Below are 72,089 nucleotides of genomic sequence, written 5' to 3'. Positions count from 1 at the left end.
TGTAAGAGGGGAGAACAGATCCAATTCCATATTGGATCCGTTCCCTTTACTTTAACCTTTGTATTCCATTGCTTTTGCTGCAAGTTAATCACTAAAAGGATGTTGCCTGCAAGCTTAAAGTGTACACGATGGCCCATCTCTGGGAACCCTGCCTCCCGTGCCTGAGCATTAAGCTTAAATACCTTTGTTTAGCTCACAGGAAAGATCCTGACCAAGCCCAGCTATGAATGGTTGCAGGAAAGAAGAAATTAACGCATCCCCTCCAGAGTCCCAAATGAGTAAGTATTTGCAACAACTTAGCACCTTTACTTTACCCCTCACCTCCCTCCCCCTTTTGCTCTAGAAAGGAAACTAGCATCCAAACCCGGGTAAGATGGTTCTCTGGGACACTAGTCCACCATCTTCTTGGTCTGCTACCTTTCCAAAAATAATCACTTTTCCTTGCCCCAGCAACTTGCTCCTTGACTTACTGGTCTGTCAGATGGCAAGCACTTCCACCTCTCACCTACAAGGTGAGATCAGAAGTAGGGAAGCTTGGTGATCGGACTGGGGACTGGTCTCCATGGTGTGGACCAAAATGCCTGATCTAACTTGATTTGTCACATGGAACTGGGAGAAAAATGAGATCCCAACTGAGCAGGTGTTTATGCCACATTCGCATCCCAACTTAGGCTGTGGTTGGTAGGGGGCAGTGGGTGACATGAGAGGTGACATTTACCGAGCATCTATTCAAGACCAGCCCCAACTGGTCATTTTCCATACACTGTCTTGTTTCATCTACGATGGCCTCATAAGGAATGTGTTACTTTCTATCTACACAATTGGGAGAGGAAACTGAGGGTCTGAGAAGTGAGTCCTTATCTCAAGGACACACAGCTTGTAAGTGGCCAACCCAGGAATCAAACTTGGATTCATGCTTCCAAACACATGCTTTTCCTTCCCCCTGGGACCATGCTGGCCCAGAAGGGGCTGGCCTAGAGGTAGAGGCTGGATCAGTATTACCGCATCCAAACTCATTTGCTCACTGCATAAAGAGCCAATAAATCAGGAGACAAGGAATAATTGGGGCCAGGAATAATGATTTTATTTAGAAAGCCAGAAGACCAAGAAGATGGGGGACAATGTCCCAAAGAATTATCTTCCCCAAGTCAGAATTCAGGCTCTTTTTATAAAAAAAGGGGACGGAGTGTGGTTGGTTGGTACAAACTTCTTAGTGTCAGAATCCTTTGTTCTTGCAGCCTTCCACCTAAGTCAGGGCACAATGTTTCTGTAAACCTCCAACAAGACAAATGTTATGTTCTATTCTGCAACTTTTTATCCCTATATGAATGGGAAAGTGTCACACCCTTAAAGGTCAGAGCCTTGAGAATGGGCTGTCCTGTCTATTTCAGGCTCTAGGCAACATCCTTTTACAAAAGGTGCAGAACCAGCAGGATTGAGCACAGGGAACAGAGCACAGGGTTACAGCCAAAGTAACAGATCTCATATGGAGTCAGCTTTGTTCCTCCCTATTATATCAGGGCTACCCCACGTGTCCCACGAGGCAGTGGACTGTTACAGCTGGAAGCAGTGGAACACCCACTCCTCCTCGCATTCTCTCCCTGTTTGGATGGGGAAATGCCCAGAGTGGGTCAGGAGGAGGAGTCACAGCAAGGGGACCTTGTAGGGGGAATTCTGCACAGCGTTAGTGGAGGCAGGGTCATGACCATCTGGCCAGCAATGACCCAGCCCCCCCATAGGATCAGTCCTCCTGCTCTGCCTCCTACCTGCCGCCCTGACCTCTGAGCAGGACCTGGGAGGGGCCTCCAAAGTGGGAATGATGGAAACCTGAATGTGAGAATGGCAGTGGGGTCACCTGCAAGGTCGTGAGTCTCACCCTGTTACACTCTGGACCTAGGTTATTTGAAATTTCTTACTTTGCCTTTATACTTCTTTTTTTTAAATGTAAGTGTAATTCTGCTTTTAAAAAATACAGATAATACAGAAGTCCCTACAAATTTCCTTTTTTTTCCCTCCCCACAGATCCCAGCTGGCTGCATAAACTCCCCACCTCTCTAACGCACGCAAGCTTTTGCTTATGAAGGTGCATCTCTATGTGTGCGCGAGTGTAGGGGTCACCGTCTTCCCGGGCTACAGCCTCCTGCTCGTTTCCTGTGGTGTTACGTTGCCCTCTCTCCTTCCATGTCAGGGCGTAGAAATCCAGCTCATTCTTTACAATGAGCCTTCTTTGTTCTTGCTCATCCACGAGGAACTCCCTGATTTCCTCAATCAACCTCGCTGCCTCTGTTCACGCTGCTCCCCTGCCCAGAACACCTCACCCATCACCCACCACGGCTCATACCCTGGGTAGTTAAACCGCGGTACGGACTCAGCGCACGGCTCCTCCCAAAGGAGGAGTGGCCAGTCCAGGATGGAGGTCTCCCCCTGTTCCTGAAGCACTGCCTTCCCCTCCCCACATGACCATGTCCCCAGGATCTGGGGTTGGCGGGAGCAAAGAAACCCCGGGAGGAAGGAGACAAATCCTGCGTGGGCTCTGGAGGACCCGTGTGCTGCTGAAACTGGGATGTCTGTAATGCTGACGGGTTTAATTAACGCCACTCTACCCCCACTCCTGGGCATCCACTGCCTCACCCACCACAGAGGAAAGGCCCTGCCCTGAGTGCCTGCCCTACAGCGCTGCACCAGGCATCACTGACTGGGCCTGGAGGGAGCTGGTGGGGCCGAGAAGGCTTCTCAGAGGAGGTCATAAGGGGTCAATAGGATCTTTCCAGCAGAGAAGCAGGCAGGACCTTCCTGGAAAAGGAAGCACGAAGTTACGGGGGTACAGGCCGAGTAAACTCTGAAGATGTAATGTTTGGCAATGTGACAGTAATTAACAAGGCTGTGTGTGTACTCGAAATCTGCCGCCAGGAGAGGTCTTACGTGTTCTCGCCACACACCCAGAAAAAGAGAAGGAAACGGTAACCCTGTGAGTTGACCAGTGCGTGAATTCGCTTGACTGTCGTGATCATTTTAGCGTTTGCCTGTATCAAAACATGAAATCGTGCTCTTCAAATATATGCACAGTTTTTGTTTGTCGATTATATCTCAATAAAGCTGGAAAAAAAATAGAAGAAACAGGAAGAAAAATTTTTCAAAAACCTCAGAGTAAGTCGACTCTATCTGTAAACTCACATCCAGCTAATTAAATTGTGCAGCCCTGACTAATGTATCCACGTGGCATCACACTTCACGAGGTCGCCGTTTCATCATGTCAGAGGACTGTCATTGGCTGACTAAAACCCGCAACTAGTTACTGTAATTCAAAAAAAAAAAAAAAAAAAAAAAAGCCAGCCCAGCACAGTTGTTCTGCTTAGGGTCCTGCAACGGCAGGGAATGGCAAGAGGGGGCCAGCGAGGCCACAGGCAAAAAACAGACGTGATCAGACTTGTGGTCCAGAGAGTTGGCTGTGGTCACAGTGGAGCAGGGCTGGGCGAAGCCAGGACACCTGCTGGGGATGCTCATCCCATGTCCCAGGAGGGCCCTGCTCCAGTCGAGGGCAGAGGTGAAGAGCAGAAAGCAGGGGAAATTGCAGCAACAATTCCAGGGGTTTGGAGGCTGGGGATCCTGGGGGTGCTGGCCCTCAGCTTTAGTGGGGCCACTGACCACATGAGCCCCAAGAGTGACCTGCTGTGTGGCCAGCCCAAGGAAGCCCTTGGGGACTGCTCTTTGGCGTTGCCACTGCCGCCCCCAGGGGCTCAGCAGCACTGGGATGCCACACTGTTCTAAAGCAGAGCCCAGCCTAATCCCATACCCGCATCTGAGCCAACAGTAGGAAACAGACACCAGTACCGTACAGGGCTGAGAACCCACCAGAAATTCCTGAGAGGTGGGGAAGAAGGAAGAGATAACAAATAATCAGGAAAATTTATAAAGGGCTCTACAGTTTATTACAGAGCAGACCCTATCAAACTGCACTGAGAAGAATGGACTTAGTTCCAGTTACAAATGGAAACAATTGAGATTCAGGAGAAAAAGAAGGATGGTCACTCCACTCATTATAAATAATACTATCAGGGCAGTGAGGGAGGGGATAGCTCAGGGGTAGAGTGCGTGCCTAGCATGCACCAGGTCCTGGGTTCAATACCCAGCACCTCCGTTAAATCAATCAATCAATCAAAAAATAACCTAATTACCACTGCCTCAAAAATAATCTTTAAATTTTTTTAAAATAATACTACTATCAGGTGGTTCCTCAAAATATTAAACATAGAACTTCTATATGATCCAGCAATTTCACTTCTGGGTATACACCCAAAAGATTCGAAAGCAGGGTCTTGAAGAGATACTGGTACAGCCATGTTCCTGGCAGCATTACTCACAACAGTCAAAGACTGGGAGCAACCAGGTGTCCATGAACAGGTGAATGAAAAACCAAAATGTGGTATATACACACAATGGAATATTATTCAGCCTTTAAAAAGAGGAAATTCTGACACATGCCACAGCCCGGATGGTCCTTGAGGATATTAAGTTGAGTGAAAAAAGTCAGTCACCAAAAAGGACAAATACTGCACAACTGCACTTATATGCAGTACTTAGGACAGTCAGATTCGTAGAGACAGAAAGTAGGATGGTGGTGCCCAGGGGCTGGGGAAAAGGGAAATGGGGAATTAGTGTCCATGGAGATAGAGGTTCAATTTTGCAAGATGAAAAGATTCTGGTGATGAATGGTGGTGATGTTTGCACAAGGTTGATGGACTTCAGGCTACTGAACAATATCCTTAGGAATGGTTTCCATGGCAGGGGGAGGGTGTAGCTCAAGTGGTAGAGCACATGCCTAGCATACATAAGGTCCTGGGTTCAATCCCCAGCACCCCCTCTAAAAATAAACAAATAAGTAAACCTAACTACCTCCTCTCCTAAAAAAAAAAAATTAAATTAAAATTAAAGAAAAAAAGAAATGGCTAACATAGTGAGCTTTATCTTATGTATATTTTACCACAATTTTTAAAATGCTGATAAAAAAGATAGCAAACTATGATAACAATACCAACAGTACCTTTGCAGCTGATGCCCCCAGACGCCCACCTCCCCCGAAGCTCTCACTGGGTCCTGGTAATACTGTCCCGCCGGGAGGGGGGTGGCTTCTCACCATTGCCGTTCACTGGATGCCTTATCAACTCATTAATTCCTTTCACCTGCCTTGTAAATAGACTTTCCATTCAGTTATTTTCAGTTAAAAAATAGTAGCAATATGGCCAGTGGAGTCATTTTCAACCACAAGCCCAGCAGGGATGGGTGTCCCCGCCTGAAGAGATGTCCTCAGCCCTGTGACCTCAGCACTCAATAGTGTCAACGCCATGCTCCAGAGAGGACACTGCTGAAAACCAGCCAGCGCCTGGACCACCGGGGAATTCTTAGATGCTGCAGGGAGCCTCCCTGGACTCCCGGAGCCCATCTTTGCTTGGAGCCATAGGTGTCACTTTGATTGATAACCCTCCAGCCTAAGCAGAAGGCACTGAATCCTGGTGACGATGTGATAAACCCATTGTATGTTGAGCCTCCCATTAACTATGGAGGGGATAATTAGGTTATTTATTGAGTAAAAACATGAGTTGGGACTTGAAAACTTAGTGATTGTGCAGCCTTAGAGCACAGGTGATGAGATGGGGTCCTGATGGAGGATGCAGTCTGGCGCCCAGAGAAGACTGTTGCTGTGGACGTGGAGCCTACCCAGGGTGAGACCCCTGGTCCTGCTAAGCCAGTGCATGAGTGTTAGTCCTTGACCCACAGCCTAAGCCAACAGTGTGGAAGGGCTGAGGTGGAAAAACACTTTCTGCTCTGTTCCGCAGTGACTCATGGCACTTGTGGTCCGACAGTGGACAGCTCCTGCAGCAGCAGCAGGTCCTCAACCGAGTGCTTTGAGAAATCCTGGGGGTCAGCGTGGAGACGGGCTGCAGGTACGACCCAGGTGTGCAGTGAGGGCAGCTAGCAGGCAGCAGAGAAAGGGCGCAGGTGTTATCTGTCTCCACCTCCTCCCTGCCAGGAGAGCAAGCTCATGGAAACTTCATGGGCCTCCACTTCCTCATCTGTGAAATGCAAGTGGTAATACTGACCTACGAGATACAAAAAGAACACAGAGAAGGCAGTTAATACGAATGACCTCCCTCCCCCTAAGAAGCATCAGAAAGTAGGGCAGGAGAGGGGATCCTGAGGGAGGGAGGGGCAAAGCTCCCCAACAGGCTCAGCTCTCATCTACTCCCAATCAACCCCCCTTACCTCCTGCTGCATGTCCCTTGTTCTCTATAAGCTTCTTGCAGCCTAGAACATGGGGAACCTGGCTCTGCCCCAGGGCCTTTGCACTCGCTCTTCCCTCTGCTGAAATGCTGTCTCCTGGGCATCCCATAGCTGCCTCCGTAACTTCCTTCTGTATGCTGCTAAATATTACCTTATTAGAGGAGCCTTCTGTGGTTTATATACTCATATTTGTACCCCCTTCCTCTGCCTCATTTCTCTTTTTCATTCATAGTACTCATCACTCGTGTGTGTGTATAAATATTAGATGTGTGTGTGTGTGTATAAATATTAGATTTGTATGTGTGTGTGTTGCTGTGGGTCTGGTCCACACTTATACCCCCAAAACCTAGAAGGGTTCCTGCCCTTCTGGGTATGTGTGAATAAAGAGAGAAAAAAACAGTGAGCACTACCCCAACAGGCCCCCCTCTTTCTCCCTGGTCAGACCCCAACCCCCAAACCCGGCTTCTCCCCTTCTCTGGGCCCCTGGTCTGTGTGTTCCCTGCCCCATCACACACTGCGTGTCACTGGCCCTGGTGAATCTCTGCCCTCGGTGCACCTCAGGGAGATGGAAGTGTGCACACAGGCAACGTGGGTCAGGAACTCCCAGCCCCCAGCCTCTTCCCAGGCTCAAAGATACCCAGTTCTGTTTCCCCAGAATGTCATCACGCCTGCCTCTTTCCCCGAGAGCCTACACCGGCACTAACGTAAAATAAATAATTGTGTTACACAATCATAAATAATTAAGGCTTCATTCTGCCAGTCACTCAACAGCAGTATCTTTCCCGGTGGAGCCTGGGGTCGTTTCTGTCCTTTCCCCTCTTCTGCTCTGTACAAAATCTGCAGCCCGGCCCCACCATAGTGGGTAATTAGCAGGCGTTCCCGAGGAAGATGGATTCTCACGCTCATTGGCAGAACACATGCAGTGTAATGGGAAAGCACAGAAGATTAGCAAGGAAGGGAGACAGGAAGGGAAAGTGGCAAGAGCTGGGAAATTCACGTGGAGCTGCTTTAATCACAATCCACACTTTAATCACCCCAGGCGGCTTGAGAAATGTGGGATTTAATGTGTTTCCTTAACAGCCTGCTCACAGCCCTGGAGGTCTGGAGCCCTGGACTAGAAATGGAGACATATGGGTCCCCTCTGTGCCAGGCCTCCACCCCAGGGAGAACTCCAAGGATAGCTGGTCTCTGCCTCAGTTTCCCCACTCTTTTCTTCACAGGCTGCATCAGGGAATCGGAAGCCACAGGAACAGGGTGACAAATGTAAACACGCTCAAACCAACTGTGACTGCACGTGTCTTTCCAGGTTGACCAGCAGTCCGAAGGTGAGTCCTGAGAGCCTGGGAATGTCTGTAGGCCAACAACCCACCTGACCTTGAACTCGGCTCCGTGGGATGCTTGCACTTCTCCAGTGGTTGTCTGCCTGTCTGGCAGAGTGTCTCCCCTGCCAGGGGGAGTGGGGAGAAAGTTGGGCCCCAAGCCACCCCACTCTCAGCAGTAGCCCAGCTCAGGTGCTTCTCCCCCAAGCTCGCAGGACTTTCCCCCTGCCTCCTCTTCCCCCTCCCCTTCCTCCTCATCCACCCCTTCACCCCCCACCCCAGCCTGGACCTCCTCTGCCTCCAGACTTGCCCATCAGCTCCTCCTTGATGTCTCCCCTGGACCACCAGCAGATGCCTCGGGTGCAGCACCATCCAAACAGAACTCAGATCTCCTGCTCCTCCTCCTCATTACTCTTCATCGTACAATCTTCTCCCTAGTTCAAGCCAAAATCCTCCTGATTCCTCCCTCTTTCACCAACAGCCTCCAACCCATCAGCTGGTCCTGGCAGCTAAGCCCCCATCACGAAGCCCACAGAGTCTGCTTTCCCCATCCCTCCCGACAGCCTCCTGGAGGCCAGCCCTCTCTCCTCCCAAGACCCCCAGCAGCTTCCTGATGCAAGTCAGTCACACACAGTCCCTGCAGAGACCACCCAGAGCCTCCTGACACACTCCGGGGTCTGGGCCATCAGCCCCTCTGACTTGGCCTGCCTCCCTCACCCACCCCCTGGCTCCAGCTATTGCCTCGTTCATTCATTTACAGAGAGGTCCAGATCTCACGGAGTCTGAAGTGTACGCAGTATGGCAGCCCCTCTTTAAGAAAAGCAACGTAAAATCTTTTATACTGCATTATCGACTCCATTTCTAAGAGGAAGTAACACTTTTTTGAAATGAGTATCAATGAGAAATGATCCTTACAAGTCTGCCCACCTGATGAATTTTCCACAGACTGTCTTCAGCTCACTGCCTCTCTAACCTGCCTCTCTTCTACAACTCACATTTCTGAGGCTGGAGCCAAAAGACACGTCACTGCAGTGCCCTCTCTGGCCTGTACCCTGACATCAAGTGCCAGGGGCTGGGCACACAGTATGGTGGGCGTATTCTGAGAAGCACCAGTACAGCCAGAGGGCTGGGATAACAGCCACATGGACGTGATTACTGTCCCCATACAGTTATTCCACTTAACCCAAACTCAGCGTACCCCCAGCTCAGCGGCCCCCCAGCTGGATCCCAGGTCACCAACAACCCCTCCAGCAGCACCAGACGCGAGAGAAGTGAAAGACGTGGAAAGTTGGAGCAGATACAGTCTCAGGAACCGCATTTGAAAATTTAGTGAAAATTGGCTGTGTGAGTCAGTACCCTTGGAAGAGGCCCCGAGGGTGAGAGGTCCATCAGACCACCACCTTCCAGCATCCACGCAGCGCACGTGGGAGGGCATCCAAAAGCCAGCGTCTGTCTCACGGAAGGCCTGCGGGGGATGTGATGTCTGTGGGGACAGACCGAGATACAGACGTGGACGTGTGTGTATGTGTGCACATGTGCGGAAACAGACACGGCAGGGGTATGCTTGACCAGAGACAGGAGACGTGTGTGACCTACCTGTTTGCACTCACTCACTCACATCTGTGTACCCATTCTGCCCACTTCCTCGCCAGAGTCCCAAGGAATGCTACAAAGAGAGCGTTCTTTCCTATAGATCTTCTTTGGTGGTAGAATAAGTCGTTCCAACAACTCAAAGACACATTGAAGATGCCCAGACCTAGCAATGGCCTCGGTGGTTTCACGGTACGTGTCTGACGAACTTATCAATAAGATCCCCAGACACTGGGTGGCCCGCCATCCTAAGAACACCACTCCACCGTGGTCCCACACTGGGCCATCCACCTTGGCCACGGTCTTCCTCACACACCTGTGACAGGTGCTTTCTCAGGTGATGTTAGAAGGACCTGAGCCCACATCCCCAACCAAGGCCCGAATGTCCAGACTCCTCACTGCGGTCCCAGCAAGCGGCCTGAATCAGGAGATGAGGGGGTGAATCTGTGCAGCCACTAGATAGAGCCAAGTGTGAGGATGAGCCCAGAGCCAGCAGACACGGCTCGTGTCAGCCCCAGGCAGCACGGGCGGGGACCCCCTGGGAAGTCCACGCACCTGCCATGGACCAGAGGATCCGTGGGGTCCCAGGCAACCCTGTCTGGGTCCAGCCATCGTGGAAAGAACTGAGGTAAGGTCCCCGTGTCTCCAGGAGCTCCCTGCACCAGGCACGGAGCTGCCCTCAGTCTCAACTTGCTGACGTGAGGACTGGCCCGCTGGGAGCGGCGTGCGGGCTGCTTCTTCTGGCTCTGGCATCAGGGAGGCGGCGAGCGTTCCCCGCTCCTGCTGCATGCCCTGGGTTGTAGCACTAAGGGCAACAGAAACAGAGGCAGGACACCCAGATCTAATTTGAAAGATGGGATGCAAACTCCTACAAACCCTAGAGAGACGGCCCAAGGCTGACCCAGGAGCCGACAGCCTGAACAGAACAGGTGCTGGCCTTCCTGGGCCAGCAGCCTGGAGGGAGCCGCAGGGATAGTGCTCCATCATGACAGGGTGTGAGTGACTTCACCAATCGAAGCCTCCATTTTTCTTGCCGGCAGACTGGGAACTGTTACATCGACGTCCGAGGGTCTAACCAGGATGAGGTGGCCATGTCAGGCAGGACAGGCTGTGTAACTGGTGACAAGCCACTCGCTCCCTCACACCTCTGTGCTTGCTGCACCCCATCCTCGTCCAGGGCCCCAGACGGACGGGGAAGCCGTCCTCAGGATGCAGAGACAGAGGGGAAGGGGGTACGGTGGGCAGGGAGCTCTGGCTCGTTCCTGCTCTGCTGGCCGCAGCCAGCTCAGCGCTCTGTCCTGAGCCAGCGGCAGCGGGGGATGCAGCTGCACCACAGGTCTGGGAGAAAGGAGAGATCCCAGGCTTTGTGACTGGCCCTAATCACACCGCCGAGCCTGGCCGGATGCTCAGAGAAATGTGAGTTTCCTTTCCCTCCACCAAGTGCAGCCGAGAGACTTATCACCCCGTTCAGGTTGTGGAGTCTGTTCTTTCTTAGAAACACTCTCTGTCCTGTCCCCAACCACAGGTGAGCACCGGAGCCGGTGGGACCCACTACAGGAACTTAGGGAAGGGAGAGCGCACGATGGGGAGTATTTCAGAAAGACCCTGGAAGAGGCAGGTTGGTGGTCAGGACCTGGCTCAGCAGAGAGGATGGGAGAGGGAGGTCTGAGCACCAGGAGTGAGCAGACACTGTGGTGTGACGGAGACACCAAAGGGAAACCGAATTTAAAGTCTGCGATACGTCTGATGAGATGGAACAGAGTGGCTTAATGTTGTGATGTAGCCAGTACTCCTTCCAAATAATCGGTTAATGGAAGAAAGTTCAACTAAAAGTCCAAACAGAATTTATGCTACCGAGATTGAGTCTGCATGTAACAGAAAGCCAGCTATAGCAACTTAACCAAAAATGGATTTATTTTTCTCTTTTAACAGGAAGTTCTGGACAATGAAGTGCGGGTTGACAGCTGCATGATGCCCAAAGGGGCTCTATGCTCCTTTATCGTTCTGTTATCTTTCTGTCTCTGTTACCCCAAAAGGTGAAGACCCCGGTTCTCGTCATACCAGAACCTAAGTTTATGGTCGGGAGACGGTGCGTTGTGTAGCAAAAGATTTTTGAAGATTTATTTAAAAAAAGGGAAAGTACACCTCTGAGAACAGCAAGCAGGCTGATTTTGTCTCCCTGTTCTCTTATACCCTCACTTAGAGGTGGTCTCTTGATTAGCTGATGGACGGCTCTTGCCCCTGGAGTGCTTGGTCATGTTTGGCCCCTTTTGGCACGTCCTTACCCACGGTGTACACAGAAAACCCCATGGTGTCGGGGGCAAGGTGGGGGTTAAACTGCAATGTTTATTATAATACAGTGAGCATTGGATTAAGTGTCCAGTTAAGTCCTTTCTGCTACTGCACAGTCGTGGCTGTTGGGTTTTAACTAGTTTCTTGCTGGCACTCACTTAGAGGAAGTAAAGCCCCTTTGTGCTGGAGGCGGGCGTAACTCCATCTTCTGGACCATCATCCCTCTTCTCCAACTTATCTGCCTGGTGCCCCCACTTATCTAACTAACATATCTATTCTGTTAGGTCAATTGTGCAATATGCACATGGTAGCTGCTGCTGCTCCAGACATCTCAGCCACATTCCAGATACAAGATGAGTGAGTCTCTCTTAATCAGGGAAACAAAGTTTTTTTTTCTGGGTACCCCAGCAAAAAAAAAAAAAAAAGAAAGAAAAAGAAAAGAAATCACATACCTAATTGATAAAAAAACTGGATTACTTGTCACCCATGCCCTGGGGGACTCTAGGAAGAAGAAAATACTGACAATTAAATAAGCAGCTAGCAATGAGTTTTAGGACTCAACAAAATAACTCTCAATTTCATCTAAGAACTCTGAAGGGCGGAAATCAGACAAAGTAGACTGTTGAGGCAAAACAAGTCCTGCCAGGTATGAAAATACAGGAAGAAACTAAAACAATTAAACAGCTTGGTGTTGATGGAAGGAAATAGTCAAATCACTGGAACAGAACAGAAATTATGAAAATAATTCAAGTATGTATTTCTAATTAGAACACGAGAATTGTGCATTTCAAACAAACAAGGGATCGATCATTTGGGAAAATGAATTAGGTTAGATCTCACCCTGTGCACTGAACAAATTACAGAAGAATGAAAAGTAAAAGCGAAGCCATGAAGCTACTTCACAGGTACATAGACGTCTATTTATAAAATATTGGCACAAGGGATGTGTTTCTCAACATGATACGAAAGACAAAACCATAAAGGAAAAAAGAATAGTAGATTCAACTGTATTGAAAAGAAACATTTCTGAGTAATGAGAACAAAATCAGAAACAAAGTTAAAAGACAAACAGCAAATTAGGGAAATATTTGCTATGTTCATCATTTTTAAAATCTTTCAATGTGTAGAGTTTTTGCAAAGCAATTAAAAAAAGACAAGAAGCAATTGCTTAGTTCATAAAAGGGCAAATTTAAATGCACAAAGGAAAACAACAGAAAAGCTTGAACTCCCTAATTGTCAAGGGAATACCAATTAAAGCAACAGTGTATTACTATTTTTCACCTCTAATTCAGACATAATTATTAAATCAGTGATTTGGGAGTTGCAGATGGTAAGTGTGGGGTTCTTTTTAATATTCTTTTCTTGTCTGTATCGCCTAACTTCCTGCAACATAAAAACAGATTATTTTAAACAGCTTAAAAGATGTATCTGAGGCATCCTCGGGGGAGTGTGGACGCTGCCCTTTCAAATCAGAACATCCATCAGCTTTTACTGCACATCTGTGATGTGCGTGGCACCTTGATCAACACAAGTGTGACACACAGGTGCTCATCAGGGCATTTCGGGATGACAGCACTGAGATGGGATGGCCACGCTCCAGCAGACTCAGCATGACCCGTCCCAGAGTCAGGTGCCTTCCCACTTCAGATGTCATTTTTTTCCAATATTTTTTTTTCATTTTTATTAGGTAGAATTGTTACCGTTTGACTACACATATACAATGTATTGCATGTTAATATATTCAGATGTCATCTTGCCCGAGGACAGCAAAGCCCTTCCACGTGCTCCCCTCTCTGATTATTCAGTGCCCTTTGTTCATTCAAGATATGACACTTGAACTTCCCTTCCTCCAGGAAGCCTTCCTGGCCATCCCTGTGCTGCAGGCTCCGGTGGGGACCCCAGCCCTGTGCTCCCACAGCTCTCAGTTAGCAGGAGTGGGAGTAGGGGTGTACCTTTTCTACTTCTGAGCTTTCAGCATCCTTACAGAGTAGGTGCTGGGCTTGTTGAAGGGGAGGAAGGAGGAAGAAACACGGGGAGGAGGAAAGGAAACTGGAAATACCTGGTTTTCAAAAGATACTCAGCCCAGATGGGCTCTGGGAGCTCAGAGGAGGGGGAGTCCTGCCGTGTGGGAAGGCAGGGGCTTCCAAGAGGACGTGAGATCGCTACTGGGTTTATAAAAAAGGTGGGGTTGGAGAGCAGAGGGGAGAGGGGTAGGGCCTGCAAGGGTTCGGCCTGAGGATGGGGGTGGACAGAGCCCTGATGCCAGAAGTCACAGCGCAGAGGGCACCAGGCATCCTGAGCACGGGACGACCAGCCCAGGGCTGTCTGTGCCAACTCGGCAGACACACAGCTGCTCGAAAGCTTCCCCAGGTGAGGCAGAGCCCATCCATCTCCTGCCCAGACACTTGTCTGGCTTTTCTTGCAGGGCCTGTGAACAAGCACCCCTTCTGCATCCGTGGAGGATGGAGCCCCCGTAGCTCTGCATGGGGCTGCAGTCCAGGTGCAACCCTATAGCCTAAGTGGGGGAGACAATGCGTTTTCACATACATGGATGTGCATTTTCTGGTGCCGCCAGGCACCACAGGGAGCCCGCCACCCACCTGTTGGTGCACACAGCAAACACTGAGCCTCACTGTGCAGGCCCCCGGCACGGGGCTAGAAGATGGGGTGCAAGACAGAGGGCTTGCGCCCCACACTAAGGAGCAGGGAGCTGAGCCCTGAAGCCGGGGAAGCCCCGCCAAGTTCTTCAACTGGGCAGTGACATGGTCAGATACCAGCTTTGCGAAGATCATCTGGAAGCCACATGTGGAATGAATAGGGGGCAAAGGTGCCCCTCGGAGCTGGTGGTAGTAGATGGCGAGGGCTCGAACCAGGCAATATCGGCTGGCATGCGGAATGCACAGGTAGACGTTAGCACTGACAGGAAGGCAAGTGTCTAGACAGACGGGCTGCAGAGAGGGGGTGGTCCCAGTCAATGCACAGCTCAGATGCCTTGGGGATGCCACCGCCTTGAAGGGGCCTTCAAACTCAGGAGCGTTACCGAGTCCAAACGCATTCTGCTCCCTGCACAACAGGCCAATAAATTGGGAGACAAGGTTTGGGGGCAAGGAATAATGACTTTATTCAGAAAGCCAGCAGACTGAGAAGATGGGTGACTAATGTTCTGGAGAACCATCTTCTCCAAGTCAGAATTCAGGGTCCTTTTATACTAAAAAGGTGAAGGGAGTGTGGTTGGTGTTAACTTCTTGGTGTCAGAATCCTTTGTTCCTGCAGCTGTCCATATAGGTCAGGTCACAATGTCCCTGTAAACCGCCAGTAAGACAAATGTTATTCTCTGATCTGCAACTTTTTATCTCCATATGAATGGAAAAGTGTCATACCCTTAAAGGTCAGAGCCTTGAGGATGGGCTGTCCTGTGTATTTCAGGCTCTAGACAACATCCTTTTACAAAAGGTGCAGAACCAGCATGACTGAGCACAGGAAACAGCACAAGGTTAGAGACAAGGGAACAGATCTCATATGGAGTCAGATCTGTCCTTCCGTGTTACAGGAGGAGGCCCGGGTCTGGGTGATGGGATATCAGGCCTCACTCTTCCCGGGGGCCTGGCATTGTCAAGACTCCTGGGTACACACTGTACGTCTGCAAACACCCTTTTGTGTCAGCGGGAGCACGACGCTGGGCTTCTCCGAGTGAGGCAAGCCTGGCCCTCATGTGCTCTGGCCTGAGCTGAAAAGGACATTTCTTGGGGCAAGAGCATGGCCAGGGTGACACTTCTTGTGAGGAGAAGGAAGGAATGCTTTGAGAACTTTTTCTGGGAACCCAGCTCTGCTGGGAGAACCTCACCCAGTGCACACACAGTGGAGACAGAACCAGCTTGGCCCCATGTACACTGCGTTCCATCCTTCCACCGTGAGGTTCTGGTCTGGGTGTCAGCACCTACCTATTCATGTCCAGTTTCTCCATCTTCCATGGCTCACCCCTCCCTGAGCCTAGAACCATAATCCAGGTCTATCTGTGCACCCTTCGTGGCAAACATGCATGTCAGGCAAGAGGTGAGGACCAACCACATGCCCCAGGCTGCATGCTTAGGGCGGAAATTCCCCTCATGAGCCTGGCAGGAGGTGCCCTCATGAGTTGTGCCCCAGGATAGGGACCTGGTCCTGTAACCCAGCAGGACCCTGTGGGGTCTTCCCGGGGCAGACATCTCTCCCTGTATCCTCTGCTGCAGCTCCTCTCTAAAAGGACCCAGATAACAGTATCTCATGTTTATTTTCTGAGTTTTTCAGATGCTTAAAACCATCATGAAAGGGAAGAAATTCACTACTTGATAATGGAGAGCACGTGGGCCCCAGACCTTCTGGCGCCTGGGGGTTGATAGTGTTGACCGCCCTGTTCCCTCGACATCAATCAGTCAGAGAATCATGCATGAGCTGATCACCTACCTGCAACCCCCCTTTCCTTCATCTGGCCTTTAAATATGCTTTGCTGAACCCTTCAGGGAGTTCATGGTTTTCTTGGGCACAAGCCACCCTGTCCTCCTTGCTCAGCCCTACCATAAACCTTCCTCTGCTCCAAACCCTAACATTTCAGTTTGGCCTCACAGTGCATCGGGCACACGAGCTTGCCTTTGGTAACAGTCCCAGAAAGAAAGGACAAGGGTCACCCACAATGTGAGAGACATTGCATTTCCCACCTGGACATCCTGCCTCATGAAGAATCCTCCTGCGCCGTCAAATAGATGAATGTTAACAGGCAGGGCACTACTGTCCTAGAAAGGGGTTTCCAGCGAAGGGGCGGGGAGCCCAGCCAATTAGAGTGCTTTTAGGAAAGACTCTGAGATGAAGAGGTGTCATGGCATCTGGTTTCATATGACAGATTAATACTTTCTAGAGACAATGTACATTTTGATTTGTTTTGTAGTTACAAATGCTTGAGAGAAAACCTTAAATATTTGTCACAAGCCTCTGTGTCTTGTTCCACTTTGAATTTCTGATCTAGTGTCTCTGCTAACTACTCCATTCAAAAGAAATTGAGCGATGACATGCATCGCAAATGGCATAAAGTGCATTAATCTTAACATGCACAGCTCGATGGTTTGTTATGCATGTGTAGACCGTGTAACCTCTGCTCAGACCAAGATATAAAGCATAAAGGGAACCCGTCTAGAACATAAGGTTCCCTTCTGCACTTTTCCAGTCCATTATCTCCCAGAAGTAAACCAATATTCTGACTCATATAAACACCCATTAGCTTTCCTACAAACATTTTGGAGGGAAACAAAAGAAAACTCTCAGGGGCATTTAACCGGAAACTGCATTCGTGTAAATTGACCAACTGCCTTGAGTAAGTACACCTGCCAATCATGTGGCCCCCAAATCCTGATGCGGACCTTTAAGCCGGTCCTCTCCAAAGCCCCGCCCCACTTTCTACGCCATGCCCCTCACTTGCTCTCCCTCCTGAAGGACACTGGGGCAGACCAGGAGGTGGGAGGAGACCCCTTTTTTGTCATGCATACTAGGGAACAGGCACGTTCCTTCTTTCTCAAAGAAAAGAAATCTCCTGCACCAGGTCCCATCTCCAGGGTCTCATTGATCAGATTTTGTGAGATAACAGGAAAAATACATATTATTCTGCCCCCAGTTCCTGGCACAGAGCTTCTAAAACCCTTGTAATTTCCTAAGTAAGAACAGTAGAAGCATCTCTTTTCCTAATATTTGTCTTCGACCCCATCCCTGACTCTAGACTTGACTCCTGGATGGAGGCTGGTCACCAGAAAAACCAAGCCGTGATTAAAAGTTTGGAATTTTCAGCTCCATCGACCCCCTCCCCCATCCTCCAGGGAGAAGAAGAGGAGGCAGGAAATGGAGATGATTACAGATCATGAGGAAGACTCCATAAAATCCCAGTTGTAAGGGGTTCAGGATTTTCTGGTTGGTGAACACGTGGAGGTGCTGGGAGAGGGGTGGCCTGGAGAGAGCCTGGAAACTCCTCACCCCTCCCCACACACCTCGCCCTGTGTGCCCCTTCCTCGGGGCTGTTCATCCGTAACATTTATCATATCCTTTAAGAAAATGGTAAACGTAAATCTCTTCCTGAGTTCTGGGAGCCACTCTAGGAAAGTAACTGAACCCAAGGAGGGTCATTAGGATCTCCGATCTCTAGTTGGTTGGTATGAGACAGGAAGGAAGGGGGCAGGGCACAGCCATTCAAAGACTAACACAACAGTTAGCACCAAGATGGAGAAATGCTCAACTTCCAGCAGGACTTGAGGCCCAAGATGGCAGGAGATTTGACTTCCAGTGACCTTGAGCTTCATTATACACATGTAATACATTAACATGGTAAATGGCACTCCCATAGGTGCCATGACAGTTCCGAGGCTGACCATAAAAGGTCAAAAAGTGCTCAGTGGGCCACTTCCTGGGAATCCCAGCCCCTTGCCCAGAGTAGTTGGAATAATCCTGCCACTTGTTAGCTTATGAAGTTTCTGAGCCCATAAAAATTAACAACCCCACACCCCATGGCCTTTCTCTGGCCTTCTGGAACAGCCTGCACTCTGTCTATGGAGTATGTATCTCTCTGAATAAATCTATCTTTACTCAACTGTGGGTCACTCTTGCATTCTTTCTTGGACTAAGTCAAGGACCTTCACTTGACGGGGTTTGTCCCAGAGACTGAACTGAGACCTGGGACACAGCCCTCCTCTCGCCCCACATTCCTTCTCCTGTATCAGATAGAAACACAGGTGGCAACCTGGACTATGGACTGGCCTCCGAAGTGAAGCAGGGGCCCGTCTTGTAGGACTGGTCCCTTCACCTGTGGGATCTGGCACTTCCTCCAGGTTTACAGTGTCAGAATTGAGATAAATTGCAGGACTCCCCGCTAGTGTCCTGGAGAATCACTTGGTTTGGGAAAACCCCCACATTTGGTGACCAGAAGTAAAGTGTTCTGTGTGAGGAGAAAAGGACACTGTCAGGAGAGACACAATGGGGAAGAACTGGGCTTTTCCCTACACGGGAAAGCAAAAAGCTGAGTTTTTCATATATGGATTCCCTACCAGGGGGAGAGAGGAAGTGGAAACTCTAGGGTCCCTCACACACAGCAGCACAGAGGGCCCCCCTCCTGCCAGCGCATGTGGACCAGAGCACTCAGGCAGCAGCATCCCTGAGTGCAGGGGCAGGAAGGGGACGGAGCTCCCGCTGCTTTAATTCAAAGGGGCTCAGGTCAGGCCACAGAGGACTGGGGGGCTCTGGTGCCCTTACAAATCATGCCCAGTGCTGCAGGCACTCTGTCCCAGAGTCCGCTCCAGCGTGTCCCCAGTGCAGCCACGGCTCTTCCCAGGGCATCTTTATTGCCTCCCATATGGTCCTTTCTCTGCACCCTTCTTGTGTTACCGAATACAAGTTCATGAGCCCAATGAACCATGAGGCCGAACAAATGGAAACATCGGAATTCAGAGTAAAGAAAGTTTTACTGCAGGGCAGTGCAAGAAGGAGAGGGTGGCTTATGCCCAAGAAAACCCCAAACTGCCCAGAGGGTTTCAGCAAAATGTATTTAAAGGCCAGGTGAGGGAGTGGGGTCTCAGGGTGAATGATCAGCTTGTGTACGATTCTCTGATGATGATTCTCTGATGGGTTGATGCTGAGGGAACAGGGCGGTCAACACTATCAACCCCCAGGTGCCAGAAGGTCTGGGGCCACTTGCTCTGGATCATTAAGTAGTGAATTTCTTCCCTTTGGTGCTGGTTTTGAGCATCTGAAACATTCAGGAAATAAACATGAGATACTGTTATCTGGGTCCTTCAGAGAGGAGCCACAGCAGAGGATACAGGGAGGGGTCTGACCCTGGAAGGCCCTGCAGGGTCCTGCTGGGTTACATGTGGGGCTCTGGTTTATGGATCCAACACCTTCCCTACATTTCTTCTGGGTTTGGGACGGGGCAGCCTCTCAATTCCTTCCACCCTTGTTCTAAGAACTGTAAGTAGTTCTGGCTGAGGGCCCTCTGGCTTGGTGTCCAGACCCTTCTTTCTGTGCGGAGGGGAGACCAGAGCCCCCGTGGCATCTCCCTCCCTTGACAGGACACTTACCCATCACATGGGGCCAGCAGGGCTGGTGGGGCTGGGGGCCTGCATAGCGTGTGGGCAGCCTGAGGAGTCATTCCCTTTCAAGGCAAGTCATTTCCTTTCTTCCAGAGCCTCCCCTCACTGGAATTATAACTCCCAACCCCCAGGGCTCCCTGCTCAGTGTAAACACCCCGAGGGGCTTCCTCCCACTTCCCGGGTGGCCTCAGTCCTGCTCAGAGCACAGACCTCAGGATGCACACAGCCCCCAGACTCTCTCCACTTCGAAACGACATTGCCTGTTGCAGGGGTAGCTGGCTTGGCCATCAGCCACACTTCCAAAGGGAGCATGCTCCCTCTTGCCTGGCAGATCTTCGGTGGCCCAACCATATTCTTCACTGTCCAAGTCGGGGCACTGATAGAATGAACAAAGGGGCGATACTAACTCTGCTGGGACAACAGGTTCACATCTGGATGGAGACAGGCAAACGGGATGTGTCCTATTTGCCGAGGAGTTGGGAGAGGCAGGAATTACCTCACTGATCTGAGATCACCCAACTGATTTGAGCTCTGCCATTGGAGTTACAGGAATTTTCCCATTCCCAGGTGCCTGTGACCTTGGGGGCTTGTGCTTTGGCACAGGGGTCAACCCGAGGCCCTGGGAGCCTGCCTGGGGGAGAGCAGCCAATTCATCTAGAAGACAATTGTTTCTATTCATTACAGAAACTATGCACATTAGGACCACTTAAAGATGAGGAAATAGTTCTGAGAGCAGTACACTAGGTCCCCTTAGGTCACAGCTGGCCAGGCCAGGCTTTTCTAAACTAACTCGAAGCGTCTGTGTTCTATTTATGTCCTAAAAAAATCTGATGACAAAACTTTTTTTTTCCTCCTATTTCAAAACCATAACAATCTCAACGTTTCCTATCTGAACTCATCCATCTTGTCCTGAAGTCAGCAGTTTCCTCTTAATCCCTTATCTCTGTCCACGCACTCCTGCTCCATGCGTCCGCAACAGCGCAGAACCCAGCTGGGGACCTGGATGGAGTGGAATTTACTGGAAGACTTGGAGCATAGCAGGTACTGAAAGTTGGCCAGGTCGGGGGAGGTGGGTGGCCAGGGTCTGGAGTCAGTGCAGCTGCGGGTGGGAGCCAGGTGTGCGAGTCGAGGGCAAGCACCCGGGTGGGGATGCCAGGCCGTGCCCTCGCCTGGGCAGATGGGGCCCAGGCCGCAGGGACTCCGGGCGAGGTGAGTAGAGGGTTGGCCAGGGGAGGGGGATGTGGGAGCAGAGGAGGCTCGGGATGGAAGACCAGCAGAGTTCACGTCCATCCCCAGTAATGCACTTTCACTTTCATTGTCGAGATGTAGAAAATCAGAAAATCTAAAAGTGGAGGAAGACCGTTACCCACAAGCCCAATGCCGAGTCATTAGTACCATTGAGCTTCAATAAATCCTCTTTGGGCCCCTATCTTTCAAAATTTTTAAGATTGTGTTTTAACCTTATGATAATGTTACTCAACTCTTCACCTACTTTTTTTCTCAAAATATGGCACAAGCATTCTCCCATCTTATCAAATGGCTAGCAGTCACCCTATAATGTGGGTTGCAGAACGTTCTGTCAAATTCATGGGCATCTGGTTTGTCTCCTATTTTCATTATTACAAACAGTACCCCAAGACACACAAGTATTCTTGAAACGTTGTCCTCGTTTCAGATTAATTTCTCAGAACTGGGATGAGTGGGCAGAAGCTTAACACATTAAGGCCATGGATACGTGTTGCCAGATTGCTTTCTATAATTTCTAGATTGTGAAATGACAGCTATTTTAGCAGTAATGTTACAGCAGGCAGAGAGCTAGATATGAACAGAGAAAAAGGGACGCAGGCCAAATGGCAGGAGTTGGACAAAAAAGGAGAGGAGCAGGGGCCAAGTGCAGGAAACCACACATCATGTGAGCACCAGGGGTCCCTGGGCAGACAAAGAAAAGCAGGAACCTCTGGGCTGATCAGCGGTCACACATTGGGGTGACAAGTGCCCTGCAGGCCTACAAAGAAAGGTGGGAAAAGGCAGGAATCTCCAGTATCTGAATGAAACCTTTTGCTCATTATGCCCTTATTTCAATAAAATTAGCCTTGTAGATTAGAAGCACCCATCATGCACCGAGGCTGTGACACTTCCGATTCAGACTAAATAAGGACAAAAATTCCTCCTCCCTTCGGGAAGGTGGAGCTGGGATGATAATCAGGGAATAGGACCCCAAACCCTTCCCTTCCCAGTGAATATTCTGCCCAACCATTTGTACACCCTATGGAACCAACTTGCCAAAGAAACTCAGGGCATCTGCTCACCTGAGCCCGCCGCTCTCCCCTTGAGAGTGTACCATCCACCCCTTAATAAATCCTCACTTTACTTTCTTAACCTCCATGTCTTGACTCTGAATTCTTTCTGCGACGAGACGAGAACCTGGTCACCGGCAACAGTAGTAACAGGAACATCTCACCTGATTCTTTCCTTGAGGCCTTGCATGCACTGATCAGAAATGTTCAAACATTTTCTAAGCACTTGCTCTAAGCCAGACCCTTTGCTAGAAACATATCCTTCCCAGAAGTGACACCTCTGGTCCCCGTTCAGCCTTCTGCTGAGCCCAGATGGGACATCCCCACATAACCCACCCTGGACAAGCTTTGAGGATCTGACAGGGATGGGGACACAGCCTCTTGTACCCTTAACAATCACACATAACTCCGAGATCTCAGCCAGGGCCGAGGGACCACCACCAGCCATGTGCTGGGACACAGGGGGGCATGTTCTTCCCCAGGCGGTGTGGTCAGACCAGCAGCCTCGTGGGCTTCATGTTAAGTAACAAACATGGATTATCCTGACTTATGTAAGGGACAAAGATGTGTGTGAGTAAAGGGAGTGTGTTAGATTGGACTCTATGAAATTGCCAACGGTCTGCCATTTTTTCATCATCAAAAAACGGCAATTTTATGCAATTTTGTGCAATTTTAATTGTACATTTTAACCTTCAAAAATAGCAATTTCATGCGGTGCAAACTAATACAATTTATGAAATTATTCATCACACAGAGTTTTCAGAAAATGGAGGGCTTTGGAGTTAGAATCCCTAGGTTAGATTCCTGGTGATATAGTTCATTTTGCTGAGCAAACATGGTCAAGTTGCTCACCCTCTCTGAGTCCTTAAAATAAAGGTAACTATGTCCTCATTTCAGGGTTGCTGTAGGATGAAGCCAGGGCCAACTTTATGGACCCGCAACCCATGTGGTCATACAGGCCAGCACTCTGTCATACAAGCCAAGTCCCCTGGTTTAATGCTGTTGACTCGATTTTGAAATTATTGATAATTTCTGAGCAAGGGACCCTGCTTGTCATTTTGTGCTGGGCCTTGCAAATCGTGTCCCAGGTCCTGGGATCAAGCCACTAAGACTAGTACTTAAAGCACTACCCACATCATACTATATACTCAACATGTTTCCCTTCCCACCCCTTGACCTTGGTGTGTCTCAATGTCATTCTCACTCATTCTTTCAGAAATTCATTTAAAATGAATTCTGTGATTTCTTTCTGGAAAGAAAAGTTGTGTTTGACAGCTTTTGAGTTTCTTGTCTAATGCTGTAGGTGGCTAATAGCCAACTAAACCTCCCCCAGTCACTGTCGTGTGTGGGGACCGTGCTCTGCCCCACACAGCCGCTTCCAGCAAGGTGATCATGACCCAGTGGGGTGGCCCCAAAGCAGACAGACAGCTGGGGCACAAGGGAGGGGAGCCAGGAGGGAGCCCTGCAGCAGGAGTCCTTTGTTCATTGGGAGCCGAGTTCAGGACAAGCTTCCAGGGCCAGTATTAGAGGCTAGCAGACAGGTATTAAAGTCCCTGGTGGGTGGGAAGGTGAGTGGAGAGATGGTACTGGAGGCAGAAAGGATGGCGCAGGTAAAGGCCTCACACACTTCACCCCTCGTCCTCATTGCCAGGCCAGGGAAGCTTGGAGCTGACTTTCAGGAATTCTTTTGGGATAAAGCCTTTGCCTTCCTGACGCACCCACTGTACACAGTCTCCCTGGGCAACCTCATCACCCCACCTCCCTCTCCTTGGCTCCAAGCACCAGATCTCTATCCTCAGCACAGATTCTCCAAGGGCCAGCTGGACATTTCTGGCTGAACGCCCCAATGAACTACATGCAAAATGAACTGAGTTGTGTTGCTTCTTTGCTCAAGGACTCCCTAGCGTGGCGCCTGGTGGTTTTGCAGTGTGGCTTCCAGGAACCTCGTCAAGCCCTATGCCCAGTCACCTATGGAATCTGTGTGCCTCCAAGAGCCCAGGCATGTGCTGCTCCCCTGTCTCAAGCTGCTCGCCCCATCCTCACCCAGCTTCATCTCGGTGACTCCTCCTTGGCCTTCAGGTCTCCATGCAGAGCTCCTGTAGCATGACCCCTGCCCTAGACCCAGCATCTTGCCCGATCTCCCCTGGTGCATCCTCTCCAAGGCATCCCAGACGACCACACCTTCATCGGGCTTCCTTTAGGATGCTTGCTGCCCAGTCTGAATACCCATCTAATGTGGAATCTGGCATCTGCTCCATGAATGAAGGACTCAAGTTCATATGAGACCTGAAGGTGTTGCAGACTTTCTTTCTGTCACATGGATACGTATTCTTTGCCTGCGGCTTTAATTGTACCTTGTTAATTTCTCCTAAAACGCTCCCTACGTACAGTTGGCTGTTTCAGGATGGCTCCCTTCTCCAGAGTCCCCAGAAATTCTTGACAGTAGATCCCTGGGCTTCCTACTAAGACTAAACATAACATGAATAAATAAGTCATATTCACTTATAAAGGACACAATGGTTTCAAGATTCCTTTCTGTATTTCACATCGTCTAATCCTTCCATAACTAACCCTCCATAAACCCTTTCCACAATCTGATACAGATATACAGCTTCTTTCTCCTATTTCTCCTGCTCCACTTTCTTCTTCTCCTCCTCTTCCTCCCACTCATTCTTTTTCAGCCCAGCACTGCTCTTTCTTACCCTTTAAGAGTAAACAGTACCTTTAATGGTAAAACTGAACGTCCAGAGGTCCAGCCAGGGCTTCAAAATGTCAACGTTAAACCAAGCTCAGTGTTCAGACCCCTGGGGATTTCAATTTGGGTAATTAAGACCCCAAAGTTTAGGCAGCCAATCATCTCTTGTGAGCACATACCCCAACACCCACTCAGAGCCCCAAAATACATGAAACAAAACTGACAGAATGAAGGCAGACATAGATAACTCAAAAATAATAGTTAGAGACTTCAATATCCTACTTTTAATAGTGGATAGAGCAACTAGGCAAAAGATCAGCGAGGAAACAGAAAAATTAAACAATACTATTAACCAACCAGACTGAACAGACATTTATAAAACATCCCACCCAATAATGTCAGAACTCACATTCTTTTTAGATACACATGGAACATTCTCCAGGATAGACCGTATGTGAAGCAATAGAACAAAACAGAATAAATTTAAAATGATTGGAATTGTATAAAATATGTTATTCAACCATAATGGAATTAAATTAGAAATTAATAATAAAAACCTTGGTGGAAATTCATAAGTCTGTGGAAAGTAAATAACACACTCAATGGGTCAAAGAAGAAATCATAGTGGAATTAAAAAATACTGAGATGAATGAAAATAGAAACACAACATACCTAAACTTATGGGATGCAGAAAAAACAGTGCTCACATGAAAATGTATAGTTGTGTTTTTAAGATATATTCACATATTTTTTTAAAAACTGAAAGCTAAATAAATAATCTAAGCTTCTGTCTTAAGAAGCTAGATAAAGGAGAGCAAACTAAATCCAAAGTAAACAGAAAAAAGGACATAAAAATCAGAATGTAAATAAATGAAGTAGAGAATAGAAAAACAATTTTTAGAAAAATCATTGAAAGCCAAAGATGTTTGACAAGTATTTAGCCAGACTGACCAACTGAAAAAAGAAGGAAGATTCAAATAACTAAAGTCAAGACTTCACAGAAGAAAATTATATAAGTGAATATCATGAACAAGTGTATATCATGAAATTATATATCCTAGATGAAATGGACAACTTTCAAGAAAGACACAACTCCAGAAACTGACTCAAAAGGAAATACATAGTCTCACCATAAAGTAAAGAGATCAAATGAGTATATTTATGACTTTGGACAAATAAAATTCCAGGCCCAAAAGGCTTCACTGATGAATTGCAGCAAATGTTTAAAGAAGGAGTAGTATCAATATTTCATAAAATCTTCCAAAATATAAAAGAGGGAACACTTTCCAACTCATCCTATGAGGCTTGCATTACCATAATACTCAAATCAGACAAAGGCATTACAAGAAAAGAAAACTACAAATCAATATTCCATGAATATATGCCTTCAAATATCCTCAACAAATATTAACAAACCAAAACTATAAACATATTAAAAAGATTATATACCATGGCCAAGTGGGATTTATCCCAGGAATGAAAAGTTGGTCTAACATAGAAATTAATAAATGTAATATACTGTATTAATAGAGTAGAGGACAAAACCTAATGATCATCTCAACATGATGAAGACAAAGCATTTGACAAGATCCAACAGATCTTGTGATAAAAACAGTCCATAATCTAGGAATAAAAGGGAACTTCTTCAACCTGACAAAAGACATTATTGGAAAAAAAAATAGCTAACATCACACTTAACTGGTGAAACACTGAATTTTTCTCCCCTAAAATCAGGAACAAGACAAAAAAGTACTTCTGTCAATTGTAGTCAGCATTGTACAGGAGGTTCTAGTCATGGCAATTAGTCAAGAAGAGGAAATAAAAGGCATCTGGATTAGAAATAAAGAAGTAAAACTACTTCTATTTGCATATTACATGATGTTTTATGTAGAAAACCTAAGGGAATCACCCATACAAAAATTATCACTTCTAATAAATAAGCTTAGCAGTATGACACACTACAAGATCAATACACAACTATCAATTAAGAAAATAATTACATTTACAATAACGTCAAAAAAAATAAAATACTTGAGAAAGTTAATAGAAGTGCAAGACTTGCACACAGAAACTACAAAACCTTGCTAAAAGGAATTAAAGGAAATCTAAATAAATGGAAAGACAGCCTACATTCATGGATTTAAAGACTTAATATCGTTGAGATGGCGACACTCTTCAAACTGATCTACAGATTCAATGCACTCCTTATCAGACTCTTATGTCGATTTTTTGCAGAATTGACAAGCTGATCCTAAATTTATGTGGAAATGGAAGGGACCCAGAATAACCAAAGCAATCTTGACGAAGGACACAATTGGATGACTCATGTTTCTTAACTTCAAAACTCACTACAGAGCTGTAATATTCAGGACAGTGTGATACTGGAATAAGAATGAACATATAGATTAATGGAATAGAATTAAGAGTCAAGAAATAAACCTTCACATTTATAGTCCTTGATTTTGCCAAGGATGACAAGACCATTCAATGCGGAAAGAATGTTTTCTTCAACAAATGGTGCTGTTACAACTGAATATCCTCACACCATATACAAAAATTAACTCAAAACTAGATCATATTTATATTTGCCTTCACCAAAGAGAAATTAACCCGTGCACTTACAGTCAATTAATCTATGATAAAAGAGGCAAGAATATACAATGGAGAAAAGACATCTCTTCAATAAATGGTGCTGAGAAAACTGGACAGCTACATGTAGAAGAATGAAATTAGGACATTCCCTCACACAGTATACAAAGATAAATTCAAAATGAATTAAAGACATAAATCCAAGACCTGAAACTGTAAAACTCCTAGAAGAAAACATAGGCAGAACATTCTTTGACATAAATTGTAGCAATATTTTTTGGATCTGTCTCCTAAGGTAAAGAAACAAAAGCAAAAATAAACAAATGGGACCTAATTAAACTTAAAAGCTCTTGCTCAGCAAAGGAAACCACTAACAAAATGAGAAAGAAAATCTACTGAATGAGAGAAAACATTTGCAAATGATTTGACTGACAAGGAGTTAATACTAAAAATACATAAACAGCTAATACAACTCAACATCAAAAAAGGGAACAATGCAATCTTTAAAATGGGCAGAAGACTTGAGTACACATTTTTCCAAAGAAGACATACAGACAGCCAACAGGCACATGAAAAGATGCTCAACATTGTTAATCATCAGAGAAATGCAAGTCAAAACCACAGTGAGATATCACCTCACACCTGTCAGGATGACCATCATCTAAAAGAGCACAAATAACAAATGTTGGCAATGATGTGGAGAAAAGGGAAGCCTCTTACACTGCTGTAAGAACACAAATTGGTGCAGCCACTGTGGAAAACAGTTTGGAGGTTCCTCAAAAAACTAAAACTTGAACTATTATGTGATCCAGCAATTTCACTCCTGGGTATATATCAAAAAAAAAAAAAAGCTGAAATACCAATTCAAAAAGATACAGGCACTTCAATGTTCATAGCAGTATTGTTTACAATTGCCAAGATATGGAAGCAACCTAAGTGTCCATCAATGGATGAGTGGATAAAGAAGATGTAGTGTTATATATACACACAATGGAATACTACACAACTATAAAAAGAATAACATTTTTCTGTTTGCAGCAACATGGATGGACTTGTAAGGTGTTATGCTAAGTGAAATAAATCAGACAAAGATAAATACTGTATGCTATTTCTTATCTGTGGAATTGAAAAAATAAAACAAAGTAGTGAATATAGCAAAAAAAAAAGAAATATACTCATAGATACAGAGAACAAACTAGTGGTTACAAGTGTGAAGAGGGAAGAGGGGAGAAGCAAGATAGGGGTAGGGGATTAAGAGGTACAAGCTACTTATGTATAAATTAAATAAGCTAGAAAGACATACTGGTATAGCACAGGAAATATAACCAATATTTTATAATAACTATAAATGGCATATAATCTTTAAAATTGTGAATCACTTTGTTGTACGCCTAAAATTTATATAGTATTGTAAATTGACCACAGCTCAATTAAAAAAAAAAAAACTGTTTCATAGACATAAAGGTAAGAGAAGAAAACACAGGAATAAATATTGCTTACCTTAGATTAGGTGATGATTGCTTACATGTAACATCATCAGCACAAGCAAAAAAAAAAAAGGAAACATAAATACATTGGACTTCATCAAAACTTTAAATTTTTGAGCTTCAAAGGATACCATAAGAAAGAAAAAGGCAACACATAGGATGAATAGAAAATATTTGCAAATTTTATATCTGATAGAGGACTTGTAAGCAAAACATATAAAGAAATCCTACAACTCAACAATGAAAGGATGAATAATCCAGTTAAAAATAGGCAAATTATTTAAGTAGATATTTACTTAAAGGAAATACACAAATGGCCAGAAATTACATGGAAAGTGTTCAAAATTGCTATTTATTATGAAATGCAAATCAAAACCACAATAAGCTATCACTTCACACCCACTAGGTGGCTAAAATTAAAAAGACTACAATAGCAAGTGTTGGTGAAGATGCAAAGAAATTGGAACCTTCATGAAGCATGGGTGGGAATGTAAAATGGTGAAGTCACTTTGGAATATAGTTTGGCAATTCCTAAAATTGTTAAACAAAGAGTTCCCATATGACTTAGCAATTTTATTCCTTGACATACGTTGAAGAGAAATGAAAACATGTCTATTCAAAAACTTCTACATAAATGTTCATAAAAGTGTTATTGACAATAGCCAGAAGGTGGAAATTACCTAAATATCCATCAACTGATGCATGGATAAACAAAATGTGATCCATCTATACAATAGAATATTATTCAGCAATAAATGAAATATTGACTTGCTAGCTATAACATGGAGGAACCATGACAACATGCGAAATGCAAGAAGCCAGGCACAAAGTGTCACGAATTGCATGATTCCAGATGCTTCAGTATATACGTACTGAGTGGCTGCCATGTGCCAGGCACTGTTCTTGGTCCTGGGGGTTAATGACTAAACACAGCAGCCTTGAGAGCCCTCCTCCTGAGGCTATCATCCCAATGTAAAGGAGACTTGAGAAACATGATTGTGCACATAGTTAATTAAACAGAATTACAGTTGTGATAGACGTTAGCAGGCAGAAGTATGGAGGACCATGTCTCAGTCTGGGAAGTCAGGGAGGGCTTCACTGCAGAAGTGAGACAATTGTGTTTCCTGCTTTTTTTTTTTTTTTTCATTACATTATATTGTAAGACTCTCCCCATGATTAAAAACTCTTTATATATATAATTTCCATGTCTTCATAATATGCTTCTTGCATCGTGTCTCGCCATCCCCTGGACAATGGAAAGGTAGTTTGTTTCCATTTTCCCCCTCTTCTATGTACTGATTCAGGCAGCACCTTTATGTCATATCTTTGCCCAGATTCCTAATTAGAGTTTGAGGATAAATTCCTGCTAAAGTCACGGATGAGCCAAAAGATGCGAGCTTTTTAAATCTCTTCGCATGTATCACCAAAATGCTTTTCAGAAGGGCTGTAGCTTACACACACTGCATTCTCACCACATCCCACGGCGTAAATTGGAAGGCGCTCCCTCTCTTTGCATTCAGCATGTGGAGCTGTCCAGCCTCCTTAAAGTCCTTCCATCCCGTAACAGGGGTCCAAAAAGAATCTCCTCTTAAGTGTCATTAATGGGTCCAGTTCTACCCCAAGGAGTGAGAAAGAATATATCGAATTGCGATTCCACCTCCCACCTCTCCATTTCAGTATAATCGGAGCTCAACGCCAAAAATCTATATATCCAACTATCTTAGCATGATTCCTTATTGTTGTTCATTTATTAGCCCGATCGGAAGTCATGCAGTGATTGTTACTGGTTTTAATATATAAAATTTGTTCAAATTCTGCTAGGACAGAGCTGGATCGAGGCAAAATTGGCAGACAGGTAATTCGGTTTCAGAGCTGCCTGACTTCATTTTTCTAGCCTCAGAGAATGAGATCAGACAGGCTGGCCTCCAGCTCTCGGATCCTACGCTCAATAGTTCTGAAACCTGGGGCTTGTTCCTCTTAACCTGTCTGAGTTTCTGAAAACGTGGATAGCCCTTGTTTCAGCAGGGCGCGTGAAGATGAAATCAGAAAGCGTGCTTCCTTCTGAGCTCCAGTGTCCTGGCGTGAAACGCATCCGCCATCGGCAAAGACCCCAAGACTGTACACAGAGTCACTCTGGCTGGCAGACAGACATCCGTGGAGCTTCCACCCAGTCCATCAGGCACAGCAATCATTTGAGCTTCAGTGAGTGTCCATGATCCTCACGGGCCATAGTTCATGGGAGTGTAAGATCTTCAGGTCTACTGGGTACACGTGAAACCTCGAACAAGTTCCAAAAGAGTCTTCAGAGGAGCCCTCAACATTTAGGGAAGCTGCAGGCTGAGGATGGGAGTGGCCTGGCCTGAAGGATGGGTTGGGTTTGGAGACGGATAAGGAAGGCAAGAGGATGGAAAATGGTCCTCTCCCATTTCTCTGCTGCATTTCTCTCCTTGGAACTTATCATGATAAAAGACTTAATATCTTCCATTTACTGATCTTTGTTATTATCTGTCTCTTTGCAGTAGAAGGTATATGCCATGAGAGGCAGAGATTTATGTCTGTTTCGCTCTCTGCCACATCCCCACAATGTGATGAGCATGGCTGGAGATTTTGACGTTCGTTTAGTATTTGTTGAGTGAGTGAATGGATGAATACATAAATGAGGCAGCTGAGGGAGCAAGGACAAAGGCACATGTGTATTTCCAGAGAGGAGAAGTGGGGTCTGGAGGGAAGAGAGGAGGGGCTCGCAGCCCTCCAGAGCCTCAAGGGACTGGCAGGCCAGAGGCTTGCATGGAGCTCAGGACCTCAGCTGCCCGGGGCCCCATCTACATGCACACATTCACATAAATCAGTGCTTCCATCTCAGCTGACTCGTCAGTAGACTGAGCCACCTGCTCCCTCCAGAGAGACAGTCTGCCACAGCGACTGAGAAGAGGCTTGCCTGTGAACACCTGCATTTCACGTCCTGAGGGATGGGGAATTCCACAGGGAAAAAGACACCTGTCCGGGTGCCAGTACACTGACACCAGTGTGTTGTGTACGCAGGTGCGCCTGGCTTGGTTCCTTAGTCCCAGGTTCACTGCTCTGCCTCTTTGCCACAGGAAGACTGGAAATGCTGGCAAGCGACAGGAAATTTGAGGTTGCCGTATTTGCTCTCCTTGGTGCTGGAATACCATGGTTCTGAACTTACGGGAAAGTATTTGAAAGGTCCCTTCATTAGAGCATTTCTCCCAAGACGTTTCTTGGCTTCGCTGCTGCCTGGGGAAATCTGGATTAGACAAGAGGAACTGTCTTGGACCCCTTGCTAAAAGCTTCTATGGAGCACAGATGTCTCACCTTCCTGAGCATGTTTGCAAGGTGTGAGAGGCCCCTAGAACCAGCAGGGGGTCAGGGGAACGACCCCATATTATCAAACCATGGAGCACACAGACCGTGGAGGCTGGGGGCTCTGGAGGGTCTGAGGCCCATGGGAACTGGATAGAAAATCATGTACTATCCTTGAACATCTTCTGGAGGAAAACATCTTTGTGTTTTAGTAGGTCACCAGGTGATTTCAAAGGCTGAGGAGAAAGCTAGCCATTCACTCATCCTGCCTGGGAGATCCTAGGTCCTAGCTGGGGAAGAGGGCGTGAGACAGCCCACCCTGGGGAAGGGGATGTCTTCCTGTAACTAAGCAGGACCCTGCGGGGCCTTCAGGGTCAGACCCCTCCCCATATCCTCTGCTGCAGCTCCTCTCTGGAGGACCCGACAGTAGTATCTCAGGTTTATTTCCTGAGTTTTTCAGATGCTAAAAACCACCCATAAAGGGAAGAAATTAACTACCTGAATATCTAAAGCACATGGCCCCCAGACCTTCTGGTGCCTGGCGGTTGGTGGTGTTGACCGCCCTGTTACCTCAACATCATCCCATCAGAGAACTGTGCACAAGCTGATCACATACTCTGCAACCCCCCTCCCTCACCTGCCTTTAAATATGCTTTTCTGAAACCCTTCAGGGAGCTCGGGGTTTTCTTGGGTATCGGCCACCCAGTCCTCCTTGCTCAGCCCTGCAATAAACCTTTCTGCACAGTTCCCACCTTAGACTTAGTGACCTTAAAAAAAAAAATTCAGTTATTTTACCAGTAAAATGAGGTCATCCAGAAGAACAGAGAATTGCAATTCGGATCAAGGAAACCATGGCAAACCAGAGGTGAGTGTGGAGAGCTTTGTAGAGGGAAGGAGGGACCCAGGCAGGCTGTGGTGGTCCTCGCTGGGTGCAGGCTGTTGGGTAGGGGAGCTAGTTGTTACGGGGTGGGGAGGAAATCCTCCTCCTGGGGTCTGTGAGCTGCTGCTGCCTCTGCATGAGAGCTTCCCCCTTCAGGGCCCCTGATTCCACTTTTATTTTTTTTCAGAGTTTTTTATTTTTTTACTTTATTTTTTATTGAAGTGTAGTTGATGTACAATGTTAGTTTCAGGTATACAGCAAAGCGATTCAGTTATACATACACATACATATTTTTTCAGATTCTTCCCCATTATAGCTTATTACAAGAAATTGAATAGCTCCCTGTGCCATACAGTAGGTCCTGGTGTTTATCTATTTTATATACCGTAGTGTGTATATGTTAATCCCCAACTCCTAATTTATCCCTCCTCTGCCCTTTCCCCTTTGGTAACTGGAGTTTTTTCTATGCCCCGACTCCACTTTAAGTGAGGGCTCCCTTATTTCCTTTCACAGACTCCCCAGTGTGGTGCCTGTTTTTCCCCATCGACCTGAATAGCCTTTTCCCCCAACTCAGTGCCCGGCACATCCAGGAAGCGGCCACCTCATCATCTGCTCTCCAGGCTGTGATCAGCAGCCCAAGTCTCCCTAACAGGTCCCATGACGGCCACACCTCCAGAGAAGCTCGGCCCTGAGACCCGGGAGTCAGGGTCCCTGGGGATCTGCCTCACCACAAAGCCTCCTGAGGCAGCATCCCCTTCCTCTGCGGATTTACAGAGGAGCTCTGCTGCCCTCACTCCAGGGGGTGGCCTCACCTGGCACAGGTGGAAGGAAGGACCCCGCCCCAGGCCGGGAGGTACCAGCCTGGAGACTGACACACTTCACCTGGGTTGGCCAAGGCTTGAGGGGTTGCCTGGGGACAGAAGAGTGAGGACTTGAGTCAGGGAGGCAGGAGGAAGCTATGGGGTGGGAGAAGGGAGTCGGGCTCCCAAACTTTCGCAGAGGGATTTGACCATGAGTTTTGAGGTCCTGGAGAGACAAGTGCACAAACCTTGCAACAGGGCAGTTCTCGCTGGCCCCCAGCACAGTAGCGGGGCTGGTCTGGGGAGGCTCGGAGGGCCTGGCAAACTATTTAGGACTCACTCACGAGGAGACCTGAGAGGGATGCACTCCTCCATCCTGCATCCCATGTCCCCCAGGCTCTGGAGCAGGTTGACTTGAGCATCCTGACTGACCCCTCCATCTGGAGTGTGCCTCCTGCTGGGACAGGTCCACTCAGAGAGTGGCCTCACTTTCAAGGCTCACTCAGAGTTCAAGCAGTTTGCAGCCACCCAAAGCACCAGGACCCTCCCTGGGCACAAGAGTTTGTCTGTCTCCTCATCCATGTCCCCATCAGAGTGAGCCTTTCCTCGGGTCAGCAGTCCTGAGTGTCAACTCTGGGGAACCAGGATCTTAGCCAGTGAGAACCATAGTACTGTCATTTGTTGACCGAATGAGTGACTATGACCAAGAAGTTCTGATTGGAAGGCTCAGTGTAATAGAAAAGAACAAACCTGACTCCATATTAGATCTGTTCCTTTGGCTCTAAACCTGTTCTCTGTCTCCTGTGCTCAGTTTTGCTGGTTCAGCACCTTTTGTAAAAGGATGTTGCCTAGAGCCTGAAACAGACAGGAGAGCCTGTTCTCAAGGCTCTGACCTTTAAAGATATTAACACTTTTGCACTCATAAAGATAAGTTGCAGAATAGAAAATAACATTTGTTTTGTTGGAAGTTTTACTGGGGCACTGTGACTGGTCCAGGTGGACAATAACAAAGGATTCTAAGAAGAAAGGATTCCTACACCAAGAAGTTTGCAACAACCAACCACACCCCCTCCCCTTTTTAGTATAAAAGGAGCCTGAAGTCGGACTTGGGGAAGATGGTTCTCCAAGACATCAGTCTGCCATCTTCTCAGTCTGCCGGCTTTCTGAATAAAGTCGCTCTTCCCTGCCCCAACACCTCGTCTCCCAATTCATTGGCCTGTTGTGTGGCAAGCAGATTGAGTTTGGACTCGGTAACATCAGGTCATGGGCCTTTACTATACACACGAAGAAGCCAGGGTGAGAAGGGGGTGCCAAGCAGACCATCCATCCTTATAGTCATATAGCACATATTTATTATTATATTATTTAAAATGAACTTACACTGTGACTTAGCAATTCAGCTTCTAGGTACTTCCCATAAAAGACAAAAATCAGAAAAGTGGCAACTTTCAAAGCTCAAGAACATTCTCTGCCGTTATTTTGACACTAAAAAAGAAAAAAGAAAAAAAAAAAAGAAAACAGACTAAATGTCCCAAAATTGGAAAGCAGTCGTTGTAAGTGACAAAGCAACCATGGGGGAGGACAACACGATCCTTGCGTGTTGACATGGAGAGGTTCTCAGTCCACGGCCAGATGTGAAGGACAGCTGTCAAACACCATCACTGCAGGTCCCTACGCACCTGTGGCTATAGACGTGACAGAGAAAACACACAACATTAAACAGGGATGGTCGGCATATGGTGATGCCTTGTGTTTTTTAAGAGTGTTTGTTTTTAGTTTGAGTGTATTGACTGTGTAATTAGAAAAAACCCCAAGAAGAAGTAAGAGATAGCCAAGTTTTCCTTCAAGATCCCACCCCTGGTTAGTGGGAGAATCAGGACTGAAACCTAGAACATGACCTTTCTGTCCAGTGCTTATCCCACTGGTCTGCCTGGGTCCAGTCAAGGACTCAGAGCTTCCTTCTGCCTCAGGCTTGAAATACGTCTGTCTCCTGTCCCTCTTGCCAAACCTCCTCTTAGCTGACTAACAAGGGATTTCATAACACTATCGGCATGAATGCCTGCGTGTCTCAACCAGATACTCACATTTTAACATGCTTTATTTTTCTATCCCATTTGGAAAACAGGTTTACGTTTTCCCAACCAGCACCTTGCTCTGTGCTGCTATCAGTTGTCATGGATGCACCTCTGGTTTGACCACACAGGTTTTGCACATTTCTGTTTGACATCACTCCTGATGTTTATTTTTTTTCCTGATTGGACATTGTTTCCCACTTTATTTCTCAACTGGTTTTTTGTTAGCTGTGTAAGAAAGCTTTGGCTAGTGGATACTGGTTGTGTAACTGGTCAGTTCATGTGCCCCCTGTCTCTTGGCATCCAGCCAGCAATGGTTCCCAAGGCCAGTGGCAGCTCAGAATTTCCTGGGGAACTTGTGAAGAATAGAGATGCCGTCACTCAACCCTTGGCAAATCTGCTTCAGTAAGTTTGGGGCAAAGCCCTAAATATTTAGGAAGCTTCCTGCACGGGTCTGGTGGGTGCAAACGCTTCCCAGGCAGGCATCAGGAATCCCTTAATGTCACCATTGTGTCTCCCCTTTGCATGCAATCTTCCCCAGCTTGACTTCAGTGTTGTGTTAAGATATATGTCTGTGTGGATCTCTTTTTACTGATTCTGTTTGGCCCGTGGTGATGTCTTTTGATCTCAACATTGATGTCTTTGCTTAGCTCAGGGGAAATGTTTCATTAGTTCTCAGCTAACATAGTCATAATGTCCTAAGTGTACCCCACGGGGCCCTAACCCATCTTACCTTCATGACATCATCATCTTCTCCCTTGGTTTTGGAAGAATTTTAGTCATTTTAGTAATTTGTCTTCTAATTCACTTGTTTGGTTTCGTTTCCCATATCTAATCTATTATTCACTATCTACAATACATTTTCAAATAAATTCATGTATTTTCATCTGAAAATACATTGTCATAGTGCAGTGGCCTCTTTTAACTAGAGATTTCTGGCATGTCCTCCTACTTTTTGTTTGGGGGAGGGGACAATTCCATGGCATCTTGGGAGAACCTTTTCTTTAACTCTTCAAATTAAAACTTATATATATACATATATTTCTCTCTTTTTTTCTCTTTCTAGTCAATTACAATGGTCAATTTCTGGTGTGCAGCACAATGTCCCAGTCATGCATCTACATACATATATTTGTTTTCATATTCTTTTTAATTAAAGGTTATTACAAAAAACTTTATTTTGAATGTTGAGGGTTTTCCTATTATCACTGATTTTGTCTGTTTATTCACTCTTAGAAGGTCTTGGAGACTCTGTGTTTATCCAGTACTAGGGGTTGATCTGGGTCTTCTCAAAAATTCTAGATCCTTTTCATATGGTTTCAAGTCAAATGAAAAGCATGAAAAGTCAATACATGTTGTATTGCAGAGATATACTTAGGGGAAAAGTTCTAACTCTGGCATTCTTCTAGTTGCATGATTTTGTACATGTAGCTTAACTTTTTTTTCTTCCATGCTCCTGTCTGTATCAAGGGGTAGACTTACATGAGACAATGTCTGTGAAGCACACACCGTGGTTCCTGACTCCTCGCGAACCGTCAGTAATTGAGGTGGGTCGACCTGGTGCCAGTGTTGATGCTGCAGTCTCTAGCTTCCTGTTCCTGGCAGGTCTCTGATTCTCTTGGGACTTGTCCTGTGTACACGTGCAGCTCAAACCAGAGGAGGGGCCTGAACCCTGCTCTGGAATGTTCTGCAGCATCCTGTACCTTCCTAGGCACCCATTTGGGAGAAGGGAGGGGCGAGTGTTAGTATAAAGGAGGACAAGCTAGTACAACCACCACTGGCCATCAGTACTTAGAGTGAATTTCTGCTTTACTGCCACAGTCATTGCTCTTAAATTCAGCAGCTTGTCCTGACTCTTATAAGCAGATGGTCCCCTTCAGCACTCACCCACACAGGACTTTGTTTCTGTCTGGGGTCTGATCACCCGACTCGACTCTGGCCCAGACCTGTGGCTGCTGCGACTTCAGTCCGTATCTGTGAGGCTCCAATGAGGCTTTAGCCCAGGCTCCCCCGCCTAGTCGTCTCCCATGCTGAGCGTCCACTGCACTTTCATGTGATCGGAAGCGACTTCAACATCCTTCTTCCTCCTCCAAATTTAATTTCCTAACTGCAATTTTATATAGCGCAAAATGAAGATGCTGAGTCTCTGATCTCGCGAGAAAAAAAAGAAAGAAAGAAAAGAAACAGTTTCTCACCTGTGGGGGAGCAGGGATCCGACTGATGTGTTAATGCAGTACGATGCAGTCCTGGAAGAAGGTGCTTCTAAATACACACCATATGGGGCCCAGTGCTGACTGCTGTTGGCTGTGCTGTCAAATTAAATGGGATAAGGATGGGAGAGCGAAGCCAGATCTTCTTCCTGCCAACAGAAGGGCAAAGGTCTGCAAAATCCTGGCCAGCCACTTCCGAACCAGGGAAAGGGGGCCTCGTTCCGTAGCTGGAAAAAGGAAAGCCAAGTTCAAGCTGGGCATTAAAATGCTCAGGAAGGCACTCTGCCCCACAACCAGAAGCTACACAAGACAAAGAAGTTTAAAAAAATTCCAAGAGCTCTCCCGAAGCTCCTGCATTTGGAGAGAAGGTGATGATGGGGTAATCAGGCCAGCATGAAAAATACAAAGACCAACTGTAGGGAACGGAAGGAGGCCCAGCTGGCTTCTTCCTGGCCCCCAGAGAGAGGGAAGAGCTCCAGGGTGCCCTGCCATTGAGGGTTTCCCATGGAATGTCCCAGGAATATTCCGCCGCGGGGACAGGGAGAAAGAAAAGAAGCTGATAAAACACAGTTCAGCCCTGGAACTAAGACCCACAGAGACAACGTCACAGAAGGCAGAATAGTTCTCGAGGAGAATTTTCCTAATGATATTAGAGCAAACGGAGTTAAGAACAAGACAGACAGAAAGAAATGACACAGTAACCGGATGAACATGTTTCGGGGAAAACTATGAAAGGGGAAGGCAGTACAGAGCACGCTGCAGTCTGATGAAGAAAAGTGGTCCCAGCGAAAATAAAACCTGAAGACACAGAAAGACTCCCGTGAGCCCTTCACATCAGAGAAAGCCTGCGTGAAAATATGAGTGAGTTAGACCGTGAGATTAAAATGCACAGAATGGGCTTGGATGAAAACTTTTTTAAAAATTTAGTGCCAAAGCAACATCATTAACTGAACTAGTAAATTAACAAAACAGCCAGGGACACGGTGGGTAATCGGTTACTGACAGAGAGGAAGACAGGCTTGAGAGGACAGCTGTGAACACCCAAGAAAAGACTACAGATCAAAACAATTATGGAAAAAACAAGAGAAGGAAGGACAGGCAAAGGAGAGTCAGATATGACTCCTCGGTGTCCCTGGGGTGGAAACCTCACAGAAGGGGATAGAATGTCTTTTAAAGTATGTAATAGAAGAAAATGTTCGTGAACAAAGGAACATGAACTGAAACCAACCTAAAAGATGAACTCTGCTCCTTTTATTAGTTAAGAAACATTCATTAAGAAACATCAATACAGAATGAACGCCACTGAAATATTTCCTGGTTGAGTCAATAAACACGAAGGACAAGGCTTGCTTCAAGCATTCAGACACAGAGAGCAAGGGAGGGAGCTGGCCGGGGACATGCAGACCAGCAGGCAGTTCTCAGTCACGGCAGCACTCAGAGTTAGAAGACAGTGGTGTGGAGAGGAAATTCTGGGCAAAGAACATGTTAATCCAAGAATATTATACCCAGCCAAGCTGGCTTCTAGGAACCATAGTCACAGGGAAGCACACCAAAAATAGGGTCTTGTCTTGAGACATTTAAAAAAAAAAAAATCAGCCCACTAGCATGAACAGAGGAAGGACAAGTCAACACTTAAAACCAGAAGACAAATGGTTAAAATGGTACATTTCATATTACGTATATCTTACCGCACAATTTTTCTTTAAATCAGGGAAAAGAGAAAAAAAGGAGGACATGGGGTATAAATTTTGAGAGAAAGATAAAGTTGTTTATCTAACTAAGTTTCCCTTTGATTACAAAGGCCACAGGCAATCTTGGACAGGCAGGAATTTAAGAATCCAGCAGCAGTGAGACCCTGGTAGGGGACAGAGGAGTGGAGAACGGCTCAGTGATAAAAAAAATCCAGCCGAGCAAGGAGATAAAGCTAAATAGAAACCCAACCAGGAGAGGGAAAGCTATTGGGAAAAGGACTCCTAAGTATCAAATCTACTTAAAAATAGAAAAAGACTCAACAGTGGGAATCACTGTTACATAATAGATTGCAAATGCTATTCGCCTTGCAAATATCACCAACAAAAATCATGAGAAATAGTCAAAGTGTCAGATTGCCGGTTTCCCCCTTATTAAAATTTTCTGAAATTAAAACATGGAGTTAAAAAACATAAAGGAGCCCACCTCAATGTTTTTTGCCTTCTTGTTCCTGAGCTCAGAGGGCTCTCTTACAAAAATTACATCTTTTGTTGCAAGGCAACATTTATTTGGAGATCTGTGGTTCCCTTCGTTCAAACATCACCCCATCTTCTCTGAAATTACAGTAAAATTTAATAAAGTACTTTTATATTGAAAATAGTAGGTGGCACTAATCCCATTTTTATTGAAAGATATTTCTTGGTTTATCTACGCCTGCCTCTTTCACAGTTGATACGGGGAGAGAGATGTCTGAGGTGAGGGCCGCTGGAGGCTGAGACGTTTGTGGCAGAGAAGTTGGATGTGAAGTCGTTTTAAATCTTTCTTTTCCTGTTTTAGTTCCATTCTTTATAACGAACAGGCTTCACTTTTCCCAAATCAATCATTTCAGAAGATGAATAAGTTAAAAGAAATCAAACGCTTGAAAACTAAGACAGACACTAATTTCTATAATATTGTTTCGTTTTGTTTTCAGATTTTGTTCAGAAAAGGTTTCATGCTGTCCTGGTGGGTAAGGGAAGCATTTATTTCTCCCACGTCCGGAGGAGTCGGGTGCGGAGTGGCCAGGAGGCTCGGCCAAGTGTCTAGGGTCCAGGACTGGCTGTCTGATGACGTAAGGTGGCCGGGCTGGGGTGACTGAGAAGACGGACTACCTGTATCCCTCCTTCTTCGGGTGCCCCATGCCAGGCGGGTTCTCAGGACAAGGGGTGGCCGCATCAGAGGACAAAAGCCCATCGCACAAGTGCTTGTTCATGCCTCTGCTTGCAACAAGCCTGGTAACATCCTATGAACCAAAAGAGGCAAACAGGTTAAATTCAGAGTCAAGTGGTGGAGAAATAGACTCTGCCTGTTTAGCTGGGGGAGACGGCAAAAGTCACGTGGTACAATCTGCATCTGCAGGGAGGAGTGAGGGGTTGCTTTCAGTCTCATGTGGCCAGGGAAGTTGTTTCTGCTAACTTTTGCCACTTAAAATCAACAAGTCAGCCAGTTTTAGTCCCAACACCTCTCTTCCGGTGGGATCTTGTAAGATTGGGAGGGAATCTCAGTAGCTCCTTAATCCATTTACTCAAGGACGTGTAATAGGGAAAAATAAATCTGACTCCATATTAGATCTGTTCCTTTGGCTCTAAGCCTGTGCTCTGTCTCCTGTGCTCAGTTTTGCTGGTTCTGCACCTTTTGTAAAAGGATGTTGCCTGGAGCCTGAAATACACAGGAGCGCCCATTCTCAAGGCTTTGACCTTTAAGGGTGTAACACTTTCCCATTCATATAGAGATAAAAAGTTGTGGAACAGAGAGTAACATGTGTCTTGTTGGAGGTTTACAGGGACATCATGACCCAACCTAGGACCTACATGGACAGCTGCAAGAACAAAGGATTCTGACACTAAAATGTTTGCGGCCACCAACCACACCCTGTCCCCTTTGAGCATAAAAGAAACCTGAATTCCAACTCGGGAAAGATGTTTTTTTGAGGCACTAGTTCACCATCTTCTCAATCTAACGGCTTTCTGAATAAAGTCACTATTCCTTGCCCAGCAACTCCTCTCTCAATTTATTGGCCTGTCGTGCAGCGAGCAGTACGAGCTTGGACTTGGTAACAAATGGAAAGTGCAGAGATTTTTTATTTCAGAAAGCTGAGCTAGACGCTACCAGTCTCTTTAGTTCAGGAAAATAGATTAGAGATCCATTTACACGAACGGTGACCCCCAGGCTTGGGCAAAGAAGACCAATCAAAAGGTTCCAAGAAGAAGATTTTGGCTTCAAATAAAGAAACCCAGGGCAAACCCTAGTGCAGATAGGGGACAAGGTCCCCAGATGGCTGGTTGTAAAGGCAGCACACATCAGAGAGCCCAGGGAAGGAGGGACAGGACTCCAGCTGGGATTGCAATCTCCAGTGCGCAGAACAGAGATTTCTGTCCCTGAACAATTCGATGGCTGCTTTGAACCCATGTGTGGGCAAACGGATGGGAGGGTACGTTCACAAGAGTGAATTCTACTAACCTGTGGGATGTTAGATAATAAACTTCTTAAGTCGAGATTTGCAGATACTAACTAATGTATATTAAATAGATAAACAAGTTCATACTGTACAGCACAAGGAACTATATTCAATATCTTGTAGTAACTTATGGTGAAAAGGAATATGAAAATGAATATATATATGTTCCTATGTGACTGAAGCACTGTGCTGTACGCCAGAAATTGACACAACGTTGTAAACTGACTGTACTTCAATCAAAATATATATAAAAAGAATGTGTCGAGGTTTGAGAATTTAAAAAAAAATAAAATAAACTTCTTTAGGATGCAGATGTTGGGGATAGATTCTCTGAAGAGTTCTGGCATTTCTGAGAGTCACTCTTAAGCTAGGTCCTATCAGATGGAGAGGATTTCAGACATTGGGGAATATTTCAGCACATTCCCCAACAGACACACACAGTTTGGGACTGAGTTGTACTCCCGGTGACACAGGAAAAATGAATGTGGAGTGTGAGGAGGGCCGTGTCCCAGGTCTCGGTGGAGCCCCTGGGACATGCCCTGCCAGGTGTGGGTCCTTGGCTTCGCACAGGAGAGAATTCAAGAGTGGGCCACAGTTGAGTAAAGGTAGGTTTATTTTGAGAGATACATACTGCATGGAGTGTAGGTTGTTTCAGACAGCAAGAGAAAGGCCGTGAGGTGTGCGGGTTGGGTTCTCAATAGATACACACCCCATGGACAGGGTGCAAGCTGTCTTCGAGGATGAGGGAGCGAGAGAGGCAGCCATGAGGCGTGGTGTCGCCGGTTTTTATGGGCTCGGTAGCTTCATATGCTAACGAGTGGGAGGATTATCCCCCTGGGGAAGGGGCTAGGAGTCCCAGGAACTGGGCCCACTCTGCCCTTTGGTGGTCAGCCTCAGAACTGTCATGGAGCCTGTGGGAGTGCCATTTGCCATATTAATATTACAATGATTGTATAATGAAGCTCAAGCTCTACCAGAAGTCAAATCTCCCGCCATCTTGGGCCTCAAGGCCCACTGGGAGTTGAATCTTCTGCCATCTTGTTGTTAACGGCTCTGTCAGTCCTTGAATGGCTGTGCCCTGCCCCCTTCCCTTTGTCTCATCAGTTTTTCTATTTATCTGCCAGAGGATCTTGGACTAGTCACCTAACTTTTCTAAACTTCAGCTTCATCATCTGTAAAATGGGCATAACACAATAGCCACTATCATGGGGTTATTCCAAAATTTGCATGAGATGCTGTTTCTGAACTGGCATATGATTAGCGCTCAGCTGATAGTAGGTACCCTGATTATTAAGGGTCAAGGGTAAGAAGAAAGACGTGTAAAGAGGGGAAGGGCAATGCATGCTAATACAGCCTCTTTTGGGATTCACTATTTGCTTGGAAATTGTGCTTAGTTTTCTCAGTGTCTACACGGGCTGGTTCTCAGGGAAGCTAAGGGAATCTGTCCCTGCCTCCTTCAACCTCTGCTATATTCTGAAGCATTTAAAGGACAATTAAACTGTGACAACTCACTGATGAATAACTGTGCTCTCTGCTAATCTTGTCACATTGGGCACTGGCTGGAGACACAGTTAATACAACATGGTTGAACAGCTTACACATTAATTACGTGCCCCACTAAAGGTGACAGGGCTGGGAGGCCTGCAGCATGTTAATTCCCCTCCCTCCAGGGGCTCTGCCAGTGAAAGTGTGGCTTCAACATGTCAGCACAAATCAACTTTGTCATAGTAGAGCTCAGAGCTACACAGAGGGGGACTCGGTCCTCTGTGCCCCACGCCCTCCGTTCCAAGATGGGGCTTCAGGCTGCTGGGTAGAAGTGATTCATGGTAAGCCCTCTAAGATAATCTGTTAGAGCTCAAGGTCAAGGAAGGTCAATGAAGCGAAGAGTGTGGCGTAATAATGTGCAGCACGTCGAGCTTCACCCTCAACTGCAAAAGGAACTTGTCTTTTGCAAACATAACGGGCTCTGTGGTTGGTGCCTCACCTGGGTTTGCTCCATCAAGCCTCACAGCAGCCTGAGGGCTTCAAACAACACACCCCAGGAATCTTCCCCATCACCAGCCTCTGGGCCCCTCAAGGTCAGCTCTGCAGGAGGCAACATCCAGACCCTCTTCTGTGCACACACACAGCAATTTGTATGAACATTTAACATTTTAAAAGTCATTTTAAAATTTCTGAACAACTGTATATACATACATTTCTTTTTCTTGTTTAACAATACTTCTTTTCTTATCAGTTCGCATAGGCCTACATCATTCTATTTAATAACTCTGCATCATATTCCAGAGTAGAAGTTTGTCAGTTGAAACATGTGCAACGTGAGAGTTGTGAGTTAAGTTTTATTCTGGGTCTTACTGAGGACAACAGCCCAGGAGACAGCCTCTCAGCCAGCTCTAAGGGACTGCTCTAAAGAGGTCATGGGAAGGCTAGCGGACATGTGCTTTTTGTTACAGAATACGCACAGTCAGCGTATAGCTTGGTAAAAGATGACTGCTAATCTTCTGTTTGCATGTTGGCCTAGTGCTTCAAATTTTCAGTTTATAAAATATTCTAGAATAAGCATCTTAAGGTGCATATAAAAGCTTTTTTTTTTTTTTTTAAGGCTAAAGTCCTCCAAGTGAAATGTCCTCATCAAAGCGTAAGTGCATTTTGCATTTGAACAGGTGGGCAACGTCATTTCCAGGAAGCTTCACCAACCTTCTCTTTCACCTACTGCAAACAAGAATGCTGGGTTCTCCACGTTCTTGCCATCGGTGGATATTAGTCTTTTTAATTTTTGCAAACCAGAGAAACAGAACAAAATATAGTACTCTGGCTTAAAATTACATTCCCTTTAAGTTGAACATCTTTTCATATATTGTTCTTAATATGTGAATTTCCTGTAAATATCTTTTGCCTATTAAAATAATTCTGTTCAATTATTTGTATTTTTCTTATTGGTTTTTAAAAGTTCTTTATGTAATTATAGATTGTAATCCATAACCTGATAAATATTATTTTGCAAAAGTTTATAATTTGTCTTTTAATTAATTAATGCATTTTGTCTCTTCTAAGAGTTGTTTTTAGTTTTTGGTCAAATACTCTGTACATGCTTTTTAAAAGTATCTAGATTATATGTGCTTCCCCAAAATATTTTTTATCTATTTTCTTAACTTTTTCCCTAATGCTTGTGTTTTCTTTTAATTGGCTCTTTAATATGGCTACTTTATATTTCATGGCATCAGTTAGGTGTCTTATTTTGTTATTCTAAATGTGTAGTCAACAATTCCAGCAGTGTTGTTAAAAATTCCATACTCCATCCACACCCGCAATTTGAGATGCTACTTTAATCACAGATACAGGAACAGGTTACCACAAATGGTTAAGTCTATTGCAAAACTTAGCATCCTGTTCAGTCAACCGGTTGGTTGAGCCCCATGCATGTATCATAAGGTTTCAGTAATTTATTAGCTTAGTAGTAGACCTTATATTATTTATTAATCTTCTATGTTAAATGTTCTCTTGTCATTCTCATGCATTTTCTCTTCCATTTAAATTTCCATGAAAATGCTGGCAGAGATTTTATTATGTTCTACAAGTTGGTGGGGAGAGAATTAACACCTTTAAGTACTGAATTTTCTTTCTAGACACATTATGTCTATTTACTTAGGTCTCCTGTAACGACTCACGTTTCACAATTTTGCAATTTTCTTGTTATACATCTTGCATATTTCTTGTACAGTTTATACCTAAATAGTTTATGTTTTGTGTTGCTGAATACAGGGGACATTTTTTAGTTTCAAATTTTATTTCTAATTCTAATTTTCTAATTTCCTTTTCATTTCTAATCAGTTACTGCTGATATATAAGAATGCATTCTATTCTTGTACATGTATTTATATTTAGCTGATTTATCAGAAATTTTTGTTTCTTGTCTTGGATATCTTCTGTATGTAGACATGGGCAAATATTGTTTCCTATTTGCAATACTATAATTCACTTTAAAAATTTTTTTGATTTATTCTGACCCACTTCCAGTGTAATGATGGTAATCAGAATTCTCATCCCATTTCTGCCCTTAATCATAACGCACAGTACCATTAAAGGTAGTATTTATTGTATGTTTCTATGTCCTTTACTGGAAATTTTTCTCCTATTCAAGCCCATTGAATTATTTTTTAAAACCAGAAACGAGAATTGAATTTTTTCAAATATTTAGCCAAATATAGAGTGACCAAATGATTTGTTTCTCTAACAATAGTTAATATGGTGAATTATCTAAAAATTATCCCTGATAAAGGATACCACTCATTTGTAATTAGGTGCTAATAGCAGACTTTAATTTATTCCTTATTATATATCATAAATACCATAAATGGATCACTTCTTTCCCAGTCATGGTATATTGTATTTTTAATGCAGTGCTTGATCTAGTTAGTCAATACATTATTGGGGACTCTTGCCTCTGTGTCCTTAAGTAGCCGAATGTTTTGTTTGTTGAGGTGATTTTTTTTTTTTTTTCCTGTTCTGATCTGGGGACTTTTCCAGATTTTTTTATTTTTTGGATTTTTCTAGGATTTTTTTTTTAATTATTATACAATATGTCTTTTTACTGAAAATTTGGTTTTTAAAATCGCCCGTAAACCTGTCTAGACACATTGACTTTTTTAGGGGTACGTTTTTACTGCTTTTTAAATTGTATTGGTTGGTTCTCTGTTGCTCCTGCCCCTAACAGCTCCCCTAGCTTCTGCTCTGGGTTTCATAGTATGCACCCCAGACTAGAGTTTTCTTTATTGATGTGGTTCTTTCCATCCTCTCAGTTATTTCTCAAAATGCCTGCAACACTGGTGATATTCTCTTGTTATCTGACAATGGTGAGTATTTAATCTTTGTAAAATACGTTAATGCTGTACCTTCTCAAGATTGGAAGTATGGAAGGAGGTCGGTAGATTACGCTTAGCCACCTTGACCTAAATTATCTGCTGCAAGAAGAAAATGAGTGGTAAGGAGGTTCTGTGCTTTGCTCAGGGTCTCAGCACCTGTCAGTGACAGTTGGGCTTGGTCTTGGGCTCCGGTGGCTTCAAAGCCTGTGTCCTTTCACACTGCGCTACATGCAGGATATGTCACTGCCCTAGAGAGCATTCCTGGGTGCATATAAAAGTGAGGGGAGTCGCAGGGTGGGAGGCACAGCTGGTGATTAATAGTTAATAACAGTAGAGCTCACTTTGGAGAAACTTCTCTTGGAACAGTGGTACAGTCACGAGAAGGAAGTGGCCAAGCCTGCAAACTGAAGGGGTCAGACAGGGGGCTGGAGGCAATCGGATGAGTGAGGGTCAGAGAGGTATCCCAGATGGACAAGGGAGAGAAGACTGTGTACCTAGACACAGATATGTATGTCTTTAGTAAGAGGACATGGGATAAACCAATATTAAACCATTACGACCAGTAAACCCTTGCACATCTTTTTCTAAAGTTCTGAACTACTCAGCCTATCTGGGTGGCCTAGGTATCAGCCTGTTGCCCGCAGAAACAGTGCTACAGGCATGCCTTCCTGTTTGCCGGTCTTCGCCTTCTTTGCCGTTCCTCCCCTCATTCTGCAAACCTGCCCCCTCGAAGTGTCCTCTCTACATACGAGCTCACAGCTCGGACACTTTAGATGGCAGCCTGATTCGCCGCGGTCACTGGCTCAGTGTAACCCAGGAAGCATTTGTCTGTGAGCTGAATAACTGGCAGGCTCTGAAGAGGGTGGCTTTGCTGCTCATTAAGAATGTAGTCCCGAAAAGAACAGGAGCAGGTGACGCTGTTTATTCCCAGAGTCCCAAAGTGCCCCCCAAGTCAGGGCACAGCGTCACAAACACCTGGACCTTCCCAGACCCTTCCTTGTGGTGTCACATCTGCCCAAGCATTCACGTCCTCCAGATCTTTGCCCTCCTGCTTTGTAGAGGTTTTTCTGTCAGTTTGAGGTTTGTGAATAAGACGGATTTCTGCACCACAGAGTTAAGTTCCTAGACAATCTCAGCTGATCGCAGATCTTGAGAAAAAGGACCTCCATTAAAGTGACCTTTTCCACAAGCACCTCTGACCCATTGCCACATAACCTTTAAGACCAGACCCATCATAAGAGGTACCACGAAGAAGACCAAGGCAGCTTTCTTTCTGGTTGGTTGTGTGGGGGAAGGTTCAAATTCCTAGTGAGATATTAAGCTCTTTGCTAACACTGATCGCTTATCTTACCCATCTTATTAACGAGGCTACTCTCCTAACTACAAATCCCCGGCCGTTTGGGGCCATGCTCAGATGTTCCCTCTTCTCTCACAATGCTTTGATCCCTCCACCAAGCCATGCAGATTCTCTCCAGGCTTTTAGTAGCCAGATCAACATCACACTCATCCATGAAGTCTTCTGGGAGCAACACAGCACATACTCACTTGTCTGAACTCCTGCAATAGTCACATAATGAAAAACACCTACCGTATGTTCATTTGCTGTAAATCTCGGCCATTAAAGGCTAAGCTCTTTGAAAGCAAGGACCCTGTCAATCACCTTTTCTCTACGCATCCAGCACCAAGCTTGGCTTCTGGGGAAGAATAGGTTTCAGTGTCCTTTCCCTGGGAGATGGGATGGAGCCCTGATGCTGAGAGCATTCACAAAGACCTGGGCAGTCAGGCAGCTGTGGGAAAGGTGGGGCCAGCATCAAGGTCATGTGTCAAAGTCAAGAGTCAATGCTGAATTCATATCTAGGAGATACACAAGCCCGGATACTAGTGAGTCTGGGAGAAGACACTGTAGTCTGGGAAGATCTCTAAGTGTTCCCTCAAGCGCTCTAATACGCTTAAAGAGCTCGCCAAAAAGTGCTCTGATCCCCTGGCTGGTTTTTGCTGCCACCCCTGCACTTACTAGGACTGGTCACGTTGCTCGTTTTCCTCCAGTTTGTGAGCAACATGAGGCACTGAATGCCTGTGTGTTTTTCGTCTTTGCGTCTCAAGAGTGTGGCATGATGATGTCAAGCCCAATCTGGGGAAAGCACCTGGCACATTTTATTGGCACTAAACAAGTTCCTGTTGGACAGAGAGGTAGTCAAGTACAACAGTCATTTTAAAATAAGTTTTGGATCTCCAAGCCCACTCTCACATCCAGAACCGTCTTCAATAATCCCCTTACCTGGGCCGACCCAACATCGGTCAGGGCTCACCAACTTGCTCCTTTTAAATTGCCCAAAGTAGAGAAGAGTTCAGAGGTTGAACATCTACCCAGACACAGGTACAGAGATGGCAAGGGAGTGGCCAGAGGAGCCAAGGCAACCAGAGAGCATGGGGTCCTGGTGTGCAAGCAGCGGAGGACTGCTCGGAGGAGCGGTGAGCACCAGCCAGGGCCGGAGGATAATGGGCTGGTAATGGGAGGCTCACTGATGCCCTTTAACAAGCAGTTTGGGCAGAAGCTGAAGACAAGCCCTGCCTGCAAAGGACTGAGCTGTGACTGGCTGGCAAAAAAGCAAAGCAAGGAGGTGACATTTTCAAGAGCTGATATAAAGGCAAGGAGAGAATTTCATGCTGAAGAGGAGACAAGCTGTGCAACGAAGTGAAACATCAACTCTGCCCTCAACCCCACCGGCAGACACTGGCCTGAAATTCTCTTCTATTCTGATGTGATTACTATGAGTCATGAGGGAGGAGACGGGCTTCCCAAAAGGAGAGTCAAACATGTAGGTAAAAGGAACATCCAACCAGGGGACACACGCATTATTTTATCAGAGGTGTAAGCATATGGCTTAAGCAGTGGCCAGCCAGCTGAATGCAGCCCAAAGAGGTGTTTGACTGACAGATCTTACCTTTTAGGTTGGGTAAGAGCATTTTTGTTGGGAAGAGACCTCCCTACTCTGTATTTTATTTAGAGTGTCTGCCATATGTATGTTATTTTCTTGACCAACCTGGAAGGCATTTGAGCTGCTGGCACCTACCTTACAGGGTCCAGGGAAGGGAAAGGTAAGTGTCGATTATGTGTCTGAAAGTATCCAACCCCTGAGGGCTTAAGCTAGGGGAGAAAGGCAAACAATATGGAAGACACGATCAACCTCTTAGAACTAAGAGGAAACATTTGAGCCCGGAGGAAGCAGAAGTCAGGGGCTTCCCTCTGGCCCTGGTCTGCGGAGCAGAGTCGGCAAAGTGACCGGCCCTTTTAGCTGCATGCCTTCCAGCCGTCCCCGGGGGATGGGAGGCTCTGAAGAAGGGGCTCCCACGTTTGCCTGGAGGACAGAGACTCCTACTGGTAGTCCACACATATGTCCATGTGAAGAAAGGGGCTTATACGGGCCTGGCAGCTTATATGCTTTTCAATCGTCCGCCTTTCTTACAAGGAATTCAAACCTGAGCGGCTGGCTACACAAGTACCACTGAAGGGGGCTCAGTTTGGGGGGCAAGCTGTGCGTTCCTAACCATGACCTTTTTTGCCCAGCACCCCTGAATGATTTCATATCCTAATTAAGAATTAGCACCTAATAAAAGATGACTCATAAAAGAAAAATTTTAAGGACCCTCTAGGTTACTGATGTTTAGAAGGTTGACGCAGCCATCAGGAATGGCTCGTGAGTGGCATGTAAAGCTTCTGGGGGCATTTCCATTCTCAAACACCAGCGAATCAGCAGAGCAGTGGCCCACCAGGGCCCTGCCACTAAAGGACATCTGGTCTACCACTCTGCGCGCTTCAGCCCAGAGTAGGGTAAGTCACGGATTCTTGGGGAAGTCTCAGAAAGGGTTAAAAGTGGCTGCGCTTAAAGTCACTGAAGCAAAGAGCCTGAGGCAAGAAGAAGAGAGTCCATCTTCATAAGTGTGACATGGGGTGGTGGGTTCTGCTACAGTCCAGCTCAGACTGTGCTTTCAGGGGGCTTTCCCTTCATATCACTGTCAGGCTGCAAAGACGTCCACGCCTTCTGCCTTCCTCTCTGGTTGAGGGGCTTACAGGTTTCAGGTCTTGGCAGACAAGAGAGGATTCACATGGTGTGGTCCAGCAGACGAGGGCCCGGACAGATGAGGGGTTGGGCAGCATCCTCAGATGTGGAAGAGAGTGACTCCAGTCAGACATGCTACAGGCAATGGCTGACCATCCCAAGGGACGGCAGAAGGGACAACTCTGGCTCTGGTGTGCAGCCCAGACTTTTTCCAAAGGCAGGGTGTCAAGATGCACAAAACAAGCATACGTTCCTGCCACACACCCCCCCCCAACAAGGAAATGAACCCAAACATGAAAGTAAATGTTTAGCAATCACAGTAAGCCGGGGAACAGATTCCCGGAGAGAAACTCTGAGGTCAGTAGAGGAATGTGCAGCATGGTCCGTGGGTAAATGGTGGTGTGTGATTCCCACACTTGCTGCTCACAGAACTCAGTACCTAGGTTCTCGGTTCATGGGTCATAAAATAAAGGATGTCCCAATTGGAATAGAAGGGTCCATCTAGAAGTCAAGGACATGGGCAGGAAACAGACGTCCACTGAACACCTATGTGGGAGGCTCAGAGCCAGGCATTTTATCTTTACATCCATTATCATATTAACTTTCCTCATTTAGCTGATAAGGAAACTGAGGCTCAGAGCACTGAAGATTATTATCTTGTCTACACCAGCTCTGAAAGGGTCAGAAGCAAGGAGAGCAGAGGGCCTGCGTGCTCTGTGGTCCACACCGGAATGCCCTGATCTCAACGATGGTGTGAACAGAGAGTCATACATCCAACTGTTTCCTTTAGAGCAAAAGGGACACAGTGGATTGTGTGGCGTTTCGAAGCCTCCAGTCACAAATCAGGTTCTGAGTTAATGGAAAACTTATTAGAGAAAGCTTGACTTTCAATAATGAAATTAAAAGTTTATGAAAGTAGCATAAGTGACTGTCCTCAGAATGAATCATAATTTACATTTAATTACAAAAGCAGTGCTCAGGTTGGGAGCGGTGCCAAGTAAGCTGCATGCATGTTTCTCCTCTGCTATATTTTAGGGGTTTGCAGCCATAAAAAAAAAACTGGTTTCAAAAAAACGTGCATCGATGTGGTGTATGTAAACAGCACCCAATATCTGTTTTTAGACAACTATTAAATGCCTGCTGTATGAGGAAGATAGGATTCCCAAGGAATCCAGGAGAAGCACAAGAAACACTTCACTTCCTCCTTCCAGAAGTCGACCATATTTCTGCAGAGAAATCACAAGGACAAATGTAATTGTCACTCCAGTCCTGTGTGCTTGGCATAAATAAATGAAAAGTCAGGAAGAAAGTTAACGGCACAGGCTGGCATTTTCAGGGAGGATCCAGGGAGGGTTTGGGACTTGAGATTAACAGAGTGATTTATTTCAAATATAAATCCAGGTATGGTGCTGCCCGCAGTGAAAAGCCCCGCAAATTAAGTCCACATCCCTCACAGGTGTGGGCGCGACCTCGGTGTGGGCGTGGCCTCGGTGTGGGGCTCCAAGCCCAACGTGTGCGGTGCGCCCTGTCCGGCCCCATGTTTCATCGCTCTCCACCTGTCAGACGTCACATCCGAACGATCTCAATTGCTTGTCCACACACCGATTTTGCTTCCCCAAATCTCTCCTTCTTCTGTCTCTCTGTGCGCCCCGCCCCTTTGCTGCCTACTCAAGCCTGGCCATCGTTCACCCCTCAGGAAAGGGCACCAATGTGTGACCACACATGCCTGTTGTCTCTGCTCGTGCTGCACTGGACACCCCACCCGTGCCTCAGAAATACCTGCAACAGTCGGGTGTGGCTAAATGTGTCTCCTTAACAAGCCCTTCTGATCCAGACCCTCCAGGGCAGCCCCGCAGATCTGCTTAGAACCCATACACTGCGCCTCCCAGTCCCAGGGCAGCTCTGCCGGGCCACGTGAAGCCTGGTGTGTGGGGTGCTGCTTCTCAAAGTGTTACCAGCCAGGGTTCTTGGCCTCCTTAATCAATGGGAATGGGTAAGAGTCCAGACGAGAAATTCAGGCAAGGCTTTCTCGGGACTTAATGCTGCAGCAGGAGGGAGTGAGAACAAGAAACAGCTGGCCTTGCTGGCTCCCTGAGTGGGGGTGAGCTGGTCCTTTAAATGGGGTGAGGGTAGGGGCGGGTCGGGGGTTAGGTCACAGGGGTGGCTCAGGTGGCCTGCCCACCCCCTTGGTGGCGCTGTGTGCAGGCGTCATGCAGGGTATCCTGTTTCTGCTCCTGACACTTTCAAATGGCAGTTGGATTTTTGGTCTTTTTGTATCTTGTTGTTCATAACTTGCCCCAACTGCGCATGCACGGTCCAGGTGCAAGGATCGCGGTCCAGGGTCCCACGGCCAAGCCTGGCTCAGAAGAAGCACACCTGCCCAGGGTCAGCGTCCAGCCCCGCTCCTCCAGAGCCAGCGCTGGTGCCTGTGGGCCCTGACGCCCAGGATGCTGCCGGGATGATCGGAAGGAGCTTGGCCATGTGAACATCTGCGGCTGGATCCTGTGTTTATCACTTAGTAGTTGCATTACCTGGGCCAGGCCACTTCTGTTGTCCTCAGTCTCCCATCTGTAAAGTGGGAGCAGGAGAATTAAGCACCTCTCAGGGCATATTAACGACAGGACCCAGGCCTCTGCTCTTGGCTCTTCATGCAGAAAAATGGCAGCTCTCAGTCTGTCTGGTCAAGGTCCCCACGGATGGACCTGCTGCCTGGCCAGAGAGCCTGTAGCCACAGCCCTAGAGGGGCCAACTCGGATGCTGACCCTGGCATCCTGGGGAGCACAATGTCCCGGTCTCGTCCTGCAAGCCTCCGTCCTCATCCATGTCCCTGAGGCGCTGCCTGGCGCCACCTTGTGGCAAGGATGAGAACTGCAGGCAGCCCTTTGGGGAGAAGTCTTGTTCTCTGGTGCGTCATATGTAGTGGATGTGGGTGGAACATTTCTAGAGCTGCCAAGAAGTGTTGTTTTGGGTTTTAATTCAAGTTAAACATGGTCCTAGGCTTCTAAGAATACAAAGGCCCCATGTAGGCTTTGCCGCACCACGGCATATTTCTGAGTCAGTCATGACCGCTGGCTCAGGGAAGGCTGTAATTCCCAAGTTGCCAGCATTCCAGGCTCCATCCACCCCATGGCTTGAAATCCAAGAGGGACAGGCAGTTGCCCTCATAGCCTTACCCACATCTGTCCAAACCAGCCACTCTAAATTACATCCTTTCTTTGCTAGCTCATTGCTCACCAAGGTCTGCAGTGCTTCCAGAATGGCTTTGCCAACACAGGCATGTGGTCTGAGCCAGCAAACCAGGCCCACAGGACAGAAAGAAGGACAAGAGGGAGACACACAGAGATGGCACGTGGGTGGACACAGCCCAGAGCAGGACCCCTGGCACAGGGCCTCTCTTGAGCTCCAGACTCCAGATCAAACTGCTGATGGCATCCTGACCTGTGTGTCTGGAAGGTGCCGTGTCCAGCTGACCTCACCAGACCTGAGCCTCCCAGCTCAGTGCTCAGCACTACCTGAGCCAGCCCTGGGGCCCTGGGACCAGGCACAAAGAGTTGTCGTACAGAATCCCACCCCGTTTTTCCCTAATTCTAGAACTCTGAGATGGTCAGGGTGACGCTGTGTCCAAATCAAGATTTTGTTTCACCAGATGCTCCCAGGAGGGTGCTCCTTCTAGAACCAAAGGAAAAGCCTCACCGGAAGGGGCCTCCTCCACCTTTCTGCCTCGTTCCATGTATCCTGAGCCCAAGGTCTGGAAAGTCGAGGGCCATCCTGCACCCTGGAGTGTTACCAAGTCCACACTCATTCTGCTCGCCACGTGACAGGCCAGTAAATCAGGAGACAAGGTGTTAGGGTAAGGAATAACGACTTTATTCAGACAGCTGGCAGACTAATGTCCTAGAGAATCATCTTCCCCAAATCAGAATTCAGGCTCCTTTTATACTAAAAAGGGGAAGGGGTGTGGTTGGTTGTTGCAAACTTCTTTGTGTCGGAATCCTTTGTTCTTGCAGCTGTCCACGTGGGTCAGGTCACGGTGTCCCTGCAAACCTCCAACAAGACAAATATTTTCTATTCTGCAACTTGTTGTCTTTATACGAATGGGGAAATTTTAATATCCTGAAAGGTCAGAGCCTTGGGAATGGGCTCTCCTGTCTATTTCAGGCTCTAGGCAACATCCTTTTACAAAAGGTGCAGAACCAGCAAGACTGAGCACAGGAAACAGAGCACAGGGTTAGAGCCAAAGGAACAGATCTCATATGGAGTCAGGTTTGTTCTTTTCTATTACAGGGGCAGTGAGCAGGAGGTGCCAGCCTCTGTGTGGAGGGCAATGAAGCAGGAAGATGTGAAGACCTGGTCCCCAGGGCCTCAGGGAGCCCCCACCGCAGCCTGGCTCCCCTCTCCCCACCCGAACCCCTCACTGCACTAAACCACACCAGGCTTGGACCCTCTGCCCTGGGAGCCGAGTACACGCCCACCTGATGGTGCTGGTGGCGCACCTTACCCCCATCCTCCTCGTCCACACTCCCTGCTGTCAACTTCACCTCCCACTCCCACCCTCTTCTCTCCATTTCCCTTGCAGTGACCGTGATTCAACTCCCAACAGCAATCCCAGCCACACCCCACCTTCCCACAGCCCTGTCCCTGCTGTAAAATTGCCCAGTCCTTAGAAAAATCATCGGAAAATGCAGGTCTGATCGTGTTGCTTCTCTGACTCTCTCCTCTACCCAGTGGCCCCCAAAGTTTTCGGGGAGCTGGTTTCTTGTCCAACCTTCCCCCTTCACCTGGGGGGCAGACCCCTCTCCACCTTGGCTTTCTTTCTTCCTGGAGCACCTCTTATTATTAGTAGGGCGGCCAGTATTTGGAACAGAGCCTGGAGGGCCCCAAAGCGCTGGGCTGTGTCTACCTCTCACTCTCCTGCGTCAGGAAGGGTCAGATTTGTGTGCCCTGGGAGTCTCACTGTCCCCATCCGCAAAATGCAAACCAGGAGACCACACCCACAGGGAGGTTGGCGGGGTGTACCCAGACAACAAGCATTTCCTCTCCCACTGCTTGCCCCTGTGTGTGCGAGGAGGTCGTGCACACCCAAAGACAAACAGGACAAATGCAACCGATGAGTCAGCAGAAGGGAATGGTGTCATTTATAATTGTGTGCTCTGCTCCATCGGAAGTCCCGGTCTGGAAGAATTGCTTTTGCATGTGTATTTGGAGGTGATTTTCCCTCCAGAGGAAAGAGGATGCTGTGCTGCAGTGCAAGAAAGACCAAACGGGTAATTAGGAAAGCTGAATCTCTCAAGTCCCAGCCTGCTGCCACAAATAAAGACGACGGGCAAGCCACGCCTCTCCCAGCGCCCCGCCCACCACTCAGAAAAGCCGCCTCCAGCCCCTGATCCAGGTCAATCTCCTACGCAGAGACACCGCCAGGATTCATTTTTATGATGGTTTTAGAACGGGGACACTGAGATGAGACGATTCCTCCCGCACTGCGGAGTGAGAGCAGGCAGCGCCCGTGGTTCCCCTTCGTCACTCGGGCAGCACTGACGCGGGAGCCTCCATAGGGTGGGAGCCTCCATAGGTTAGGAGCCCGGTGCTTCCGGGCACTGATTGGTTCACGCCGGCCACGCCCCGCCCCCAGACACCGGCCCCCGGAGCCACTGTCCAGTGAGGAGCAGTGACACGTGAGTCCAGCCATGGATGCTGAAAACAAAACCAGACTTCCAGACACGCACTGCAACACTCAAAAGAAAAGAACCAGTTACACTACCTAGTCCTTAACTCAGGGATGGACAAGACTTAACTGGGTTTGATTATCCATCAAATAGTAATGTGTGTAGTTCTGAACAGCAGCCCTTCACCACATTTGAGGGGCAGGCGTTGCTTACAATTACGTATAATTAAAAAAATTTTTTTTTAGTTTATTTATTTATTTGGGGGCAAGGGAGGGAGGAAGTTAGGTTTTTTAAAATATATTTATTTAATGGAGGTACTGGCAATTGAACCCAGGACCTCATGCATGCTAAGCACGCACTCTACCATTGAGATATACCCTTCCCCCCAAAGTTACCTATAATTTTAAGTGTAATTTCTCCCACTTAATATGAATTGATTCTGGAAGAAACTAGTGCCGGGGGCGGGGAGGAGGAATGGTTCTAAACCTAATGCAGCCCTTGCAGCCAGGTGAAAGGGACATTGGGCAGGGTCACTGGGTCTGGACACTAAGATGAGTTCTATTCGACTCAGTCAAGGTGCTCCTTTCCAGAGCCTTCTTCCGTCACGTCGAGACTCCGGGCTGGGGAGGAGGCAGAGATAATGCAAGCCTGAAATGGCAAGAGCTATGTCAAAAAATGAAAAGGGAACTCTAGCCCTGGTCATGTAAAGATCACAATTACTGAAACTGACTGCAGGAGAGTGTCTCTCAGTGAGGTTCTGAGGGGCCTGCTTTAATAAGTTGCTAAGACCTAGCTTCAGTTAGCTCAGGGTTTGTATAAAGACGATTAATTTCTGTAAAGCCCTTGGACAAATGTTGCTGTGTTAATTGCGCTAGCGGCCCCTTCTGCAGTCTGCATCCCACTTAGCCGTGCCTGGTCGACGCTCTGTCACACACCAGGTCACCAGATTGCTCAAGCATGCTTCTGGGCTAACATCAACCACAGACATCTATGGCCAGCCTGGAATATGCCAGGCCGGGTGAGGTAGGGATGGCCCGGATCATTAACCCACGTGCACTGCTGTGACTTGCCTGAGGCCACCCGTATCAAGAGCAGATGTCTGGGACGAGACAGAGGTCTGATCAGCCAGGGGCCAGCGCTCTCTCTGCCAGCCTCTAAGTCGGCACACATTCTGCACCAAGGAGTTTGGCTGACTACTTCCTGCCGTGGACTGAGTAACTCCCCCCTCCACCCACGGACACTAATAACTTTGCCTGCAGTTAGCAGAGCTCTGGTCTGGGCTCCAGGGGTCCCAGGCCAAGCCCACTGCACTCTTCCCACACTTTGCAGGTATTCAGCTGTACCTGCCAGCCAGGTACCCTGTGGGAGAACAGAGAATTGTATAGGGAAAAACAAATCTGACTCCATGTTAGATCTGTTCCTTTAGCTCTAACCCTGTGCTCTGTTTCCTGAGCTGAGTCATGCTGCTTCTGCACCTTTTGTAAAAGAATGTTGCCTAGAGCCTGAAATAGACAGGACAGCCCATTTTCAAGGCTCTGACCTTTAAGGGTATTAACACTTTCCCATTCATATAGAGATAAAACGTTGCAAAACAGAGGATAACATTTGTCTTGTTGGAGGTTTGCAGGGACACCATGACCTGACCTGCGCGGACAGCTGCAAGAACAAAGGATTCCAACACCAAGAAGTTTGCAACAGTCAACCACATCCTGTCCCCTTTTTGTATAAAATGAGCCTAAATTCTGACTTGAGGAAGATGGTTCTCCAGGACATTAGTCTGTCATCTTCTCGGTCTGCTGGCTTTCTGAATAAAGTTGTTATTCCTTGTCCCAACACCTCATCTCCCGATTTATTGGCCTGTTGTGCAGCAAGCAGAACAAGTTTAGACTCGGTAACAAAAGGAGACAGGAGAGGGCTAACAGTCCCTAGATATCCATCCTCTTTCTGATTCATTCAGACACAGAACCTTCCAATAACCACCACCTAGAAACCACAGTCTGACCCACATTTTCTGCTCTGGATGGACATGTGGCCCACATGGCACCACATGGCCTCATGGAATGTAAGCAGTGTGGAGGTGCACAACTTCCAGAGCAGTCCCTTGAAAGGAAGTTGCTGGCCCTCTGCTCCTCCTCCCCCTCTCTTGGGCAGGAATGGAAATGTGGGGATGGAGGGGGACAGCTTGGACCATGAGAGTGAAGATAGGTCCCCAGGGAACAGTGAGCAACAAGACAGAAAGGACCTGGGTGACTTCTCAGAGTGAAGCCTGCACGGCCCCCACCAGGACTCTCACTAGCTGCTCCCTTTGCCTTCCATGCTCATCCCAAGATCTCTCCAGGATTCCCTCACTTCTTTCCCATCTCTGATCACAAGGAGACCCCATCCGTGAAAGGACACCCCACCTTCTATCACATTCCTGCCCCTCACCCTGCTTTCTTCTTTTTCATTGCAGTTAACACCACTCACCATGCTACTTACAGGGTAAGTGTGCAATAGCATTATGTCTTTAAAAACTGTACATACCTTATTTTAAAAATACTTTATTTCAGGATTGGAAGGAAGATGGCAGAGTCGGAAAATCTGAGCTCACCTCCTCCCATGGGCACACCAAAATTACAATTATTTACAGAGCAACTAATAATGAGAAGGATCAAAATCTAGCAGAAAGGATCTCTACAACTAAAGATATAAGGAAGGAAGCACAATGAGATGGGTATGAGAGGTGGAGACATGGTACAGTCAAGACCCACATCCCAAGGTGAGCCACCCACAAATGAGGGGTTAATTACAACTACAGAGGTTCTCCCCAAGCAGGCAGGGGTCTGAGCCCCACCCAGGCTCCCCAGCCTGGGGGCCCTGCACTGGGAAGATGAGCTCCCTGGACATTTGGCTTTGAAGGCCAGCAGGACTTACATTCAGGAGACGTTGAGGAGTATGGAAAATAAGGGATTCCGTTCCTAAAGAGCTCACACAAAATCTCACACACTCGAGGACCCAAGGCAAAAGCCACTCTCCATGGTCAGGAAACAAAACCAACCTATCAAACACACATAAATAAAAATAGCAAATTAGGCAAAAATGAGGGAACAAAGGAACACGTTCCAAATAAAGAAACAAGGTAAAACTCCAGAAGGAGAACTAAGTGAAGTGGAGAGAGGCAATCTACCCGAGAAAGATTTCAGGGTAATGATTGTAAAGATCATCAAAGAACTCAGGAGAAGAATGGATAAGCAGAGTGAGAAATTATAAGTTTTTAACAAAGAATTATAAAATATAAAGAAGAATAAAACAGAGATGAAAAAACAGTAACTAAAACTTTAAAATACCCTAGAAGGGAATCAACAGTAGATTAGATGATACAGAGAAATGGATCAGTGAGCTGGAAGACAGAGGAGTGGAAATCACTGAAGGCACACAGAAAAAAAAAAAATAATAAACAGATATGAGGATAGTTTAAGAGATTTCTGGGTCAACATTATGTGCACAAATATTCATGTTATAAGGGTCCCAGAAGAAGGGAGAGAGAAAGGGACAGGATACATGTTTAAAGACATAATAGCTGATAACTTCCCTAACCTGGAAAAGGATACATACAGACATCCAGGTTCAGAAATCACAGAGAGTCCCAAACAGGATCAACCCAAAGAGGACCATACCAAGATACATTGTAGTTAGAATGGTAAAAATAAAAGATAAGAAGAGTACGTAAAAAGCAGCAAGGGAAAAACAACAAGTAACATACAAGGAAACTCCCATAAGGCTGTCAGCTGACTTTTCAGCAGAAACTCTGCAGGCCAGAAGGGAGTGACATGATATATTTAAAGCGATGAAAAGGAAAAACCTACAACCAAGAATACTCTACCTGGCAAGGCTTTCACTCAGATTTGACAGAGAGATCGAAGTTTTACAGTCAAGCATCAGCTAAAAGAGTTCAGTACCGCCAAAAGAGCTTTACCAAAAAATGTTAAAAGGCATTTCTCTAAGTGAAAAAGAAAAGGCACACACACACACACACACACACACACCAAAGAAAAACACGAATTATGAAAGGATAAAGCTCATCAGTAAAGGCAAATATACAGTAAAGGTGGTAAGTCCACCACATACAAAGATAGTAAGAAAGTTAAAAGACAAAAGTAATAAAATCATCTGTATCTGCAATAACTAGTTAAGGGATATGCAAAACAAAAAGGTGTAAAATATGATGTCAAGTACAGTAAGTATGGGAGGGGAAGTAGAAGTAAAAATGCAGAATTGTTAAAAATTTTTTAACATTTTTTTATTGAGTAATAGTCATTTTACAATGTTGTGTCAAACTCCAGCGTAGAGCACAATTTTTCAGTTATACATGAACATACATATTAAAATGTTTTCTTTTAATTTAAGAGATCAGCAACCTAACATGATCACGTATATGTATAAATAGATTGCAATATATAAACTTCATGGTAATCACAAACCAAAAATCAATAGTAGATATAGACATAGAAATGAGAAAGAAACCCAAATATTAACACTAAGATTGTCATCAAATCACTAGGAAAGACAGCAAAAGAAGAAGAAATGAACAAAAAAGAACTACAAAAACAACCCCAAAACAAAATTAACAAAATGGCAATAAGTACACACCTATATGTGTAAATGGACTAAACGCTCCAATCAAAAGACATAGTTTGGCTGAATGCATAGAAAAACAGGACCTGTATGTACGCTGCCTACAAGAGACTCACTTCAGATCTAAAGACACACACAGACTGAAAGGGGATGGAAAAAGCTATTCTATGACAGTGGAAACAGAAAGAAGACTGAGGTAGCAATACTTATAACAGACAAAATAGACTTTAAAACAAAGACTGTAACAAGAGACAAAGAAGAACATTTTGTGTCTTATACATATTATTCCACCATCTTCTGGAGACGTATGTATCTGATAGGAAGTGGCTGTCCATCTGAAATTTTTCCTTCATGCTTAAGACTTTCATTTATGGTAGATTTTAGGATTTTCACCTTTCATTTCCTGTTCTACAGTTCCACCATGATGTTTCTAGATGTCTTGTTTTCAGTTTTCCTGCTTAAGTCTTGATGTGCTCCGTCAATGTTAAGACCTGTCTATCTCCTTCAAAAAACTGTCACTTTCTCATGCTTTGTCTTGCTTCAAGAGTTTCTATTAGAGCTCTCCTTCAGCTTTTCACTCTAGCTCCATGTGTCTCAAGTGATCCTTCTCTCTCTTTCTGTATAAGATTCTGAGAGATTCCATTAGCTGTTTCTTCCTATTCACTAATTGTCTCTTCAGTTACATTGAGACTACTGAAGCATTTATCTATTGAAGGCGTCATTTCCTTTCATTTTAATGACTGTATATTTAATTTCTAGATTTATCATTTGGTCCCTTTCCTTAGTTGTCTGTCCAATTTCATAAATGGTCTTCCTTTGCTTATAGAGTGTCCCCTTTTCTTTGTCTTACTTGACATTTACCTACACTTGCTTCCTCAGTAAAAACTCCCATTTTTTTCATATACTTCCTCTCTTTCATGGCATTAGGTATCCTCATTTACTCTGAATTTTAGCCTGCGAATTCATCTTCATCAGGAGGTAAGTTCTATAGGAATCCAGGGCATCTCCTGAGCTGTAAAGATGTCCCTATGGGTGACATAACATTTGCTTCCATCAGAACTTTATAGTTTCAAGAGGTCAAATTCTGCAATGGCTTCTTGTGTTTTGTTTTCTTTTGTTTTTAGCATAGATGGTGTAAAATGTAGCCCCACACCTCTCTGTGGCAGAGGCTTGGATTTTATTTTCTCAAAGGTGACTTTTTCTACTACATTCCATCATGGTTGGCTCTTCCCGTGCTACAACCCTGGGCTAGACTGTCCCTTTCCATGTAAATTTCCACCTGGAGCAGAGTTCCAACTCCCACAGTGTCTGAGGCTGTGAGCCTTCTTTACACAGCCTTAAAACCCTCTCCAGAGGTGTCAATTCAGTCCCTTAGAGCTCTGCAGCTTCAATATTGATTCTCCTTTATGGCTGTGATGTCCCTCTTTGTTTATGGCTCCTGGTGATTTCTCTCAATTCTTAAATGGAAATTTGGCTTTTTATAAAAATGTCTTCATGTCATCTATCTTGTCTAAATGAGCTTAGACTTGTAGTCAAGATAATAAGCTGACATCTCTACGTTGATATCTACAGACATCTGAACCTCTTCCCCAACCACAACCTGGCCTCCGTCAGTCTTCCGTATTTCAGCAAATGACACCAACAGTCACCAGTTGCTTGGAGCAGGAGGCAGAAAAGAGTGCTCAGTTTTAGTTTGTCCAATGCTTTGACCAGAAATTTGAGCTCAATAAACAGTGGTTGCCATTGACTGTGCTGTCAATCAGCCCACCTTTCTTATGATCCTGAGTGATGCTGTGCATCATCCCACTTTTAAGATGACAGGCCACACTTGCAGTGTGCTGGAATCTCTGGTCAGCCAGCCCAGGGTGAGCATTCAGAAAAATGAACAAGATTAAGCAGGGGTTCCTCAACTTCAAGAAATGCTGTTGGTTCCTAGTAATCACATTACATTTTCTAGATTACCACAGCCAGGTATTTAATCTCACTAGAAATCATCAAACTCCCTGATCTATAACTTCTAAAATCTATTTGTACCCTCCTTTTAAAGACTGATAGAATATAAACCTTCTGGCATCTTCTGAAAACCCTTCCTTGCTCTGAGCTTTATCACTAGTTATCAATGGTGGTTTTATGATCCTACTGATTTCCTTATTCTGAGCCCTGATTTGTCTTGCTCTGAGCCTCATTTAGGCTGAGTCCTCTGCCTCTTAACCATGTTGCATCCCTGCTTTCCATTTTGTAAGTTTTGCTTTTTTAACAAAATTGTGGCAGTAAAACAGGAATTGAGACATTTTGCTTTCTCTCCATCACCTTCTAATGTTACACCATATGCCATCAACAGTTGGACTCTGTCAACAAAACTTTTGAAATCCTTTTAAAAAATATCTATAACATATTTTTCATTTATGAAATTCTCCTATCTTCCACCTCCATTAGAATCTTATTCCAGATTTGTGCCATGCTTTGACATTTTTTTCTTTTTTTAACATTTTTTATTGATTTATAATCATTTTACAATATTGTGTCAAATTCCAGTGTAGAGCACAATTTTTCAGATATACATGAACATATATATATTCATTGTCACTTTTTTTTTCTCTGTGAGCTACCATAGGATCTTGTATATATTTCCCTGTGCTATACAGTAGGACCTTGTTGTTTATCTCTTTTATATATAATACTTAATATCTACAAATCTCAAACTCCCAATTTATCCCCTCCCACCTCCTTCCCTCTTCCACAGAAACCAACAGCAATCTCTAATTTGAAAAGATACATACACCACAATGTTCATAGCAGCACTATATACGATAACTAAGACATGGAAGCAACCTAGATGTCCACTGACAGATGACTGGATAAAGAAGCTGTGGTATATTTATACAATGGAATACTACTCAGCCATAAAAAAGAATAAAATAATGCCATTTGTAGCAACATGGATGGACCTGGAGATCGTCACTCTAAGTGAAGTAAGCCAGAAAGAGAAAGAAAAATACCATGAGATATCACTTATATGTGGACTCTTAAAAAAAAGGACAGAAGTAAACTTATTGATAGAACAGAAACAGACTCACAGACATTCCTATGACTTTCAAAATCAAGGATAGTCTGACAACTCTACAGTCCATTTTTCCACCCATGTTCTCACTCTTTACCACCAAATTTATTCATCAAACTGCATACTTGACCTCTCCATTTGGATTCTAACAAACATCTCAATCCCTTCCCCCAACAGCACCTGGCCTCCTTGCCTTCCCCTTTTAGCAAACAGTATCCACAATCAACCAGTAGCTCAAAGCAAAATCCTAGAGTCAGTCTTGTGACCACTTTCCCCTGTATTGTACATCCAATCCATCAGCTAATCCTGCCACCTCCACCTTCAAAAAGAGTTCCAAAGTCCAATATTCTTTTCACCTTATATCTTACCTTGACCAACGTGATAGTGTCCTATGCAGGGTCCCTGACTCCGCTTTCTTCCTGTAATCCGTTCTCCACACAGGAAGGCTTTTCCCACATTTCCCCCAGACCCCAGACGGACCTTTCAGTCTGCCTTCCCAGCTCCTGGAAGTCTTCCAGTCATAGTGGGCTGTTTTGCCCTCTGCCTGGAATATTCTTTCCAATACAGTACATCTTCCTCACCTCACGCAGATCTCAGCTCAAGAATCACGTCCTTAGAGAAAGCTAAAATCACAAGCCCTGTCTATGCCCTTATTTCTTCATAGCTCTTGTCACTAGCTCGTATATAATCACATTACACATTATTTGTTTCCCTATTTGTGTCTGTCCCACCACTAGAAAGTAAGCTACCTGAGGGCAGGGGCTTTGCCATTCCCTGCTCTTCAGGTCCCAGGCTCATTGTTCCATCATCTGCTGGTTTCTAGGATGGTCTTGGAATGCGTGATACATCTTATGTCTTGATTCTTCACATGAAAACTGATTTTTTTTTTCATTCTTGTAAGCTCTTATATCTTTGCCCCTAGAGTTTGGAAAAGTTATTAGTTTCTATTTTTAGCTATTATGTAGATTTTTTCAATTTGGAAACTCATGCCACTCACCTCCAGAAAAATATATTGACTTCTCTAATGAGTTTGTTCCCACTGTTTTCTGTTCTTTCTGGAAATGCTGTTCTTCTTAACTTGGACTTCCTGAATTCATCCTATAATTTGCTTGTCTTTTTTTTTTTTTCCAATAATATCCAGGATTCTTTATTTTCTCTGTATATGCCTTTTAAAAGTAGTCTCCTGTTCCTTCACAGATAAAACATCTACTCTCACCTGTCTGTTAATACTGATATATTTTTGTTCTCCCTAAAGAGTCTGTTTCTTTCTTGTTGAGTTTGTCTCATTTTATTTTTTCTGCTTTTTCCGTTTCTTTATCTTGCTTCTTTGACATCTCATGTTGTCTTCAAAGATCTTGAGACCCTTGATTAATATTTTTCTGAGTGTGATTATTAAGTCACAGATTTTATCTGTGTGGTATGATTCAATACTTTGCAATTATTATTTTGGGGGGGTAGAGAAAAGTCGATGGGTGCTCTCTGTGTCAGAATCTCATTGGCTGTCTTCCCTGGCGAAGATGTAACTTGAACATATCCTACAGGAAACCCCATTATCAGTATCTTTAGGTTTTTATTTCTCTTGAGCTGGTCAGAATCTTCAGCGAATGCTCTTCTGCCTTGAGAGGAGAAGCCAGTTGTCGGAACCCAGGATGGAGAGGCATGCAAATGTTCTCTCATGTCCCCTGCTGTCTGTTTCACACCTCTGCTCTCAGCCGGATTTGCTATCCAGTCCAGAGACCCTCTATTTTATCCTCTCCACAGATTAAACCTCAGTTTCTTCCCAGGGTTGGGGGATCAGTTGCCCCATTGCAAAGACTTGGGAGGAGATCCGGGACATTATCTGCCTCTCAAATAGATCTGCAATCATTTCCCTTGGTTTTATAGATTTCCAGAGGCACCTTATGCTGCAAATTCTTTGGCCTTTGGGGGATTCTACTTTGTAAACCAGGTTGCTTTTTGGTTTTTTTGTTTTTTACTTCTGCCAGTGAAAAATTCAATTTTCTCAGCTGAGCTACATCACTTGCCACTCACCATCTGTTTTCCAGTTCCCCAAATTTTGTTATTTGAGTCCTTATAGGATTTTGCCTTTTTAAAATGTTCCCTTTTGAAGTACAATATGAAAAATAAAGAAGATTGCATATATCATAAGAGTAGATCTTAATCAATGTTCAAAAATAAAACACGATCTTATAACCAGTTCCCACATCACAAAACAGAACATTACCAGGATCCCAGAAGACCCCTTTAGGCGACCTTTCAGTCTCAGTCTCCCTCCTCACAATGGTCTCCACTCTCCTGACTTCCCTAACAACGCAGATGAGTGTTTCCCTTTTTTTTTTTAACTTTATGTACATGGAATGATGCAGTACAGATTCTTTCTTGTCTGGCTTTTTTCACTCCGCGTTTTGTTTGTGGCATTAATCCATAATGTAAAATGTAGCTAGTTCATTCCCACTGCTGTATATATGGTTCATTTCTCCACTGTACAAATGAACCAGCAATTTACTTACCCACTTTTGATGGACACCTGGTAGTTTCCAATGTGGGACCTACTGTTGATAGAAATATTCTTGTGCATGTTTTTGGTAAACATATGTATGCATTTCTGCTACGTATATGCCTAGGAGTGAAACTGTTGTGTCATAGGAGATATATATAGACAGAGAGACAGAGACAGAGAGAGATAGCGTGCTTTATATATATGAGGCAATATATATAGAGAGAGAGAGAAGGAGAGAGATAGAGAGAGTGTGCTTTAGCAGAGACCATCATTCTGTTTTCCAGATTGTTTGTATCCACTGACACTCCTACCAGCTGTGTATGAGAATTCTGGCTGTTCTATTTCATTATTAGCATCTCTTTTCACTGTAAACTTTCTAGTGGGTGTTTCTGCATTTAAAAAATTCTTCTACTGTCATTTTCATGAGGATCGAAAAGGAAGTAGACTTCATTGTGTCAATTAGAAAGCCAGTCAAGGCTTTCATTTAACCAAAACACCAATTTGATCACGTCTCTCACCGTTACTAAAACCTTTCAGTGGTTCTCAGAATAAATTTCAAATTTCTTTCCTTGAGCTGTCCCTGGATAGCTCCATCGCATCTTTTCCATGGATGTGGGTATAACTATAGAGAACATCGTGTAATTTACCAAACATGTGCTCTTTTAGGCAGCTCTGTCTGCAATTGCAGTAATTGTCTCTTCTTCTTCAGTTACTTTTTCCAGCCTAGTTACTCCACCGCCACCAACAAGAACCACACCTCCAGAACATCTGCCTTGAGTGCCCACCAGGTGCCCTCCTCTGTATCTCTCTGTCACCCTTTGATTTCTTCTGTCAGGGCACTTATCATAGAATGATCTCTTGTCTCTCCTCCCCAATGCCTGGGCAGCTCACCAAGAGGAAGAACTGTCTTACTTCATTTTGTAGCAACAACACCCAACACCGTGCCCCAGACAGGACACTAAACAAGTGGTCCTTTCATTCTTTCATTCATTCATTCATTCATTCATTCAGTTACCTACTCAACAAATATTTAATAAGGACCTGCCATGTGCCAGGCTCTGTTCCAAGCAAAGGGTGAAGCAACAAGAAAAACCTCTGTCCTCAGAGGCTGAAGGTAAGCAGGTAAACACAGAGAGAAATAGCAGACAACTTCCCATCCAGCCCCCTGGCCCCTCTGAGGACACACATTTCTGCCCGTCCTGCTCCAGTGACACGACTCCTCTGTCCTATGTCTGTCCCAGGGCCTCTGCTCTGGCCCCTCCCTGGCCTCCACCCCCAATATCGCCGGGTGGGTGGAACCTTTTCAGCATTCAGATTTCAGCTTTAAATGTCAGCCCCTCAGAGGGCTACTCCTTGACCACAAAGTCAGTCTCTATCACAGCATACTCTTTTAATTCTCTACATAAAATACACAGCTATCTGATATCTTTATTGTACATCTGGGGGTTTTGTTGGTTTGTCTTCTTTTTCCCCTAAACAAGCTACATGAGGCTTTTTTTTTTTATGTTTTAACAGTTCAATTCCTTTATCCCACATAATAGGGCTTGGCAAATAGTAGGTGCTCAATATATTGACAAACTGAGTGAATCAATGAGTTCACCGAAGGAAAATTAGAAATGGAAGAATTTCAGAAAGGAAAGCTCACTTCCACAACCCAGCAATTGTATTCTTAGCGATTTACCCAAGAGCGAAGAAAACATGGTCACTAAAATGCTTTTCTGTGAATGGTCACAGCAAGTTTATCCCTAACAGGCAAAAACTGGAAGCAGTCCGACTGACCGCCAAGAGGAAAATGATAAATAAGCAAGTGTGTTCTATCCAAACAATGAACTACCACCTGGCAAGAAGAAAGGAGGAACCTACTGAGAGGAGCAAGCGGGGTACCAGTCTGATGGCTTGAAGCGATGCGAGATGCTTTCAGAACACTGGGAATGTGCCACGTCTCGACCGTGGTTATGAACACCTGGTGTGCACATCTATCAAAGTTACTGAACCATATTCTTTTTTTTTTTTTTATTTTCTAAAATTTATTTTAAATAACCCATTTGGTACTTTTGGGGGGAGCCATGTAAAAATTGTATGTACACTTAAAAGCTTCCTATCAAAGAACAGAATGCGTGTTTCCACTAATCTTTAGTGATGTTTTAAGTTTTCTTTTTCTCCTCCTTACGTATTTCTTTTTTTTATTCTTATTTTCCATTGAAGTGTAGTTGATTTACAATGTTAGTTTCACGTGTACAGCAAAGCGATTCAGTTATATATATATGTACATATTTTTTTTCAGATACTTTTCCATTACAGCTCATTACAAGAAACTGAATATAGTTCCCTGTGCTGTAGAGTAGGTCCTTGTTATTTATCTATCTTGTATGTAGTAATGTGTATCTGCTAATCCTAGACTCCTAATCTATCTCTCCCCCATACTTCTCCCCCCTGGTTTCTATGTTCTACCCTCCTCACACATTTCTTGCTAAGTTTATTCTTAGTGTGGCCCATCTTTTCTGCTGTGATTGATTGATTGATTTTATTGAAGTATAATTGATTGACACTGTTGTGTTAGTCTCTGGTGTACAACGTGGTGATTCAGTTAATATATACACACATTCTTTTTCATTTCATAGGTTGTTACAAAGTATTGAAAATAGTTCCTTGTGCTATACAGTAGGTCCTTGTTGTTTATCTATTTTGTATATAGTGGTTTGTGTCTGCTAATCCCAAACTTAAATGGGTACTTTTTTAGCACTGTAAAATATACTTCAAATGTTTAATTAATTAATTAATATTAACATTAATTAATTAAACATTAATTAATGGATGGATTAAATTTTGATGAATGCATTAAAATTTTAATTTTTAAAAAATTTTTAATTAATTTAGTTAATTTAAAATTGAACTATTTTCAAAGGAAAATTTGAGAATTATTGCACATCTCATCTCCGCTCTCACACTCAGCCTTATTTGAAACTTATCTTCAACCTAAAATCTTACCTTACGATGTCCTGGTCTGCCTGAGAAGTCCGCCCCACGCAGGCTTGGGCTGACTTCTCCACCCCACGCGGTAGGAGTCACAGTGTCACCATCAGGTTTGCAGCCCCAGCAGCTCCTGCCTTATCAGATTCCCAGGGTCCAATCTACCAATGGACAGGAGTCCAGGACCTCAACCGGCACACTTGGGCCCTCACAGCGGACTCTGCAGGACCTCCCATTGCCAATAACTACAGTCAGTCAGAGCTCGCCCTGCAAGCAGCTGCGTGTCCTGGGCAGATGACACAAGCCCGCACTCCTCAGAGTGCAATCAGCAGACCGCCAGCATCTTCACCTCCGGGACGTTTGTCAGGGCTGCAGAGTCCCGTCCTGGCCCAGACCTGCTGACTCAGAACCTGCACCACGACGTGACCCTGGGGTGACGGGGATGGACACTAGAGTTTGAGAGGCGCCGAGCTACCCTTTCTGAGCTTCAGAGTTCTCTGTAAATGGTAACAATCCTGCTGACCTTTCCAGTTTACAGGAAGACTGAGCGAAGTCACACCACAAAGCCACCAGCTCAAGGGCTGTCACTTAGTCGGATTCAATGAATGGCCCCTTCCTGCCTCCTGGCCCCTTCCCCAGTCATTTCCAGCCAGCCTCAGGCCTGCTTAGTAAAGAGATTTGCCAGCAAATCTGAACGGCCACCCTGGACAGCAGGGTAACGGACTTCACGGAGCTGGGAACACCACTGGGACCTCCAGAGCACACGAACGTCTCCCGGGCCTCTCCTCCGTCCAACTGTGCTGATATATTTCCATGTTAATCAGAAGACGGCATTTCCAATTGCGTCATCATCCCCAAGTGTCACCACTCTCTGAAGATAAAAATTAGATCTTGGTCCCTGAAACTTATCATTAGGCATCTGCCTGCCAACCCGAAGACATGGACACATCCCAGATGGGCCGCAGAGCTGCGAACCATAAAGAAAACACGGGACATCCTCTTCCTGTCTTCCGCGATTTCCCCTCCCCTTATCCTCTCTCTCTTTTTATCCTCCTCCTCCGGTTCCAGCACCTCCCCTCTCTGGGGAACCACTTCCCCTCCAGGGAACTGCCATTAGCTCACAGGCAGGGTAAAGATGGATCGGACCCAGCTGCTGGCCGGTGAATGGGCGGCTTCGCAGTGGCCTCGCTGTGACTGCAGCCCAGGGAAAGCCTTGCAGGCTGACAGGGAGCAGCAGCGCCAGTCATCCCTGCACAGCCTGCCAGGTGCGCCTATCCCGGGGGCTCCCCGAGCATGCCCAGAGTGCTCCCTTTGTGCTGAATAATTCACTAGACACTCTACGCACAGTCACCACTTAATGCTCCAAACCACTCTAGGGCCAGAAGAAGAGATCCCTGCTGTACAGGTGACGAAAGAGTAGGAAACTAACTAAAAACAAAGGCTTCCATGATGCTAAACCTGTTTGCTGATTGATTCTGACTTCAAATTCTTGCAACTTGTTTTTCTCTTTTCTCAGACTAACCCCCATCTCTGCTTCACTTGCTCAACTGCTTTGGTGCTAAACAGTCCCCAGCCTTTCCATGACACACTCCACTCCCTAGACAACCTTTACCCAGAATAGCTTATCCTTTAAGCCAGAAGCTGTGTTCTAGAGAGGTGGTCATGGGCTGATAGCCTCAGAAGAATGAACAGACCCTCTGGAGTTTCTCCATGACTCCAGGTGAATTCATCAAGATTAAGAAAAATACAGCACCCCGGAAAACACCCTGATGGTTGCCACCTTTCTGTTCTGCTCAGCTTTTCCATAAAACCTCAGGATGCCAACCCCGAGATGAATTCGCAGTCTCTGAGGCGTCAGCCTGCTGTGACTCCCCTCTGCCTGGCAAAGCAGTAAAGCAACTCTTCTCTAATTCTCCCAGAACTCTGCTCCCAAGTCTCAATTTGATTATTGCCGTACAGAGGCCCGTTTTTCGGCAACAATGAGACCCCAGGGAGGAGACATGGCCCAAATGCACAGATGGCAAGAGGTGATTTGGTGTCTTGCACAGCTGGGTCCTAACCAGGAACTCAAAATGAGGGCCAGGCTATACCAGGCTGAGGGGGTCAGCCTCCCTCCTCTGACCTCACTGCACGCCTACCTGCAGGAGCCTCCATGAGGTTAGTGGAAAAGGATGGTGGGTCTGAGGGTGGGGAGGGTGGGGTGGAGCTGCTGGTCCTAGGGGAAGGAGAGGCTTGGCAGGGG

The 72,089-nt window shown here is 45.8% G+C and overlaps 2 long non-coding RNA genes across 5 annotated transcripts; one reads left to right on the top strand and one right to left on the bottom strand.

Moving 5' to 3' along the window:
* The first annotated feature begins 20,469 nt into the window (after nucleotides 1–20,469).
* On the top strand, nucleotides 20,470–24,381 carry LOC116663550. The gene is made up of 2 exons (XR_004319728.1): nucleotides 20,470–20,620; nucleotides 23,771–24,381. It is a non-coding gene; the product is annotated as an uncharacterized LOC116663550 (long non-coding RNA).
* Nucleotides 24,382–34,988: 10,607 nt separating this feature from the next.
* LOC116663549 lies at nucleotides 34,989–70,863 on the bottom strand. Of its 4 annotated transcripts, none has more exons than XR_004319724.1 (6): nucleotides 69,866–70,863; nucleotides 40,106–40,901; nucleotides 37,916–38,079; nucleotides 37,608–37,827; nucleotides 37,203–37,427; nucleotides 34,989–35,333 (listed from the first exon to the last, which is right to left on the bottom strand). It is a non-coding gene; the product is annotated as an uncharacterized LOC116663549 (long non-coding RNA). The 4 variants fall into 4 exon arrangements; XR_004319725.1 differs by having other exon boundaries at nucleotides 37,203–37,350; XR_004319727.1 differs by having other exon boundaries at nucleotides 40,771–40,901.
* Between the last annotated feature and the right edge of the window lie 1,226 nt (nucleotides 70,864–72,089).

This window comes from Camelus ferus, chromosome 5 (assembly GCF_009834535.1).
Source record: "Camelus ferus isolate YT-003-E chromosome 5, BCGSAC_Cfer_1.0, whole genome shotgun sequence".
NCBI classification, from domain to species: domain Eukaryota; kingdom Metazoa; phylum Chordata; class Mammalia; order Artiodactyla; family Camelidae; genus Camelus; species Camelus ferus.
The sequence above is the reverse complement of the archived record's forward strand: the minus strand, read 5'-3'. Positions and strand labels throughout refer to the sequence as shown.